The sequence below is a fragment of the Bos indicus x Bos taurus genome, chromosome 3 (genome assembly GCF_003369695.1).
Source record: "Bos indicus x Bos taurus breed Angus x Brahman F1 hybrid chromosome 3, Bos_hybrid_MaternalHap_v2.0, whole genome shotgun sequence".
Lineage (NCBI taxonomy): Eukaryota > Metazoa > Chordata > Mammalia > Artiodactyla > Bovidae > Bos > Bos indicus x Bos taurus.
Window position 1 is genome coordinate 113,563,934 of NC_040078.1, and position 70,579 is coordinate 113,634,512.

The 70,579-nt window shown below is 51.5% G+C and overlaps 1 protein-coding gene across 1 annotated transcript; it reads right to left on the reverse strand.

The window, feature by feature from the left end:
• Positions 1-2,278: 2,278 nt before the first annotated feature.
• MROH2A (maestro heat like repeat family member 2A) lies at positions 2,279-58,370 on the reverse strand. Its single transcript, XM_027537968.1, has 42 exons — positions 58,295-58,370; positions 57,139-57,234; positions 56,731-56,912; positions 52,261-52,392; positions 51,893-52,055; positions 48,790-48,888; positions 48,039-48,190; positions 47,406-47,549; positions 46,029-46,121; positions 44,858-44,936; positions 44,607-44,720; positions 40,096-40,172; positions 38,993-39,112; positions 38,608-38,718; positions 35,824-35,968; positions 34,357-34,397; positions 33,735-33,876; positions 33,246-33,298; positions 32,781-32,888; positions 26,504-26,623; positions 26,220-26,342; positions 24,951-25,103; positions 22,417-22,539; positions 21,135-21,214; positions 19,758-19,866; positions 18,941-19,036; positions 16,480-16,584; positions 15,596-15,719; positions 14,906-15,024; positions 14,036-14,188; positions 13,452-13,606; positions 11,357-11,516; positions 11,092-11,285; positions 10,216-10,353; positions 9,478-9,595; positions 7,653-7,799; positions 7,373-7,558; positions 6,634-6,789; positions 4,295-4,426; positions 3,461-3,563; positions 3,141-3,206; positions 2,279-2,677 (listed from the first exon to the last, which is right to left on the reverse strand). The coding sequence occupies exons 1-42, from the start codon at positions 58,368-58,370 to the stop codon at positions 2,556-2,558; spliced, it is 5,109 nt and encodes a 1,702-aa protein (XP_027393769.1). The 3' UTR covers positions 2,279-2,555.
• Positions 58,371-70,579: the final 12,209 nt, after the last annotated feature.

Genomic DNA, 70,579 nt, shown 5'->3' on the forward strand with positions numbered 1-70,579 from the left:
TTCTCCATAGTGGCTATATCAAGTTGCATTTCTGCTAACAGTGCAGGAGGGTTCCCATTTTTCCACACATTCTCCAGCATTTATTGTTTGTGGATTTTTCTGATGATGGCCATTCTGACCTCAGTGTGGTGACACCTCATTGTAGTTTTGATTTGCATTTCTCTACTAATGAGCGATGTTGATCATCTTTTCACGTGTTTATTAGTCATCAATGGGTCTTCTTTGGAGAAATGTCTGTTCAGGTCCTCTGCCCACTTTTTGATTGAGTTGTTTTCCTGGTTTTGAGCTGAAGGAGCTGCTTGTATGTTTTGGAGATTAATCCTTCGTCAGTTGTTTCGTTTGCTAAATTTTCTCCAATTCTGAAGGTTGTTTTTTCATCTTGTTTATAGTTTCCTTCGTTGTGCAAAAGCTTTTTAGTTTACTTAATGGACAGTAACTTTTAAATAAAATCTTACAAATATTCACAATACAGTGACAAAACCCATGTACCAACATCCTGAGTAAATGGTTGTTAATACGTTGCTGTGTGTAATGGTGTTTTAAGTTGATAAAAGATTAAGTTGCACACCTTTCCTTCCCATCTCCCTACCCAAGGTGATGCTCTCCCTGTATGGATGTTCCCTTTCCACCCGCAGCTTTACACTGCAACATCACCTGAGTGTTTTAGCCAGCTCTGCTGCCATAACAAGACACCAGAGACTGGGTACTTAAACAACAGAACTTTGCTTCTGGAGATGACGGCTGAGATCCAGGAGCCAGCACAGTTGGGCTCTGGGAGGACCCACTTCCTGGCCTGCAGATGGCTTCCTTCTCATGTCACGTGGAGAGAGAAGGAGCTACCTAGTGTCTTTTATAAAGGGCACCAATCTTGTCACAGGGGCCCCACCCTCAGGACCTCATTCAAGCCCAGTCACCTCCCAAACCAGCTTCCTACTGGCTTTTCAAGCATCCTCTTGTGACACTGATTTTTTTAATTTGCTGTATTACTGATTTGGGCATATTCTGTTTGCCAATCTGCTTATATGAACCAACCTAGTTTATATCAATTACAAGTAACTTCTTCCATCTGTGACTTAACTTTACAATATTTTATTGTACAGAAGATAAATTTATTTTTAATTTTTAGGTTTATATGTTGTACTTTCATTTTCATTCAAGAAATTTTCTTCTTTTTTTTTTTTTCATTGCATTGTATGCCATGAGGCTCTTAGTTCCCCAACCAGGGACAGAACCTAAGCTCCCCCCAGTGGACCTGCAGTGGAAGCATGGAATTTTAATCACTGGACCACCAGGGAAGTCCCAGAAGATATATTTTAACTTAGAAAAGTTAATCCTTTATTTTTAATTGATTTTTCTTATTACTTTTAAAGGCTATCCTACCCTACCCTCAGGATCAAAATGACTATATTGTCTTAAATTTTTGCTTTCTGAGTTTAGGTCTATAAACCATCTGGAGATGTTTTGCACAGGCATGAATGGAATTGATCAGAGACCTAACTGCAATCGTACGGCTTCCCCCAGGACCTATAGTGAAGGGCACATTCCTTTCCGGCTGTGTCACTGGGACTTGAGTCTTCCAGCAGCCACCATCTTCATCACTTGGCAGGAAGTAACTTCACTGTCTATTCCATGGGCATGACCAAGAGTGTGAGACCAGTCTGCCCGGAAGCCTCCGATGCAGGTTGGTTTTCTGGACGGCTTTGCAATCCTCCCACCCATGGGCCCAGGGTGGTGACCGCCTTGGGCTGTTACAGGGGGACTGGTTTGGAAATCCCACCCTCATCTGCTCTGGGGACAACCCAAGACTGTCCTGCTGGCAGCATGAGTATAGGAAGAGTTTCCCTGCCCTTCTCCCCCTGCCTGTTTCTTGGACTTGGAGGTAATTCCTCCCTTTGGCCCTTCATGGGTTCTGCTCCAGGCCTCACTGGGTCCCTTCCCATCCTGGCCCAGTGGACCCTGATATGAAAGAGACGAGGGTGGACGGTGTGGTGTCACTTCCTCCCTGAGGCCCCTCTGAGTGACACCCTGTGGACGGGCACCAGCACTGCCCCCACTGGAGGCCGCCCTCCCTCACCCTGGGTGCATCATGGTCGCTGGGAGACGTCTCCTTTCCCTTTAAGAGCGGGGCTCCTGGAAGCAGGGCTGGACAGCAGCAGGGCTCCCCTGGCCACCCCAGCACAGAGCCTGGCAGTGGACACACCATCCATGTGGGAGGAACTGAAATGCAGTGAAGACACAAAGGGGACCCAGATCCTCTGGCCTCACACACACACACACACACACACACACACACTCAGGGGACACAGGAATGAAATCCCCGCTAGGACTGGAATTTCCCTTCACCCCACTGTCTCAGCTCTGGGGTGTCATCTCCTTGCAGTCAGGAATCTGCTCCCCAAATAGCAAGGGAGGTTTATTTCAAGGGGAGGAAAGAAAGGGGCACTGATTATTTAAGTAAAATGCTTTTTCTTACACATGGAATTAACAGTGGTTTGCGGTGCTGTGGTGGGGTTTGCCCCCAGAAGAAAGGCAGGTACGTTTTGCACTTAGACCATCTAGGAGATTCCTTCAGGTGAAGCCCAAAGCCGCTGCTGACTGCAGGTATCCAAGATGTTGAGTGTCTCCAGAGCTGCCCTCCAAACCCCAGGATCTGAGTCCAGCTGTAGCTCCTGGAGCGCTGAGAGTGAGTGTACGAGGAGGGTGGGGACCCTGCAGCCAGGCCCTCGTCCTCTGCCCGCCCTGGGTGGTGCAAGCTGATGAGAGCTGACTGAGGGGCGAGGGGCTCATGGGGGTTTGAACTTCATCCCCACCCAGAGTGTGAATTCGGAAGATGGCAGGTGCAGTCATGTCTCCACTTGCATCTCCCATCCCTGGGGTCTTCCGTCACATCAACAGGGACAGGAAGATGACCCCCAGGCCCCAGCTGCTACAGGGAGCAGGCAGAAAGCACAGGGATCCATTAGAGCTGTCTTCCTAGAAAGCCCCCCGCAGGTTCATCCACCTCTCTGTGCCCTGGCCACCCACGCCTCCCATCCCAAATACAACCAGGGTCAGCTGACTCTCCCCTCAGGCAGTTTCACTAAGCTCCCAAATGAGCAGAGTGGACTCATTTGACTCACACTTGAATCTCCACTACTTACAATTCCGTAATGCTGGAAAATCCAGCTTTTTCAAGTAATGCGCAGACATCTGCTTCATAATGATTCCTAAAATGACAGTCAGAAATGCCCATCATATGAATATTAGGTCAGCAAGAGATTTGGTTTTGCCTGATGAGAGTTTCTGTTAAGGGTTTAGTTCAGGACGTCAAGTTCAGCATTGGGCAGGTATGAAGCGCCAAGGGACACACACGGGGGACTTCTGCCCAAGCATGACTCCCAACACCTGTCCCCACTCCAGACCTAGGTCTGACCAGATGGTCTTCAAGGTCCCTCCTGCATCAGGAGACCTGCCTGCTCACCTGCCAAGTTACATGCAGCAATTCTGATCCGTGACAAGTTGCTTTTAACATACGTCATTGTTTCTAGCAAGAAATTGTAGAGAACGGCAGGCTTTTTCTGAGTCTGCAAAAAACAAGTGACATCCAGTGCCATGGAAGAGGAGGTCCTGCAGACTGGCTGCTCACAGATGCCCATCCATCTGATGCTAGAGGGTCTGACCAGAGAGGGCAAGTGCTCATCTCAAAGTCACACAGCAGAGTAGCAGATGGGCAACCTAAGGACCTTCAGGTTTCTGTTACTCTTCTCTGGCCCAGAGAGATCACACTCGCCCACAGCCTGCACTGTCCGATAGCGTAGCCACTGGCCACACATGGGCCTTGAGCACCTGAAGCGTGGCTTGCTGTTGTTCAGTCGCTCAGTTGTGTCCGACTCTCTGGGACCCCATGGACTGCAGCGCACCAGGCTTCCCTGCCCTTCACTATCTCCCGGAGTTTGCTCAAACTCATGTCCATGGATTTGATGATGCCATCCAACCAACAAGGCTAGTCTGAATTAAGTGTAAAGTGCCTCCTGGATACTGAAGATGTTATCCCAAACAGGTAAACTATTACATTAATAATTGTCTATTGATTCCTGTTGAAATGGCAATGATTTGGAACTACTGGGCTAAATAAAATCTATTATTAAATTTGGTTTCACCTCTTTTCACGTTTTTCAACATAAATCTTAAAGATGGGTGTGTGGTTTGCATTTGCTTTCTGTTGGACAGAGCTGGTCTCAACACTTCATGTCTAGCAGGATCACAGGATGAAGCCCCAAGCCCCTGGGGCTGGCCCCTGCCTCAGCTTCCTCACCAGGACGGAACACAGGGTCATCTGGAAACCGATCATCTCCTTGGGGGCAGCGGCGTCACTGTGGTCCGCAGAGCTCTGCAGGGCCCTCCAGCCCCAGAAGTGCACACACTGAAACATGGTAGCCACGCAGGCCTGGAGGACACAGGACAGGATGGCAGGAGAGGAGGCAGGCGGCCCTGGGGGGCCACACAAGGGGTGGGGCTGGGGGCTGGCACTCCATCAGTAAGCTGGGGGGCAGCCCCCCAAAGGCCTCAGAAAGCCAAAGAAGGGCGGGCTGATGAGCCCCAGGGGGCTGCCTGGGACTCAAACCCTACTGGCCCGTGTGACACCTTGGGCACGTTTACTTAGAAGCCCCATGGGCGCAGGTGCAGCCCCAGTGCCCCCTCAGCCATTGGCCAGCACTGGATGCCCTCAGCAGCCCTGCCGGGACCTACCACCTCCAGGAGCCTGGGGTTTGGGGCCTGGCTGCAACCCCCCCCAGATCCCCTCTCCCCAGATCTCCCTCGCCCCATCCCCTGCAGTAACCAGGCCACTGGTCTCTGGCCTCTGCTGAGGTTGGGCCACAGGAAGGTACTGGAATGGAGGGCAGGGAAGGAGGTTGGGGTATCTGCTCCCCCAGGAGCAGGAGAGGCAACAGCACCCATGGGGGCCCAGGCCGTGCTGGCCTCTCCTCTTTGTGGCTTCTTCATTAAGGCCTCTCATCCCCTTTGGGGGTAGGTGGTCACTTTCTTCCCTGAAGCCCTGCCTCCAGCAGAGTTGCTGTTAAAACCTGAAAGGACTGTGAACTTCTGATAGAGGTAGTGAGGATAATGAAAGTGTTAATTGCTTCAGTCATGTCCAACTCTTTGAGACTCCATGGACTGTAACCCGCCAGGCTCCTCTGTCCATGGAATACTCCAGGCAAGAATTCTAGAGTGGGTAGCCATTCCCTTCTCCAGGGGGTCTTCTCAATCCAGGGATTGAACATGAGTTTCCTGCATTGAAGGCAGGTTCTTTACTGTCTGAGCCATGCGGGAAGCCTTTGACTGTGGATCACAAAAACTGTGGAAAATTCTTAAAGAGATGGGAATACCAGACCACCTTACCTGTTTCCTGAGAAACCTGTATGCAGAGAAGAAGCAACAGAACCAGATAAGGAACTACAGACTGGTTGAAAATTGGGAAAGGAGTGCGTCAAGGCTGTATATTGTCACACTGTTAAATAACTTATATGCAGAGTACATCATGTGGAATTCTGGGATGGATGAATCACAAGCTGGAATCAAGATTGCTAGGAGAAATATCAACAACCTCAGATATGCAGCTGATATCACTCTATTGGCAGAAAGTGAAGAGGAACTAAAGAGCCACTCGATGAGGGTGAAAGAGGAGAGTGAAAAATCTGTCTTAAAACTTAGCATTCAAAAAACTAAGATCATGGCATCTGTTCCCATCACTTCATGGCAGATAGATGGGGGCAAAGTAGAAACAGTGCCCGGTTTTATTTTCTTGAGTTCCAAAATCACTGCAGACAATGACTGCAGCCATGAAATTAAAAGATGCCTACTCCTTGGAAGAAAAGCTATGCCAAACCTAAACAGCATATTAAAAAGCAGAGACAAATCCCTTTGCCAACAAAGGTCTGTATAATCAAACTATGGTTTTTCCAGTCCATTGGGAAAGCTGGACCATAATGAAGGCTGAGTGAAGAATTGATGCTTTCAAAGTGTGGTCCTGGGCAAGATCCTTGAAAGTCCCTTGGACTGCAAAGAGATCAAACCAGTCAATCCTAAAGGAGGAAATCAACCCTGAATATTCATTGGAAAGACTGATGCTGAAGCTGAAGCTCCAATATTTTGGCCATCTGATGTGAAGACTGACTCATTGGAAAAGACTCTGATGCCAGGAAAGACTGAGGACAGGAGAAGGGGGTGAAGAGGATGAGATGGTTGAATGGCAGCATCGACTCAATGGATGTGAGTCTGAGCAAACTCCGGGAGACAGTGAAGGCTAGGGAAGCCTGGTGTGCTGCAGTCCTTGTGGTCACAGGGTGGGACACGACCTAGTGACTGAAAGGCAGAAGAAAGGGTGGCTGGTGAAGGCATCGGAGAAGAAGGAAAGTACGCCATGTTTCCCCTCACAGAGCCGAGACTCCTCAATCAGCCAGTGTGTGGGTTGTCTTGACTGGTCCCTTTCTCAGCCTGGTGGGAGGAACCAGCAGATGGTGGCCTCTGGGGTCCCAGGAAGACTGAGCGAGGTGGGGGACACCCCAGCTAGCCAGGGCGGCAGCCCCGAAGCACGTGTTCCTTGTGGGGACAGCAGGCCCTGGGCATCGCGCACATAGCCGAGGTGTGTCTCACCTGGGCGGCATCGGAGCAGGGGTCCTGGCAATGTAGCATGAGGGGGACCCAGGCTTTCTTCACTTCCTGCTTGAAGAAATGCTTCTTGGAAATCCTGACCACCTGTGCCAGCTTCCCAAAGACGATGAAGGCTTTTAAACGCAGCAGCTCGCTCTCCTGCAGCCAGAACACACAAGCTACTTCTGAAACATGGGAAGCAAGAAGCCCAACAAAACCCCAGCCATTTGCTGTGGACCTTCTTAAACGCCTTGGTGCCTGCAAAGCCTTCTGGATCATTCCATCATGATGGAGTGTCTCCTGCAGGGCTCTGGGGACTGGGCAGTATTCTGGTGTTTGTGACCTTCTCTTGCCTAGATGGGGGCTGTGCTGGATCTGATCGCCTACCAACCCAACCTAGCAGAGTCCCCAGCCCACACATCACAGGTGTCCAAAGAGCATTTGCGGCTGCGATGAATTAAAGTCAGGGGAGAAGGGTCCATGGGCCCTGCTGCTGCTAAGTCACTTCAGTCGTGTCCGACTCTGTGTGATCCCATAGACGGCAGAACAAGATTTTTACTTTTTAACCAGGTCCCGTGATCAGCCAATCGGTACATCAGCACCCAAGTGCGAACTGCAGCCCTTTTCATTCCAGAGCACCTCTCTCCTTTAGGGGGTGAGCAGTGGCCACCTCCTACCGAGCAGCCATTCGTGGGGACCCCCACGAGGGCCAGGGCCAAGCAGGGCGCCAGTGTGCACTCACGTTGTCAAAGAAGGCTCTGCACTGCTCGGAGATGGCGTTGAAGGTGGACCCCAGGTCCCCTTCCCGCAGCTCGACCAAGACCTTGGCCAGGACCTCCAGGCCCTCAGAGGTCACGCTGGTGCTCACGCCTGGCCCCCGAAGGGAACACAGGCACTTCTCCAGTAAGAGCTTCCGGTACTGCCTCACCTGCGGGGCACAGGGCTTTCAGGCCCCGCCTGGCTGCCCAGAACAGGCCGGCATGGGCCCCCCACCCCCAATCCCTGCCTTGGCCCCCGCGGACCTTCCTTGGGGCGCCGAGGGCCATGTTGCCGAGGGCGCGCAGGGAGAGCATCCGCAGGACCTCGTCCTCCTGCTCTGCGCCCTTCTCCAGCATCAGCACCGCCCGCTTCAGCAGCTTCTCCTGGTGCAGAATCGGGTCACTCATAAACTGGAAAGGAGAACTGTTCACAGTCATCCCCGAGAGAGGCTCTCGTTCCTCTGCCTCAAAACGGGACAGGTGATACGACTCGGTGCCCAGAGCGGTGTCCCTGGGAACAGGAGAGGATTCGGAGCTCCACCTCCCAGGACCGGCTATGGGCTCCTCCGCCTCCAGCTGTGGGACCCCGACAAGTCCCTGGACCCCTCGGAACCTCAGCTTCCTCACCTGTAAAAAGGGCAACAGCAGTACCTGCCTCACGGGGTCGCTGTGAGGCTCCGATGCGGACATACGTGGGGAAATTCTAGTTGAGTGTTTTTTGTTTTTTTAATTTTATTTTTAAACTTTACAATATTGTATTAGTTTTGCCAAATATCGAAATGAATCCGCCACAGGTATACCTGTATTCCCCATCCTGAACCCTCCTCCCTCCTCCGTCCCCATACCCTCCATCTGGGTCGTTATCTAAAGGAACACATCCGTTCGTCATCTGTTCCTTCTGTTCACGTGATGGGAGCGGCCATGGTGTGCAAGAGCCATGCCCACTGAGTCAGAGCAGAAATGCACAAAATGCACGGATTCCACTCCCCTGGGCCTCCGAAGGTCAATTCTGGGCTCCTACCCAAAACGCTGGGCCCTCGGGATGATGCGGCGCCCTGTGGCATGCCTGGGTGCACGTGTGTTTTATAACCCTTGGTGGTGGTGGTTTAGTCGCTAAGTCGTATCTGACTCTCACAACCCCATGGAGTGTAGCCCGCCAGGCTCCTCTGTCCATGGGATTCTCCAGGCAAGAATACTGGAGTGGGTTGCCATGCCCTCCTGCAGGGGATCTACCTGACCCAGGGATTGAACCCCGGTCTCCTGCAGTGCAGGTGGATTCTTTACCGACTGAGCTACAAGGGAAGCCCCGTTATAAACCTTAGAAAGTGAAGTCGCTCAGTCATGTCTGACACTTTGCGACCCCATGGACTGTAGCCTACCAGGCTCCTCCATCCATGGGATTTTCCAGGCAAGAATACTGGAGTGGGTTACCATTTCCGTCTCCAGGAGATCTTCCTGACCCAGAAGAAAACTAAGTACCCAGTGGGTGACCCCGGAATGGAAAAGTGATTCTTCAGCCTTCTACAGAGCAAGTCTGCCAGCCCTCCCTTGGGCAATGATTGGTTCCGATGACACTCTGGGTGTCAGACAGCCATCAAGATTTCCCCCCAAAAGTTTTCTGGCCAATTCCCTCAGGACCGCATAAGGAAGGGTGGCTGGGCATCAGTGGCTCTGACCCCCATTTTGGGCCTTCCTGCCTGGCTCAGCCTGGCTCGCCGCTCAGAGCCCTCTGCCTGGCCTTCCCAGGAAAGCCCTCTTCTGGCCCCGTGATGCTGGTGCTCACCACATCACGCAGCCCTTGGTGGCCGTACTACAGGGCACAGGACGGGTCTCAACCCATTTCCCCTCAGTGCTGCCCTGAATCATGTGCTTGATGAATGAATGAATGGAAGAGGGCATGAGGGACGTTTGCCTGTTCCTCCAACCCCAGACTCAGAGCATGCGTGCCTGCCCTGAGATGAGCCCCCAGGACAGCCAGGGGGGTCACCCAGCACCCACCCCACATCCCTGCCCGCCCCCCGCCCAGCCCCCAACATGCCCCACGCCCAGCCCAAGCCCACCGCCTGCCCAGCCCCCTCTGTGGCCTCACTTCCATGCAGACCGCCGTGCTGCTGATGCGGCAACTCAGGGCCTCCGAGGCCATGCCCCTGAGCACCAGCTCCGACAGCCTCTGCCTGTAATAGCCCTGGGGGCTCTGCACGCACAGCCTGCAGGGATGGCACCACCGAAGGGGCTTCTCAGCTCCTGCCTGGCACAGCCGCTCTGCAGCAGGGTGCCCGGGGCGGGGTTCCCAGGTCAGGGGGTCACTGAAGTACAGACCCTCCACCTCCTCTTTATAAAAGGTGAAAGTGCAAGTCGTGTCCGACTCTGCGACCCCATGGACGGTAGCGTGCCCGGCTTCTTTGTCCATGGAATTCCCCAGGCAAGAAGACTGGGGTGGGGAGCCACTCCCTTCTCCAGGGGAATCTTCCCAACCCAGGGATCGAACCCAGGTCTCCTTTTTATAAAAAGGGGACCAGAATGAGGGTCTAGACCCAGGAAGGAACTCTCGGTCCTGCCGTCCTGGCCTGGCTCGGAAGCCCTTTGTGACCCTGGGCACACCCCACCCACCTGGGACCTCGCTTTCTTGCCTTGGAGCAGAAAGGGCTGGAAGAAAATATTTCCTTTGCCCTGGACCCTCCTGCCACTCAGAGTCTGGGATGTGGGTCAACATGGCAATCTGCGCCCACCCCCACCCCCCGACATGCACACCCTGGAGCGAGGCATTTAGCCATCAGGCCCAGACCTTCCAGCCAGACAGTGGAGCCCTGGGGAGCCGGGCACCCACCTGGCCAGCTGGCTGACTCCCTGCAGGAACGTCGAGCTGCTCTCCAGAAGCGTCCACACGCCTTGCTCCTCCAGGGTGCAAAGCAGAGACTCACTGTTGAGTCTCCTGAACAAGAGCTGCATGGATCTGATCGTGACCCTGGAAGAAGGTGGGGCCGCGTGAGGCTGAGGCTGCCCTACTGGGAGCACCTGCCCTGCCTTCAATAAGCTCTTGGGTAAGCTCCGCACCCAGGCCCGTGAAGGGGTGCCCAACACAGGTGGGGAGACTTGCTCAGGACCCAAGAGCAGCCGTGGGAGACGGTGGGTCTGCAAACTCTGAAAACCACAAAGTGCTGGACCCACACAAGGGAGGGTCGTAAGCTGAGCTTCCAGAAATTTCTCCCCCCAACCAGGAAGGGAAAATGAGGACCTCTCAGTGGAGGTGACACTTGTAGTCCAGTGACTTCTTCTTCTTCTTCTTTTTAAGAACATTTATTTATTTGGCTGTACAGGGTCTTACAGTAGAGAATCTGCCTGCAATGTGGGAGACCCAGGTTCAATCCCTGGATCAGGAAGATCTCCTGGAGAAGGGAATGGCTACCCACTTCAGTATTCTTGCCTGGAGAAGCCCATGGACAGAGGTGTCTGGTGGGCTACATTCAGTCCATGGGGTTGCAAAGAGTTGGTCACTACTGAGCAATGAACACTTTCACTTTCACAGGGTCTTAGTTTCAGCACATGGGATCTAGTTCCCTGACCGGGGGTTGAACCTGGGCCCTCTACATTAGGACCTTGGAGTCTTAGCCACTGGACCACCAGGCAAGTCCCCAGTCGAGGGACTGCATCCAGCCCAGGACCACAGCCTCACCACACCACACCTTCCCACCCTCGAGCGCACCTCTGCAGGTTGACCTCCTCAGGCAGAGTCCCCGTGTGGATGAGTCTCCATGTCTTTAGGACGGGCGACACAGCCTCTGGGCCCTGGCTGCTGCCCAGCTGCAGGAGGAGCGTGTAGACAAGGTCCGGGAAGAGATCCAGGAGCCTGTTGTCCCAGTCCATCCTCTCAACGAGCAGGTGGATGGTGCACAGGGTCTGCAGAGAGGAGAGCCGGAGGCGGCAGGGGTCCCACCAAGCCCCCGAGGCGGGCCTTCCCCCTGCCTCACCATCAGAGGGTCCACTGCGGCCAGGCGCCAGATGTCGGCTTTGGAGGCAGCGTTGGCCCTGGGCGTGAACCTCGCCTGCAGCCGGCCCATCAGCGCGTGGAGCATCGTCCGGGCAAAGGGCACGTTCTCAGCCACAGCCAGCCACACCTCTGTCAGGTGGCTAGCCAGAGACAGGGGACAAGGACTGTGGGTTTGGGGTCATGTGCCCTGGCAAATCAAAGCCCCCTGGGGACCCCCGGGCAGCCCCTGGAGTAGGGGCTGGAGCCTGGAGGCGGGGTCTCAGGGAGGTGGGAGAGCCACCAAGGCTGCACAGCCAGAGGCCGAGTCCCGCCCCGCACCTCTGCCCACGGTCCTCCTGGGAAACCACGGCCCTCTCTGTCTCTCTCACGGAAGGTCCAGCTCTGCTGCTAGGGGACCCAGGAATCCCCACCGGGCCGACTGTGTGATGACTTCATGGACACGTCGGGTCATAGCCTCCCAGTGCTTGGTGTATCAGGCCGGCACCAGGCAGCTTGCTGATACCTATCACTTCCTCCTCCCAACACGTCTATGTGGAAGGAGCCTTCATCTCCATTCCACAGAAGAGGAAATTCTGCCCAAGAAGGTCAGGGAAGCTGCCAGACTACAGCTTGGAGCAGCCTTCTTGACCCCAAGTCCAAGCCTGCAGCCCTGCTGAGAAGGGGAGGGACAGTGACTTAACGAGCCTCTGCACACACACAGGTACAGGCACGTGGGGTCTGGTGGGCACTAAAGGGCTAAAGCCATGACTCCAACAGGATCAGCCTGCCTATTCGAATCCACAAAACCAAACACGTAAGTGCAGATAAGTGAGTTTTGTCAAGGATGGGGAAAATGTGGCAGGGGCCCAGTGGCAGGAACTGAATAGAAGGGTGGGCACAGCATGCTCATTAAAATCAACTCAGAAAGAAGCCACAGGAGTGCAAGGAAACCAGGGCGTGGGGACCTCAGCCCTATAACTCAAGAAACAGCTGAATGAGTTTGAAGGTGGCCCTGGGCTCCAGGAAACAATGCAGACTGGCTGACACCTTGATGCGTCTGAGACCCTGAGCCAAAGCCCCAGCTTGGCCAACCCAAGCTCCTGACCACACAAACCAGATGATAACCGGGTTGCTGTTCCAAGCTCCTGAGCTGGAAGCAATTTGTTATGCAGGAATAGCTAACTAATACAGCGAAAGCCAGCCTGCCAGAGGCCCCAGCCCAGCACTGCTCTGAGAGGGGCTAAACCTCGTTAAAGCACGCCACCTGCATGGCACTGCCCTACCTGGACCCAGGGAAGGGCTGCCCTCTGGAGGAGCAGCTCCCTGTGAAGTGGGGCCAGGCCTGCATTTCACATGTCTGACACCTGTGCTCGAAACTCTCCTTTGTCTGCTGCCAGCATCTGCCACATCTCTCTTCACCAAGCCTCAAGGCTGCCCTTTGCTCCTTGGTCTCTGCTGCTTTGGGGACGCCTGCTCTCCTCTTTCTGGGCCTTCCCCAGTATATACCAGTTCGATCCCAGCACACTCACTCGTCAAACTGGTGAGTTCCTACCAGCTGCCTGCGTGATGCCGTGACACAGACAAAGGGGCTGGGCACAGTTCAAGATAACAGGAAGAGGAAGGCTTGCCCTGCTTCCCTGTGAGGCCACCTGAGAGCCTGGGGGTCTGTCATTTCACCCCTCGGGCACCTGGGTCACTTCCCTCTCAGGGCCCCATTTGGAAAGGGGGAAGGGAGCTTCTCCAGAGGCCTGCTCGGGCCCTGGGGACCACGTCCTGTGGTCTGTCCGGCCTGGAGCTCTATACTCTGCAGGGAGGAGAGGGCCATCGAGGGGAGAGCCCAGAGGGGGCGGCCAGGACCTGTGAGATGTGGGCTCCGGACTCCAGCTTGATAGGAGGGAGCTGGAGCTTCAAGGCTCCAGGTCCGAGGTTCTCAGAGGCTGTACCAGCCACAGAGATGCAAGTGGGAGGGTCTGACCACCCCCTTCCCCTGACACAGGTCAGACGAGGCACTGCTCAAGGCCCTGGGCTCCTGGGACATGTCCGTGGTGGCCGTCTGGGGGGCACGGGAGGCAGAGGCCCCGCACCTGGGAACCCACCTCTCCATGGGCAGGGGCTGCCGCAGGAGCGCCGTGAGCACGGTCTCCTGGTGGTAGTGGGCCAGCAGGAGGAGGCCCTCGATCAGGAGACGCCGCACCTCCCGGTGGTCCACCACGGGCAGGTGCGCCAGGATGGCGCCCAGGATCTCGGGCACCTGGGGTGGGGGGCGGGGCATCACCAGGCAGCCCGGCCCTCGGGGGGCTCCTGCCCTCCCCCTGCCGCACACCCCTCCTCCTTCCCAGGTGGACGCTGGGCAGGCTAGTCCACTGGGGGCCAGGCACAGCTCGGCCCTTCCAGAGCATCCTCTGGTCTCTTCGGAGATTTTATCACATTTTAACGTGGGAGGTGCCGCGCTTCAGGAGGGCCAGCCTCAGGCCTCCAGCCCAGCGTCCACTCACTGACCAAGCCTCCTTCAACAGGTTCTTTCCCCTTCCAGAACCCGACTTCCTCCCACTCTTTATAATCACGGACTCGGGGATGGTGAGGAGCCCTTAGCAAGCGAGGCTGGGCCCCTCTGCCTGGCCCTCTAGGCTGGATGCACAGGCAGCCCCAGGCCCCAGCGGGCTGGGCCGCAAGCTGTCACCTTGTCCTCCAGCTCCTTGACCCGCATCTGGAGGAAGGTGCATATCCAGGTGACAGAGGCCTTGTCGTGCTGGAGGTCCATGGCCCCGAAGTTCTCGCAGAGCTTCTGGACCAGCGAGACCACCTCGTCGCAGTTGAACTGCAAGCAGGCCACCTACAGCCAGAGTAGGCTGTTCCTGGGTCCGACTCCAAGCCCAGGGGCTCCCCTGCCTGCCCTGCTCTGCTCAGTGTCCCAGCCCAGCCCAGCCCAACCCCATCCTCCTGCAAACCGTCCTGAGCCTCCTCTCGCCTCCTCGCCCAGCCTCTGGCCCTGTCAATCACGGGCCGGCTTGGAGATCACTCAGTGTAAAAGCCTGGAAGACTCTGGCCAACCCCTCCCTCACCCCATCGCCTGCCACCAACCCTCCGAATCCCGCACAAGGAGCTTCTCCCCAGACCCTCCCAGTCCTGCCTGTACGGCCCTGCAGCCTTCCCTGGGAGTGTCCTCTGGCCCCTGAGGCAGAAGAGGCCTCGCCTCTCTGCAGCCCCGAGGGTTTGGGCGGCCCTGGACACTTGCAGTCACCGGGTGCCGTCAGCCTGCCCATGGGCTGACACCTGTGTGCAGGGCCCCTGTTCAGTTCTTTCCGGGACCCCCGCAGTGTAGCATATGATATGGAAAAGAGAAGACAGCTGGGGTCTGTGACGCACCTACTGTGTGCCAGGCACCACGGTGGGGACTGTACATATCACAGGTCACTTAAATACACATGACTTGAGTCGGACCAAGGTCTGTGGAAGACCCAGGGAAGACCACCAGGAGAAGCCCGGCCCCGCCCCCAGAGATGGCCCAGGCACCCGGAGGCTACTCCCACACAGCCTTCCCGCTCATCACCTTGGAGATTCTGGAGGATATGCTGAAAATCTTCTCCATGTCTGAGCCCTGCAGGTCCTCCTTACATTTCTCAAGCTCCAGCTCTTTGGAGGCGCCCCAGGAGGAGCAGGTCTGGCTTGCTGTTGGGATACAATGTCAGGCACGACGGTCCAGAACCAAGGGCCCACATCGTGGTGGCCCCCTTTCCCGCCCCCGCCCCCAACGCTCCCACCTCCCCGCCCCTTGGGTTGCCTTGGTTCCCTGGGCCTGGACAGCTCTCCAGCATCTACATTCCCACCTCTCTTGCTTGGCCCCAGGAACCATCTCTGTGCACAGCTCAGATGGGCATTCTGCCAGCTGCCGAGCCAGAGGCAACCCACCTTGAAGGTCCCCCAACTGCCTTCCCCTCTGAGCTCGTTTCTGGCCAGTTCTGCCGCATCCTTAGTATCTGTGAGGCAACCCTGTCCAGTGGGGCCCTTCATGTGCCCTCAGCGAGTCATGCTGACACAATGAGCCTCTCCTTCTAGAAGCTTCCATGATCTCTCAGTGAACTCTGCACCCCTGTCCCCGCTGGTCACCCTTGCTTGTCTACAGAGAGACCACAATCCCTGCCGACCCCCAGGACAGCCCCACAGCCAACTCCCTGATATTGGTCCTCCCTCTGGGCCTGGAGAGCCCCAGTCCTGCCCACCCACACCACCCTTCCTGTACCGTGAAGATCCAGCAGGCTGGCCAGGACATCCATGGAGGCCAGGCGGGTTTTTCTGTGCGAGTCGCAGGTGCCTGGTGCAATGAGTCCCACCAGGCCACCAAACTGCCCCAGCTTCAGTGGGATCTGAGGGACGGGAGACCTCAGAGTTCACATCCTCTGTCTGGCCAAGCTCACCTGGTGATGCCCGAGGGCAGTGCAACCAGGGGCCAAAGAGAGTGATCCCTGCTCTGAAAGCACCCCTATTTGGGAAGGGAGAGGATGCTACCATCTGCCTGAGCCCAAGCTTCCATCCCCAGGCCCCCCAGCTTGGGCCCGGGAGGCTGAGCTTCCATCCCCAGGCCCCCCAGCTTGTCGTCCTCCCAAGGCCATCCCTGAAGACCAGACAGTCGAAGAGTAGGAAGATAACAAAGGAAGGAAGAGAGGTCTTGTGGAGCCGTGTCAGAGGCTCTATCACCAAAAAAACCTCATTGCTTTTCTAGATTTTGCGATGTTGATGGTATTTGTTAAGCTTTGTAAAATTTGTCATTTTGTAGGGATTCATTTTCTCATTCTAAGTAAATACTTTGCTAATCAATGTGATATTCATAATCGTGTGCCCCATTCTCTTAAAGAGGGCCCTCACACTGTGTGAACCTCAGGCCCCTCGAAACCCAGATCCACACCACGCCCTGCCAATCCTCTCTCACGACCCCAGAGGCCCAGGGCCAGCTCCCCCTGGGTCACCTTCAACATTCCCCAGTGATGCAGCCTCTTCCCAAGGGTCTCTCCAGGGGCAGAACTGGATTTCAGAGGTGTTTCCTCTCCTGGGATAGAGACTGGCTTTTCCCTGTGGGTGTCAGTGGGGCAGGCTGTGGGGGTGGGGGGGCGGGTCTCTGGGACTCACGCAGACGCCGACGCTTTGGACATAGATTTTCATGAGATGGAGATGGAGGTTCACTGCTTTTTCCCGCTCCCATTCTTTCTCCGACAAGATCCACTTCTCCAGGAGCTATGGGTATAGCCCAGAACACAGAAGGGCCTTCAAAATCCCGAGGCCAGCCTTTCCCGGCCAGCTGCTGCTCTCCTCCTCTCTCCCACTCAGAGCCTGATTTTCAAAGCTCTGGGAGGTTCCCAGGTTCCCCTGCCCCAACACTAGGGAGATGAGGCCACGAGCAAACGGAGAACAAGGCCAACATCCTCAGCAAGCTGGCACTTGGCTGAGGAGTTTGGCTTTGTTGCGAGTGTTGGACTGTAGGGGAAAACGCCACTAGCTCAGTCCATCCTGCACTCCAGCACCTGCGTGCCCCTGCACCTAACAACATGGCTTAGCAAAACAGGGAGCAAAAACTGATAGAACTGAAGGGAGAAGCGGACAAATCCACAGTGACAGAGATTTCCGACCTCCATCTCTGTAACTGATGCAGAGAAGACAAAAGCAGGAAGGATATAGAAAACTTGGACAACACTTCCAACCATACCTGGCTTAAGTGATATTTGGGAACATATCATTCAGTGCAGCAGAACACTTCCCAAGCACACACAGAACGTTCGCCAAGATAGATCATACGTGGGCAACAAATTAAGTCTTGATGGATTTAAAAGGCTTTGAATTGTACAAAGTATGTCCTCAGACTACAGTGGAGTTAAACTAGAATCAAAACCAAAAAGGTCTCTGGAAAACTCTCAAATATTTGGAAATTTCTTGATGACCCATGGGTCAAAGGAGAAGTCAAAAGAGAAATGAAAATGCATCTTGGAACTAAAATTAGAACAGAACATATCGATATTTGTGGGGTATAGCTTCAAAGAACAAAGTCAGTGGACTTATACTATCTGGTCCTGATTTCAAGACTTACTAAAATGTTGACAGGGTTATAATGAAGACAGGATGGCAGTGGTGTAAAGAAGGACAAAAACATCAGTAGAGCAGAACAGGTATGTAGAAATAGACCCACACATATGCGGTCAATTGATTTCTGACAAAGATGCAAAGGTAATTCAGTGGAGAAAAGATAGTCTTTCCATCAAAGGTGCTGAAACAATTGGTTAACCATGTGCAAAAAAATTAAAATAAATTAAACTTTGATCCATATTTGAAAACTGAGCTCAAAATACATCATAGACTTCAATGTAAAGCCTGAAACTGTCAAGTTCTAGAAGAAAATCTAGGAGAAAATCTTTGTGACCTTGGTTAGTAAAGATTTCTTAGTCGTGATGCCAAAAACATGATATATAAAAGAAAAAATAATAAATTAGACTTCATCAAGGTTAGAAATTTTTTCTCTTCAAAAGAATCTGTGAAATTAATGAAAATGCAAGTCACAGACCAGGAGAAAATATTTGCAAATCACATATCTGATAAAGGATTTACTTCTAGAATATATACAACCTCCAAAAAATCAATAATAAGAAAGCAAACAATCCAAGTTTTTAAAAAGCCCTGCTGCTGCTGCTGCTGCTGCTGCTAAGTCGCTTCAGTCATGACCGACTCTGTGAGACCCCACAGACGACAGCCCACCAGGCTCCCCCGTCCCTGGGATTCTCCAGGCAAGAACACTGGAGTGGGTTGCCATTTCCTTCTCCAATGCATAAAAGTGAAACGCGAAAGCGAAGTTGCTTAGTCGTGTCCAACTCTTAGCGACCCCATGGACTGCACTAGCAATACTATATTCAAAAATACCAAGATTATGAAAGACAAAGACTGATAAATTGTTCCAAATTGAAGGAGAGAGACAAGAGAGATAAGACAATTAAATGCAATTCATAATCCAGATTAGATCCTGGTTCTGGGAGGAAATAACTATGAAGGTCATTATTGGGCAATTTGTGAAATATGAATATGGAAAATTGATTGACTACAGCTGGTATCAGTGTTAAATTCCGTGATTTTGAACAGTATATTGTTATATAAGAGAAGATTCTTGTTGTTGATGTATAGAGCTAACTCTCCATGATTCAAAAGGGGTGTGTGTGTGTGTGCGTATGTAATGTAAAGAGGAAAAAAAAAAGGGAAAAAGAACATGTCACAAAATATTAAGAATTGTGTTGTGGATCTGGGTGAAAGGCATGCAGGAGTTCTTTGTACTGTTCTTGCAACTTTTCAGCTTTTAAGAATTTAACTTCAACTTGTAAGAACATTTTGTGATATTGAAATGTCACAAAATATTAAGAATTGTGGATCTGGGTGAAAGGCATACAGGACTTCTTTGTACTGGTCCTTGCAACTTTTCAGCCAGCTTGAAGCTTTGTCTAAAGAAAATTACCAAATCAATTCTTAACGCATGCCTGTTTCCCACTGAGAGTCTGGCCCTCGGACCAGCATTCTGGGCCACCACCGGCTCCTGGCCCTCCTCCAGGCAACTCACATGCACCATCTCCTGAAGCCCCTTGGGGTCTAGGTGTCTCTGCATGAGGCCCTCCATCAGCTGCTCCAGGGCATGCAGGGCGTTCGTATACAGGGTCTGTGGCCAAGAGAAGGGAGAGCTCGGCAGCAGTGGGGGAACAGCCACCTGCCAGGACTCTGGGTGGCCCATGCCAGGATCATATATTGTGAGATGGTCTGATAACTTCCTTTTGACTTCTGCTCAGACTGAGTTCTTTATGCTCCTTATGTGACATATAAGACAACCTCAAGAGGAACCCATTTTGCAAAGCAGGAAACTGGACTCCTAGAGCCCAGCTCTCCTGACCCCTGGCATCCAGGGCCAGGACCTAGAGGCACAGATGACTGTTGGGAAACAGTCATCCAGTCAGGGACTACGTTTCCCAGGATTCCTTGCAGCTAGGTGGAGCCATGTGACCAAGTTCTGGCCAATAAGGAGGGCCAAATGGCTCATAAATCCTCCAGACTCTCTCTGGAGCTGGGTCTGCCCACCTGAGGAGCCATGGGGCCTCTGTCAGTCCACATTCCTGAACAACTGCAGGAAGCAGCCCCCTCTCCACCTCTGCTGCCAACTGGACATCATTTGAGTAAGAAAACAATCATGTTAAAGCATGAAGATTTCAGTGTATATGTTACAGCAGCTAGCATCACCTTACATTACTGACAGAAGCTGTTGTACTTTGCTGCCCCGACCACTCCCAGATGGTCCGGGACGGTGGGCTCCCAGCACTGTTAACTTGGAAGTTAACATCAACTTCCAAGTACTGATCCAGAAAATGAGGTGGCCAGGAGGGACCTACCTTAATGGACTCATTGCTGTCTCCTGGGGGTTGGAGAGAAATTACAGAGTGTATACTAATATCCATCAGCTCACTGCTTTCCTCTGTGGCGTAGAAAGGCTTCAGTTTGCTAGAGAAAGAAGTGATAAGAGGAGTGATCAGTGGGGAACTGAGACCTGCTCTGCCCAGGCTGGGGGGTGGTGGGAGGAGCCATATCACAGAATGAGGAAGGGGCCAGCTTCTCTGTTTGGGGGTTCAGGTGTCTGTCCCCCCACAAGGGCCCTGGCTCCACCCACTGGTGTCCACTGTCTGTCTGTGACTGAAGGGGAGACTCAGGTGTCCACAGCTGCCTCTCCTATCACTGCCTGCTCTGAGTCTCTTTCTCCTGTTCAGAAACATTCCATTGGTCCTCCCTGATCGCATCCGCAGACTTTGCTTCTGGTTGGTCCTGGCCCAGGAGTTTTCAAATGGAATACCTGGACCAGGAGCAGCAGCAGCATCCCCTTGGAGTTTATTAGAAAATGCAAACTCTACGTCTCCACCTCAGAGCTGCTGAATCAAAAACTCTGTAGTGGACTTCCCTGGCAGTCCAGTGGTTAAGGCTTTGCCATACAGTGCCAGAGGTGCAGGTTCGATCCCACATGTCTTGTGGCCACAAAGCCAAAACATAAAACAGAGGCAATACTGTAACAAATTCAATAAAACTTTTTTTAAAATGGTCCACATTTAAAAAAAAATCTTAAAAAAAAAACCAAAAAACTTCTGGATTGGAGGCCATCTGTGTTTTAATAAACCTTTGGTGGTAGTAGCTAGTTGCGTGATGCACGCCAGCTGATTCTCTTTCTGTCCCCTTCATAGGTGGATCTCAAGCCTAGTTGCATACTAGAATCACAGGAGAGCTTTCTAAGGGCCCCAGGGGCCATGCCCAGCTCCAGGGATCCTTATTTAAGTCTTTGGTGGGGCAGGGTATCAGAATTGTTACAAGTTCCTCATTGGCTCTGTTTTGCCTTCAGAAGGGAGAGCCACCTCCTTCTTGAACTTCAAACTCCTGCCTTCCAAAGGGGTCCTGTATTTCACCTTTCTAGGAACCTTCTGCTCCTACCCAAATCCAGTAATTTTGTTTAAAGTGAAAGTGTTCGTATCCAACTCTTTTTGACAACCTGGACTATAGCCCGTCCGTGGAGTTCTGCAAGCAAGAATCTGGAGTGGGTTGCCATTCCCATCTCCAGGGGGTCTTCCTGACCAAGGGATCAACTGATTGCAGGCAGATTCTTTACTGTCCGAGCCATCAGGAAAGCCCCGAAGGAGGTGCAACCTCCCCAGAGGCTCTGAGAGGGGGCCTCAGACCTTGTCTCCAGCCCAGGGTGGCACTTGGGGCCTGGTCAGGGCCCGGCTCACCTCAAGTATGAGAGGGCATCCATGGCCATGGTCCGCACGGGAGAAACCAGGCTGTCAGTCGGTTCTGCTTTGATGATCGCCTGCCGGGATGGCAGGGCAGTGAGCCGCCAGGCCAGCCGGAGTCCCGCGATGGCCAGGGAGGGGCTCGGGCACACAGTGACCACGATGGCAGGGGCATTCCCTGGGTTACAGCCAGGAGGGCCTGACGTTGTGCGATGGGCTCCGATACCGCATGCACTTTCGTTCTTTTCATGATCAGTTGGCCTTTGACGTTTTAGGCGAAGTTGCTCAGTCGTGTCCAACTCTTTGTGATCCAAGGACTATACAGTCCCTGGAATTCTCCAGGCCAGAATACTGGAGTGGGTAGCCTTTCCCTTCATCGGGGGATCTTCCCAACCCAGGGATCGACTCAAGTTTCCTGCTTTGCAGGCAGATTCCTTACCAGCTGAGCTATGAGGGAAGCACAGGGGAAGCAGCAAAATCTCATGGGAGGAGTGGAGCTAAGATGGGCCGGTGCCTCTAGCTCATTTCTGCCAATTACTGTGTGTCCTTGGGCAAATCACTTCCTCAGCCTGGGCCCTTGCTCAGGTGTGACATGAGGACTTGGGGCCTGGTCCACAGGGCTGTGCCAGGCTGGTGTGAAATTACATACGTGTCGCTCTCGACCCTGAGCAGGAGCCTAATGAGTGTCGGATTCTTTCTCAGGGCCTCCTGTTCCATCTGCATCTCCCTTCCCTCCAGGCTGCTGTCAGTGCAGCCAGAGGGTGTCCAGGGGCCAGGGCTTCCATTGCAGGGAGTGGAGAGGTCTGGGGACGAGGGACAGGGGCTGACCCACAGCCTCAGCTGCCCCTGTCACTGCCTCTTGCCTTTGGACAGCTGGTACTTTCTAGACCTTAACAAAGTTCTGGGCAAAAGTAGCTATAAGTCCTGCCTACGGCAGAGCCCGACCTCTTGGTCCTGACTATGGAGAAATGTTGGGTTAGCTAGGGCTGACCCATGGGGCTTGTCTCCCAGCCCTGAACCAGACACCTCAGGGGCATTACCAGGCTTGAGGGCAGGGGTCTTCAGCCCCAGCTTCTAGAATGTTTCCTGGCCATGAAAACCTTTATCAGATATAAGAATGTCACATGCAGAACACCTACAGTCAGGTCAAAGCCAAACTGAGAGAGACAGGCGGTGCCTCGGAGACCCCTGTCACCCCTTGGGCTTCAGATGGCCTCAGGTCAGCAGAGTGAGATCTCCCAAACTGCCCAGGATGGAGGAAGCCCCCCAGATGGCTTACCATGATAATGCCAGTCAGAGTCGCCTTTTGGGCAAATTGGAAGTCTTCCAGGTCTTTGATGTTCTTGATGGCATCCGTGACCTGCACCACGCTCTTCATGAAGGCCAGTTTGAGGCAGATGTCCTGTGACCATGACGAGGGGCAGGGAGGACCTTGTGTGGGTGAGCCCCAAAGACCCCAAGACCAAGCCCCTGCTCCCGGACCCTGGGGCCACATAGAACACCCTCTCCCCTGCTGGGAAAGTATCAGTATCAGGGGCACGCTGAGAGACGGCCACCCCATTCTGCCCTTCAGCAACCTGGCGGGGACATGGGCCAGGCGCTGGACAGGGCACAGCCCCCCAGTGGCCCCCCAGAAGGTGCTGCATCCTAAACCCCTCCATCCTGAGCCTGAGTACAGCAATGCCAGTCAGGGGCACCTTCACTGACCAGAGGATCTGAGCCCTGCGCATCACTGTAGGGGCAGAGCAAGTTATGGAGGTCAAATCAGTTTTGCTTTTAAGGCATGCACAACACATCATGCGAAATGAGATCAGCCAGTCTCAAAAGGACAAGCACTGTGATTTCAGATTATATGAGATGCCTGGAGCGTCACCATCATAGAGACAGGAAGTAGAAGGGTGGATGCCAGGAGCTAGGGGAGGGGGACTGGGGAGTTGATGCTAGTGGGCACAGAGTCTCAATTTAGGAAGATGAAGGTCTGGAGATGAATGATGGTGATGGCTGCTCAACAGTTTGAATGCACTTAATGCCACACTAGTAATGCTCAAAATTCTCCAAGCCAGGCTTCAATAGTACGTGAACCGTGAACTTCGTTCAAGCTGGATTTAGAAAAGGCAGAGGAACCAGAGATCAAATTGCCAACATCCATTTGATCATCTAAAAGCAAGAGAGTTCCAGAAAAACATCTACTTCTGGTTTATTGACTATGCCAAAGCCTTTGACTGTGTGGATCACAACAAACTGTGGAAAATTCTGAAAGAGATGGGAATCCCAGACCACCTGACCTGCCTCTTGAGAAATCTGTATGCAGGTCAGGAAGCAACAGTTAGAAGTGGACATGGAACAACAGACTGGTTCCAAATAGGAAAAGGAGTACATCAAGGCTGTATATTGTCACCCTGTGTATTTAACTTATATGCAGAATACATCATGAGAAACGCTGGGCTGGATGAAGCACAAGCTAGAATCAAGATTGCCAGGAGAAATATCAATAACCTAAGAAAAGCAGATGACACCACCCTCAGCAGAAAGCAAAGAAGAACTAAAGAGCCTCTTGATGAAAGTGAAAGAGGAGAGTGAAAGAGTAGGTTAAAGCTCAACATTCAGAAAACTAAGATCATGGCATCTGGTCTCATCACTTTATGGCAAATAGATAGGGAAACAGTGGAAACAGTGACAGACTTTATTTTGGGGGGGCTTCAAAATCACTGTAGATGGTGACTGCAGCCATGAAATTAAAAGACACTTGTTCCTTGGAAGGAAAGTTATGACCAAACTAGACAGCATATTGAAAAGCAGAGACATTACTTCGCCAACAAAGGTCTGTCTAGTCAAGGCTATGGTTTTTCCAGTAGCCATGAATGGATGTGAGAGTTGAACTGTAAAGAAAGCTGAGTGCCAAAAAATTGATGCTTTTGGAGAAGACTCTTGAGAATCCCTTGGACTTCAAGGAGATCCAATCAGTCCATCTTAAAGGAAATCAGTCCTGAATATTCATTGGGAGGACTGATGCTGAAGCTGAAACTCTAATACTATGGCAACATGAAGTGAAGAACTGACTCATTGGAAAAGACTCTGATGCTGGGAAAGATTGAAGGCAGGAGGAGAAGGGGACGACAGAGGATGAGATGGTTGGATGGCATCACCGACTCAATGGACATGAGTTTGTGTAAACTCCAGAAGTTGGTGATGGACAGGGAGGCCTGGTGTGCTGCGGTCCATGGGGTCGCAAAGAGTCGGACACGACTGAGTAGCTGAACTGAACCAATGAACTGCATGCTTAAAAGTGGTTACAATGACAAATTTCACATCTTGTACTTCACCACAGTTTTCAAAACAGTAATAATAAAGTCATTTCTCCTTTATTCCCTGATTTTCTCCTCCTTGCCTTTCCAAGAAAGCAGCCAGTCCCTTTGCCTCTCTGAAGACAGCCCCTTTCTTGACCCTTATGAAAGGGCTTGGGGTCAGATGTCAGGATAGGGGCAGAGGTGAGAGAAGGCATGTGCGAGGGCTGGGCAAGGGCTTGTCCTATGACTTCAGCAACCCACAATTACCCCTACTCAGTAATGGGGGAAGGGCTGCTCCCCACCGCTGATACCCCACACTCCCCCGGCCCCTGCAGCAGAGAACAGCAGAGATTGGGGCAATGATTTTCCCAAATGCTGAGTGACTGACAGGACTCCAGGACTTGAATCTCCTGGGTGGGGCTGGCAGTGCCCAGATAATGATGCAGGGTGGCTCTCCCCCCGCCCCAGCCTGGAGCTCAAGGAGGGCATCGTCAGGGCAGGCGTGTCGGTGGGATCCCGGGGTTACCTGGCAGCTGCTGGAGTAGTGGTGGATGATCTTGGCGGTGATGGGGTTGTCCACGTGGATGAGAAGCATCTGCGGGTGGCAGTATGAGGCCACGCAGCTGTACATCACCATGAGCGCGCCCTTCACCGTCTCCCGCCTCCAGGGATGGTCCTTCTGTGAGGCCAACGAGAAGGGGAAGAAACCACTGTGGCCATTGGGGAGGGGATCTATTCCTTCAGGTGTCTCCTGGGCACCTGAAGTGCTCAGTCATGTATTCAATCATTGGGCACACCTTTATTGACCTCCTGCTATACGCTATGCCCTGGCTGTAGTGTGGTGAGCAAGTCAGACTTGGCCATGACTGCCCGCCCGGTTGCAGGGGTTTTGTGCAGACACCCCAACCAGAGGCAGCTGTGTGTGCCTTCATGCCTTCACCTACTGAGCACCTGCTCTGGGCCAGGGACTCCTGAGTCACTGATGATTCACTGGGAACAGAGAGCCTCAGACTAGCTCTTCCAGGAGGAGGTGTTGGAGGCCACCCAACCCACCATGGAAGGAGGGGCAGGGGAGCCCACATTCTCCAGGCTTTGAATAGAAATCCAGGTTTCAGGCACCACTTTGTGGAGAAGCTGGGACACTCCCAATTCTCTCTCTCTAAACTAGCAGATCCCCAGGGCAAGGGTCCAAGGTCAAGGCCAAAACTTGAGGCATCAGTGACTCAGCTGGTGGCCCCCTGGGGGCTCAGCCAGCCCGGGGTACTGTGCCCTGCGGATGGAATGGACAGCCTCCAGAGACCAGCTCTTGGCTGCCTTGGTCCAATTCCCCACTCCACTTTGGTGAAGGAGACACAGAGGGGAGTTTCTTACTGAGATCCAGTAAGATGGCAAGGAGAGCCAACCAGTGCACCCTAAAGGAGATCAGTCCTGAATAGTCATTGGAAGGACTGATGTTGAAGCTGAAACTCCAATACTTTGGCCACCTGATGCAAAGAGCTGACTCATCTGAAAAGACCCTGATGCTGGGAAAGATTGAGGGCAGGAGGAGAAGGGGACGACAGAGGATGAGATGGTTGGATGGCATCACTGACTCAATGGACATGAGTTTGAGTAAACTCTGGGAGTTGGTGATGGACAGGGAGACCTGGTGTGCAGTGGTTCATGGGTCGTAAAGAACTGGACATGACTGAGCGACTGAACTAAACTGAACTGAACTGAGGAGCCTTGGTTGGGTGCTGAGAGCACCATTCTAAGAGGCCTCCAGAGAGCTCACAATGGAGCAAGGGTGCCTCACCCGCCAGGCGCCGATCTGCCAGGACTGCTCCGACTCCTGGATCCTCTCTTCAAAGTCATGGAGCACGCCCAGCACCGTCTTCACCTGGCCCCGGGCACACAGGCCAAAGCACAGGATCACGCCCTGCAGGGAGGCCCAGTGGGCAGGCTGAGGGCGGGGGGGCTGGGGAACACCCTGTCCACTGCCCCCCCACACACGGATAAACACACAGGCACGCACACACACACAAGCACGCACACAGCACGTCCTCCCAAGGCCCGGAGGGGAGCACGGGGCACCCTCACCTCCCGGTCGAAGTCGTTGCTGTAGTCTGTCTTGTACAACAGCTCCAGCAGCAGCACCTCCACCTTGTCGGCCTCCAGGCCTGTAGCCAGGGTGAAGCCCAAGGCCCGGTACAGAAAGCCCTGGCGAGGCGGAAGGGACAGAGGGAGCCTCAAGCCTCCAACCCGGCCCTCTGGGGTCACTGCCAAGGGCAGGTCCCTACTTGTTCCTCCAGATTTAAAAATATGCCTTTTGTATATTTTTAAAAACAAGTATCCAGGGAGTTGGTGATGGACAGGGAGGCCTGGCGTGCTGTGATTCATGGGGTCGCAAAGAGTCGGACACGACTGAGAGACTGATCTGATCTGATCCAGGCTAATCTGAGAGGTTAGGCTGTAGCAGGGCAGGCATATTAGCAGGAGTGGGGGCCAAGTTTCTCTCCTATATAAACTGAATCAATCTACACTCCCACCAACAAACCTAGGAGCACTTATCCTCCTGCCTTCTCTCTGCCTTAGGATATCATCCACGAGAGGTGGAATGTTTGCACCTTGGTGAGTCATCTTTGCATCTTCTCATGATCCAACCTTGGAATTCCTGCCTCTATTCTTTCCCCACTGTTGGATTATTTCTCTTATTTTTTGTTTACAAGAATGTTGTGTGTACATTTGGGAAAAAATAACGAGAATGGACATATATTATCTCACTTAATCTGTACAACAACTCTGAAAGGCAAATGCGTATTTTGAGACAAGAAAATTAGCAGGAAGTAGTAGAACCGGGGTTTAAAATCAAGCAGTCAAAAAGCCAAAACATAATACAGAAACAATACCATCACAAATCAAAAAAGACTTCTAAAAAAATGGTCCACATAAAAAAAAAATCTTAAAGGAAAAAATAAAACCAAGCATAGCCTGAGGCTCACTTCTTAAGTGATCACTCTTGTCCATATTTCCCCAGTGTCTCATTTCTCTTTTGATTTGATTCATAGTGATTTCATTTGGTCATGCAGACAATTTTCATTTTCACAGAGTACAGTCTCTTTCTTTTCCTTTGTCTTTCTAAAAGATTCTTTTTATGCATATGAAGGTCTGTTCTATTCCATGTTAAGACTATAAAAATATTCATCAGTATATTCTTCCCGTCACTCCATGGTTGTATTTCATTTCATTCACTTACATCTTTGTTCTGGGAGAATAAATCCTTCTCTAATGAGCTTTTTAAAAAATATGCTCTTAGCTATTATTCTCTTACATTTTTTTCATTAGGGCAAACGTGGAAATAATCTCGTCAAATAAAACTGTCAGATTTCCACAAATTTCCCTTTTGGGAAAATTAGAAGTAAATTGCATTGCAGATTTTTTTTTTTTTTTTTTGGCTGCATCACTTGCTGAGCAGGATCTTAGTTCCCTGACGAGGGATTAAACCCTTCCCCGCTGCAGTGGAAGCACGGAGTCCTAACAGTGGACACCAGGGAAGTCCCTGCATTGCAGATTAACTTGAGAAAAAAGGACACCTGAGCAACACTGAGCCTTCCTATCCAAGAAGAAGAGAGTGTACGTGGTCAGGTTTCTCCCAGCCTCTCTGCCCCTTGTAGTTTGGGGTCCCCACCTTGGTCCCACACGTTTCATGCACTCACTATTTTATTTGCTTACACATTTTACATTGTGCTGCTGCTTTGAATGGGTCTCTCTTCATTATGCCATATTTTTGTTTTGTTTGTTTATAGGAGAGATGATGGTTTTGCCTGTTACTTTTGGGGAAAGAATGACTCTATCTACCGGAATTACAAATCTGGAGGCTTCAGCAGCCTTGCTCCCCGTACCCCCAGAGGATGCCTGTCTGAGTGATGAAGAGTCTGGGAGAGTCCTGATGAAATTCCTTAAGCCACTGTATCTAATCGTGACGTTTTAAGCTACCTGAGCCAATGAAACCCTATTTATTTGTTTACTTTCCTTTAAGCTAGGTGAGTTATTGTAATAAGGTTGAATTATATGCATTGGCTTATTAAATACTATATACAAGTTTCTTTCAAATGGGCATCTGGCCCCGAACTGACATCTGATAAGATCTTGCACCCACAAATCTATACCATTTAGCTACAGAAGATAGACATTGCTGTGTATATTTTACATCTGCTATTATGAAGGGTGCATATTTGAACAAATGAAAACTTTAGTTGACTTCTCTAAAAAGTCTTTTTAAACATCTTTCAGTTCAGTTCAGTTCAGTTCAGTTGCTCATTCGTGTCCGACTCTTTGCGACCCCATGAATCGCAGCACGCCAGGCCTCCCTGTCCATCACCAACTCCCAGAGTTCACTCAGACTCATATCCATCGAGTCGGTGATGCCATCCAGCCATCTCATCCTCTGTCATCCCCTTCTCCTCCTGCCCCCAATCCCTCCCAGCATCAGAGTCTTCCCAATGAATCCACTCTTCGCATGAGGTGGCCAAAGTACTGGAGTTTCAGCTTTAGCATCATTCCTTCCAAAGAAATCCCAGGGCTGATCTCCTTTAGAATGGACTGGTTGGATCTCCTTGCAGTCCAAGGGACTCTGATGACTCTTTTCCAACATCGCAGTTCAAAAGCATCAATTCTTCAGCACTCAGCTTTCTTCACAGTCCAACTCTCAGATCCATACATGACCACTGGAAAAACCATAGCTTGTACACATTGCCAATCACCCCACATTCCCCTCATCCGTGACAACCACCCATCTAATTTTCTGTCTCATTAGATTTGCCTGCTCTGGATATTTCAAATAAGTAGAACCATATCATTCATGGGCCTTTGCATCTGGCTTCTTGCACTTAGTGTAATGCTTTCAAGGATCATCCTTTCTGTAGCAGATGTAAGCACTTCACTCCTTTTCATGGCTGAATAATACTCTGTTGTATGGATGGAGTACATTTTGTTTACTCATCATCGACTGATGAACACTTGAGTTTTTTCCACGTTTTGGCTTTCCAAATGATGTTGCTCTGAATATTAACGTACAAGCTCTTATGTGGACATATGTTTTCATTTCTTCTTGGCATATATAATTAAGAGCATAATTGCCAGGTCATAGGTAGCTCCAGATTTAACATTTCAAGGAAATGCCAAACTGTTTTTCAAAAACACTGTACCATTTTGTATTTATACCAGCAATATATCAGAGTCCCAATTTTTCCATACTCTTGTCAATATTTGTTATTATCTGTGTTTTTGATTACAGCCATCCTTGTGAGTGTGGAGTAAAGTCTTGCGGTTTTGATTTCATTTCCTTAGACATCCTGGAATGTGAAGTCAAGTGGGCCTTAGAAAGCATCACTATGAACATAGCTAGTGGAGGTGATGGAATTCCACATGAGCTATTCCAAATCCTGAAAGATGATGCTGTTAAAGTGCTGGACTCAATATGCCAGCAAATTTGGAAAACTCAGCAGTGGCCACAGGACTGGAAAAGGTCAGTTTTCATTCCAATCCCAAAGAAAGGCAATGCCAAAGAAAGCTCAAGCTACTGCACAATTGCACTTATCTCACATGCTAGTAAAGTGATGCTCAAAATTCTCCAAGCCAGGCTTCAGCAATATGTGAACCGTGAACTTCCTGATGTTCAAGCTGGTTTTAGAAAAGGCAGAGGAACCAGAGATCAAATTGCCAATATCCACTGGATCATGGGAAAAGCAAGAGAGTTCCAGAAAAACATCTATTTCTGCTTTATTGACTACACCAAAGCCTTTGACTGTGTGGATCACAATAAACTGTGGAAAATTCTGAAAGAGATGGGAATCCCAGACCACCTGACCTGCCTCTTGAGAAATCTATGTGCAGGTCAGGAAGCAACAGTTAGAAGTGGACATGGAGCAACAGACTGGTTCCAAATAGGAAAAGGAGTACATCAAGGCTGTATATTGTCACCCTGCTTATTTAACTTCTATGCAGAGTGCATCATGAGAAACGCTGGGCTGGAAGAAGCACAAGCTGGAATCAAGATTGCTGGGAGAAATATCAATAACTTCAGATATGCAGATGATACCACCCTTATGGCAGACAGTGAAGAGGAACTAAAAAGCCTCTTGATGAAAGTGAAAGAGGAGACTGAAAAAGTTGGCTTAAAGCTCAACATTCAGAAAATGAAGATCATGGCATCTGGTCCCATCACTTCATGGGAAATAGATGGGGAAACAGTGGAAACAGTGTCAGACTTCATCTTTTGGGGCTCCAAAATCACTGCAGATGGTGACTGCAGCCATGAAATTAAAAGACACTTACTCCTTGGTAGGAAAGTTATGACCAACCTAGATAGCATATTAAAAAGCAGAGACATTACTTTGCCAACAAAGGTCCATCTTGTCAAGGCTATGGTTTTTCCAGTGGTCATGTATGGATGTGAGAGTTGGACTGTGAAGAAAGCTGAGTGCCGAAGAATTGATGCTGTTGAACTTTGGTGTTGGAGAAGACTCTTGAGAGTCCCTTGGACTGCAAGGAGATCCAACCAGTCCATTGTGAAGGAGGTCAGCCCTGGGTGTTCTTTGGAAGGAATGATGCTAAAGCTGAAACTCCAGTACTTTGGCCACCTCATGCGAAGGTTGAATCATTGGAAAAGACTCTGATGCTGGGAGGGATTGGGGGCAGGAGGAGAAGGGGACGACAGAGGATGAGATGGCTGGATGGCATCACGGACTCGATGGATGTAAGTCTGAGTGAACTCTGGGAGTTGGTGATGGACAGGGAGGCCTGGCGTGCTCGATTCATGGGGTTGAAAAGAGTTGGACACGACTGAGCGACTGAACTGAACTGAACTGAATGGAAATGATCTTGAAAAATTTTTCATGTGATTACTTGCCATTTGTATATCTTTCCTTCACCCATTTTTAAATTGGCTTATTTGTCATTGTATTATTGAGTTATAAGAGTTATTTATGTATTCTAGACACAAGTCCCTTCTCAGGGTCTAGATTTACAAATATTTTCTCTCAATCGGTGGGTTGATTTTTCACTTTCTTGACGGTACCATTTTCAGCACAAAACTTTTTAGCTTTGATGATGTCCAATTTATCTATTTTTTCTTTCATCACTTGTGTTTTTGGGTGTTATTTCTCAGAAGACTTTGCTCAAGCCAAGATCATGAAGATTTATGTTTCATTCTAAGAATTTTATGTTTTACCTTTTATATTTACATATATGGTCCATTTTGAGTTAATTTTTGTGTATGGTATGAGGAAGGGGCCCAACTTCATTCTTTTATGAATGCAGCTTTTCTTTTATGAAGTAGCTATGCAGTCTTCCCAGCATCATTTGTTGCAAGGACTACTCCTTCCCCACTGAATTGTCTTGGCACTCTTGTTGAAAATCAATTGACAGTGAATGTGAAGTCTATTTCCAGACCGTCGAATCGATTCTATCAAACTGTTACCTGTCCTGATGCCAGGATCGCCCTGTCTTGTTTACTGTAATTCTGCAAGAAGTCTTGAAATTGCAAAATCCGAGTCTTCCAACTTTGTTCGTTTTTAAATCATAACGGTGTTGGCTATTCTGTGCCCCTTATATTTCCAGAGGAATTTTAGGATCACCTTGTCAGTCTCTGGGGGTGGGGGCGGGAAGCCAGCTGGGATTATAGTGGGGGTCGTGTTGAATCTATAGATAAATTGGCAAGTGTCACCATCTTAAATATATTGTCCTCCAATCTGTGAACATGAAATGCTTTCGTTGGTGAAGACCTTCTCTGATTGTCAGCAATGTTTATAGTTTTGTAAAGACCCCTTAACAATGAAATACACACACGCGGTGGTCATGAGCCAACAGCTGGATGAGACAGGGAGGAGAAACTGGTGTGTGGGGAGGGGTGGGGGTGGGTGTGCAGCAGGTCTGAGAGAAGGTGTTCTGCTCTTCCCCCCCGTCTGCCAAAGGTGGAGGCCCACCACCAAGCCCCAGCTCTGTTTCCCCCTGCAGGCCTTGTCCTCCCCTTTGGCATCCTGTGGTTCGGCGTCACCTTCATCCTTTACACCATTTACCAAAACACGTTCAGACATCTCATTCCTTGCCATGGACTCTGCAGGGGCGACGCTGCAGGTGCGGGGCGAGGTGAGAGGAATAGGGAAGCGGGTGACTGGAGGGGAAATGCCCCCCAGCTCCAACAAAGCAGGTTCTTGAGGGAAAAACAAGACAGAGCAAAACACTACAGGCCTCGGGCCCAGAGCAGCCAGCCGTCTCCCCTCCCCGGGCGCTGTGGACAGCCGCAGGCGTACTGGTCTCACACGCGCTGTCCCGGAGTCCCCTCCCTGTCTGAACAGCCCTGCCTCTGGGAACCAACCTTCTCCAGGGAGGGGCTGTCGAAGCTCTCGATCTGGTTGTTCAGCTCTTTGCTCAGACGCAGGCTCCAGTTGGAACCCCGAGTCTTCTTGAGGGAGTTTCTCAGAAACTGGGGGTGGGGGAAGAAGGCACAGGTGCGCAGTGCTCCAGAGGGCGCTGTGACCTTGAGCAGTGACTTTCCCTGGCTAGCGCTTCCCTGCTCTCTAGATGGCTTCGCCCTTTCAGCCCCGACCCAGCGCTAGTGCTGTGTGGGCTTGGGGGCTGCCGGGAGGGGGTCCCCTGGGCCGCCTCGGGGCTCTTGGTTTCCAGGGTGGGGTCCCCTGCTGTAGCTGCTTGTGCTCCCCAAGTCTTCTGACAGGAGGGGAACGTGTTCCCTAGGGGCTCCTAAACTCCCCACACGCCAAACCCACCAAGAACTGCCCCCACCGCCCCCCACCCCGGCCTCAGGCGGCGGGATCGCCTCTACCTGAATCAGCTTGTCCTCCCACGTCTTCTGGTTCCATGTAAACTCGGTGTGTTCTGCAGAGAGAAGGCCACCCATGCTCCTCGCTCCCACTGCTCCTTCATGCCGCCTCCTAAATGCAGCAGCTGGGGTCCTCCGTGAACACACAGCACTTCCCTCCCCACCCTCCCAAGGACCTGGAGCCTGGGCGCCTTGGCTCAGGCCACGTGACTTGTACACGGCATGTACACTGCTTGGGGGTGGCTCACACACCCCGCTCCTTTGCTCAGACCAGGTGGTTAGTACATTGCATGTACACTATGGGTGTGTGTGAAGAGATCACATGCGCATCTGAGCTCCTTTGCTCAGGCCACATGACTAGCACCCAGTGGGTACCCTGAAGGCGGGGGAGTGACCCACACAAGCACCGCAGGCTCCTTTGCTCAGGCCACATGACTATACCCAGTATGTACACTTAGCGGGTAGCTTGCACAGGCACCCTGGACATCTCACCTTCCAGGTACTTGACCAGCAGGGGGATCTCCAGCTCCCACATGTCGGCCATGGAGGGGGCGATGCTCTGGCTCAGGGTCTTCAGAAGGTTGAGCATGGCGATCCCACGGCCCTCCCCCTTGTAGGGGGATGACATCAGTACCTGGGGAACACCAAGACTCCAGCGGGGCCTCTCCTGGGCTGGGCAGCCCCAGGCCTCGTGCACCCCAACCTGGGGTCTCGCTGTCAGAGCCCTTAAAGGGAGAGTTGGACAGGATGGGGCCTTTCAAGACGCGAGAACGCGGGCTCCCTCCCCACCCAGGGTTCCATGGACCTCGGAGCAGGGTCAACACAAGGAGGAAGATGCAGGGGTGCAGGGCAGAGCTGACCCCCAGGGAAGGGCAGGCTGCTGACAGTGTCCTGCGGATGCTTGGGGCCATTTAAGGGCCAGCAGAGAAATCTGGGAGCCTGCTGCCCTTGCCGCATCTCCCCAGAGGGACGACGGGAGCCTGGAAAGCTCTGTCCTGCCAAGCATCCAGCTCCAAGCTCCCCCTGGAGGCCCTGGGGATTAGGAGCTCATGGGAGGGGCACCGCAGGACACAGCAGGGGCCAGGCCAGTGCACGGCCCCCGTGAGCCACTCACCAGGAGACGGGCCAGCAGCTTCTGTGGCGCGGGCAGGTCCACTGGGGAGAGAAAGATACAGGATACTGAGGCTGCCCGGCTCCTGTGCCCCGGGGGAGCTTCTCCCTGCACGGTGCTGCCCCAACAGCATCCCAGCGCCCCCCAGAATGCAGGAGGGGTCAAGACAGGGGCTTTTCCACAAAGAACATCATTACAACTGGCCATCCTGGGAAGGAGGAGCCTGGTGTTACAGGCTGGGGCTGAGAAGATGCTCTTTTTTTTTTTTTTTAATATTTATTTTAATTGGAGTCTTTACAATATTGTGGTGGGTTTTGCCATACATTGACATGAATCAGCAATGGGTGGACATGTGTCCCCATCCTGACCCTCCCCATCCCATCCCTCAGGGTCATCCCAATGCACTGGCCCTGAGCACCCTGTCTCATGCATGGAACCTGGACTGGCAATCTGTTTTACGTATGGTAATATACATGTTTCAATGCTATTCTCTCAAATCATTCCACCCTCACCTTCTCCCAGAGTCCAAAAGTCTGTTCTTTACATCTGTGTCTCTTTTGCTGTCTCACATATAGGGTCATCGTTACCATCTTTCTAAATTCCTTATATATGCATTAATATACTGTGCTCTTTTCAGGACGTGCCCGCTTGGGAGTGCACACCAGGCCAGTGTGAGAGTGTTTCTCTCCTACTGTGAGTCTCTGCCTCATTGAGCCAACAGTAACTAGACACCCGTCCACTCCTCTCCCCTCCCTCTGCAGGCTTTGGGAGGCTGTGAGCCCAGGAATAGCAGGAACTCATAGCATTTGGACCAGCAGGCAAAGGAGGGGCAGGCCTGCTGAGAAGCTGCAGGGAGGGGCAGCACCCAGGAGGCAGCCAGCCCCAGACTCAGGGTTGGGGCAGGAGGCAGACCAGGGGGTGGTCTAGCCAGATGCTCAGAGCTGGCTCTGCCCTTCACCATGGCTCGGTCCTGTGAGGCTCCCAGTCACCTCCTGTCACTGGACACATCCATCCTCAAAGCCCCAGGACCATGACAGCAGCCCCCTTGGACGGCAGGGTCCCCCGTAAGTAGGTCGGTGTTGTCCCTTTCTTGAGGGTCTGGTGCTAACAAGTGCGTCATCAGGGGCGAGTGGGAGGGCCTGGTGGGGGTGGTTCCAGAGGACTCGGATGGGATATACAGTCCTTCCAGTGGGCTCCTGGGGGCCAGAGAGCTCACACCTGGGGGAAGCCTGAGCCAGGACCCCTGCCCTGAGGTCTGTGCGAGGGTTGTGGGGAGGTGGGGACGAGAAGAATGGGCTGCCAGAGGAAGAGTGTACGATTTTAACCTCCTCGGATTTCAGCAAGGGTGGCCTCTTTGGGAAGGCCTGGCTCTCTGGGCTCCAGGGTGCTTCCTGGAGAAGGGGGAACAGTCCGAGTCACGAGGCGGCCCACCTGCCCAGTCCCTCCAGCTGGCACAGGGGGGCTGCCCACCGTGCCTGCTCTTGCTTGCGTTGGCCTCCTCGTCCTTGGCGTGCAGCTGGCGTTCGGCCAGGTTGGTGAGGCTGACGCAGATGGGGGTCAAGGCCTCCGTGTAGTCCGTCTCCATGATGTAGCACAGGAGCCTCACCCAAAATTCCTGGGGGCGGGCAGGAAGGGGGTGCTGGGATCAGCCTGCGACACTGTGCCCGCTGGCCTCCTCCACCCCGCATCCAGCATATCCTCTCTGACCAGCCCTCCCTCGAACCCCCGATCCCCTAGAGAGGCACACTGGGCGTACAACCTTGCCGTGCTTGCCAATTGTGATGATCAGTTTCTATGTGTCAACTTGGCGAGTGAACGCACACAGTTATTCAATCAGGCACTAATCTAGGTGTGGCAATGAAGGTATTTTGATGCAATCTGATGAAAGTCCATAATCTATATAGGAGGTTACTCTGGATAATATGAGTGGACTTCATCAAATCAGTTGAGGGTAAAAAACAGGTTTCCCTGAGGAAGAAGAGAGCTTGCCTCAAGGTTGCAGCCTCAGCTACTGCATGAGTCTTCAGCCTGCCGGCCTACCCCCTAAATTTCAGACTTGCCAGCCTTCACAGCTGTACGATATATATGTTGTTGTTCAGTCGCTCAGTCATGTCTGACTCTTTGCGACCCATGGACTGCAGTATGGCAGGCCTCCCTGTCCTTCACCATCTCCTGGAGTTTGCTCAAACTCATGTCCATAGAGTCGGTGATGCCATCCAACCATCTCATCCTCTGTTGTCTCCTTCTCCTCCTGCCTTCAATCTTTCCCAGCACCAGGGTCTTTTCCAATGACTCGGCTCTTCCCATCAGGTGGCCAAAGTACTGGAGCTTCAACTTCACCATCATTCCTTCCAATGAATATTCAGAGTTGATTTCCTTTTGCATTGACTGTTTTGACCTTCTTGCTGTCCAAGGGACTCTCCAGAGTCTTCTCCAACACCACAATTCTAAAGCATCAGTTCTTTGGCACTCCCTCTTTTTTATGGTCCAACTGTCTCATTTGTACATGACTCCTGGAAAAACCATAGCTTTGACTATACAGATCTTTGTCTGCAAAGTAATGTCTCAGCTTTTTAATATGCTGTCTAGGTCTGTCATAGCTTTTCTTCCAAGGAGCAAGAATCTTTTAATTTCATGGCTGCAGTCACCATCTGTAGTGATTTTGGAGCCCAAGAAAATAAAATCTGTCACTGTGTCCATTGTTTCCCCATCTACTTGCTGTGAAGTGATGGGACCGGATGCCATGATCTTCATTTTCTAAATGTTCAGTTTTAAGGCAGCCTTTTCACTTTCTTCTTGCAGCTTCATCAAGAGGCTCTTTAGTTCCTCTTTGCTTTCTGCCATACGGGTGGTGTCATCTGCATATCTGAATTTATTGATATTTTTGAGATACACACACACACACATATCTCCTACTAGTTCTATTTCTCTACAGATTCTTAGAGCCGTGACTCTAGCCTTCCAGCTTCACTCTGCCATCTCCCATCTCACCAGATGATCACTGAACACCCCCAGTGACCCTGATTCCCTTTAGCCCCACTCCCACCCCTAGGAGTTTGGGGTGAGCTCCTGTGCTACTAACAAGTGAAGTTGCTTGATGTGTTCTAGCGATCAGGACTAGAATCCCTGGCTACTGGGCTCCCCCAGGGATGCAGCATAATGAACAGGAAAGAGCATTTTTATCCTGGCTCCACTCTTTACCAGCTTAGACTCCTTGAGCAAATTAATGAGTCCCTCTGAGCCTCAGTTTCCTCATTTATAAAAGCTAGGTAATAATAACAACAGAGCTTACCTTACAGGGTGGTTGGGATAATTAAATAAGACTCTAGATGTTACACATCTAGTACAGTACCTGCCACGTGTGATCAATGAATTGTAACCATTATTATTACTATAACTATTATTTCTGTAATTAAGAGAAGCTGCCACTGGATGGGGAGCATCTGGCCCATGGCCTCAATTAATAGACAATGATTCCCTCCATATGCAGTGATGATAAACTTTTCCTATCTTATTTCTATGTCACATTGTAATGCAATTAAAAATTGACACATATTTTCCCCCTAAAGCCTGTGAACAACTTGGGGGTCATACTGAGCCTTCCTGTGTATGCCCTGATGACTTACACATAGTTGGAACTCATGAATGTTTGTGAAATATAATCCTTAGAATCATTTATTTGCACACTCACACATATACACACTTCCATGCATATGCATTTGCTTCCCAAGTGGCCCTCGTGGTGAAGAATCTGCCTGCCAATGCAGAAGACATAGGTTTGATCTTTGGGTCAGAAAGATCTTCTGGAGTAGGAAATGGCACCCCACTCCAGTATTCTTGCCTGGGAAATTCTATGGGCAGAGGAGCCCGGTGGGCTACAATCCATGGGGCCACAATCAATCAGACATAACTGAGCGACTGAATACACGCACACATGTGCACATACATGCACACGCCTGGAGTGAGGGGCTGGAAGGTGACAGATGCATTTCCAGCAATAAGTCAAGTGACATGTGTTAGGCCTGCTATGTGCCAAGCACTGCCCTGGTGAAGGTAATAAGGGCCCAAGGAACTGAATCTTGAAAAACAAGCTCAGGTAATTGGAAGATCTGGGGCTCCCCATCCTCCCAAGTAGTGGGAATGGGAGAAGCGACAGTGCAGAATTCTGGGCCTGTGCTATCGTCCCCTCACAGCCTAGCACCGCACAGACCTGAGCCATCAGCCCCAGTGTGCCAGCCCAGTGTGCCAACTCACATTGGTCATCCCACTGACAGAAGACGTTATGATCCTCACGGTGTCCATGGTGACCTTGTGGACCATCTTCTCCTCCAGGTCCCTCTGGTAAAAGTTGTCCCTGCGGTTGGTCTGAAAGACAGAACCAAGGAGTGCCTGCTCGTGGGCCAGCAGGGGCTTGCCATGGTCTCAGCTGTGGTTTCCTCTCCCGCAAGAGGCTTGACTCCCAGACACTGAGTCTCCCAGATGCCCAGAGCTGTGCACATGTTTCACTATTTTCTAGACCCCTGGCAGCTTGCTGTGTGTGTCTGTGCGCATGTACATGCATGCAGGTTCCTCAAGCAGTGTTCTTTCCTCAATGCAGTGGAAACCATTTCCAAAGCCCAGCTGCTCCACCGTCACTCACCAGTTTGTAGGTGGACAAGGTCAGCTGCACAGACACGTACTTCAGGCCCCAACCTTTGATCCTGTCCTGGAAGCCGGACAGGGCCAGCTGCCCAATGATACGGAGAATGGCCATCCTCACCTGAGAGGACAGAGCACAGACGTGCTTGGCGCTAGAGGTTCCGCCTCCTGCACCCAACCCCGTGACATGAGACAGCTAGGATCTGAGGGTGCGGTGGTCTGGAAGGGGTTTCCGGGGCTACCTGGCTGCTGCCCATTCTGTCCACCACCTCATCCAGGTGACTCCGCCTGCCTCATCCAGGGGACCCCGCTCAGCAGCAACCCTACCCAGGAGCCTCATCTAAGCCCCTGAGACATGAGCACAGTGCTTTCTCTGTAGAGTTGCTCCATCCTCAGGAAGCCCTAGTGAGAACCACCTGATTCTTCTCCTGGGCTCCCCAGGGCTCATACATGGGGATGACACAGAACAAGCCTATTCCCTCTACTCCTGCCATCCTCTAGGTATTGAAGACGGCTGTGCCTCAGGCTCTAGACCGAGTGCCCCTGTTCCCTCCCTGGTTTGTGCAAACCCTCACTGTCCTGAACTGCACCCCCAGGACATGAGGGGTCAGCCGCAGGGGCCATGTCCAGAAGCCAAGCTATTCTCCAGGGGGCCGAGGCTGCAGTGGCCAAGATGGTGGGGTTTTTTTTTAACCTTTATTTGCAGAATTGCTTTTCTCAAATGTGGTAATGACCTTACAAAACACCTAGCTAGCCAAGCAGCTTGGGCTGACGCTGGGTGTGTTTGGCCTCTCCTCTGCCCAGGGTGGTGTCGGAGCCCCTTTACAGGAAAACTCCAGGTTCTTGATGACAGGGAGGGTCTTGGAGGAAGGGCCACAGCTTCGAGGAGACTTTCTTCTCTAGCTCCACTCAGGACTGGCTGGGAAGGTAGGTTTTCGATCAAAGGGCCTTCCTTGAGAAGGCAGCCCCACTTCCACACACAGAGCTGGAGGGGAGGGGTGGGCAAGCAGGCTGCAGCTGATGAAGAAGGCACCCTGACTTCCCTCCACTTGCCCCGCAGAGGCCCAGCACACACCCCCTTTCTGGGTCTCTCCACCCTGTTACCTTGGACCGGGTGTCGGAGAGTGTGTTCTTGACCACCCGGACGGCCAGGTAGATGGTTCTGATGTTCATTTTGGGCTCTGAAAGAGAGAAACCCAACTGGAGGTCCACTGGCCTCAGGGCTGGGCTCTGAGGAGATACCCAGAAGTGGTGAGGCCTCACCTGCCACCTTCCATGGGAGACAGGGGTCCGGGGACTCATCCATGCCATGCCTCCTGAGAGCCTCTGACCCCCTACAAGCTCAGGGCCGCTACCCTCAGAAGCCACCCGGTGCTCTCAGTGCCCGCCCTGCAGCCCAGGGGCCGTCGTCTTCATGCCTCATTCCCTTGGCCTTTGCATCGCGTGGGTTTCTTTGGAAACTAGTGGACTCTCCTTGAGGGCAGGGTCTCCTCCTAAGAGCTCGGTGGTTCCCTTAGTGGGACACACAGGGCCAGACACACAGCGGACACACGGAGACCATGGCACCCAGCTGTGGAGGCCGGGGCTCTGGGGCCAGGCTGCTACGCTCAGTCTCTGGCCCCACCGCATCCCAGCTGTGTGACCTCGGGGACTTACTCAGCCCCTCTGAGCCTCAGCTTCCTTCCCTGTAAAAGGTAGACCCTGAGAGCATGTCCCTCACCAAATCTCTGTGAGCAGTGACACAAGTTAAAACACACAGGGCCTGGTGTGCAAGAGTGCTCTGTGTGTGCTGGAGGGAAGGCTGATGGGGAAGATCAGGGAGGTGAGAAAGAGCCTGGAGAAGGCTCTTGAGAGGTTGGCCTGGACAGAACCACAGTCAGGCACTCAGGGTGTTGTTACACTCAAGTCTAGGTGTTACTAGACATCACTGCAGGAGGAGGAATAAGAGGAAAGGAGGTCGGGGTGGAAGATGGCGGGAATTCAGGCACCAAGGGACGATGTTACACTTAAGAGTTTTTCATCTCTAAAATGGAAACCTTTTTTTCTGATGATAAAAAAAGTCTGTGTTCACTGAGAAATTAAAATAAAAGACAACCAGTCTTCACAGTTTAGGTGTATCCTTCTAAACTCATTTATGTGTAAATGAGCACCTAGATTTCTTTCACATGACCGAGGTCATGGAGGTGGAGGTGATGGAATTCCAGTTGAGCTATTTCAAATCCTGGAAGATGATGCCTTGAAAGTGCTGCACTCAATATGCCAGCAAATTTGGAAAACTCAGCAGTGGCCACAGGACTGGAAAAAGTCAGTTTTCATTCCAATCCCAAAGAAAAGCAATGCCAAAGAATGCTCAAACTACCACACAATTGCACTCATCTCACACGCTAGTAAAGTAGTGCTCAAAATTCTCCAAGCCAGGCTTCAGCAATACGTGAACAGTGAACTTTCAGATATTTAAGCTGGTTTTAGAAAAGGCAGAGGAACCAGAGATCAAATTGCCAACATCCACTGGATCGTGGAAAAAGCAAGAGAGTTCCAGAAAAATATCTATTTCTGCTTTATTGACTATGCCAAAGCCTTTGACTGTGTGGATCACAATAAACTGTGGAAAATTCTTCAAGAGATGGGAATACCAGACCATCTGACCTGCCTCTTGAGAAACCTGTATGCAGGTCAGGAAGCAATATTTATAATTTGACATGGAACAACAGACTGGTTCCAAATAGGAAAAGGAGTAAGTTAATGCTATATATTGTCACCCTGCTTATTTAACTTATATGCAGAGTACATCATGAGAAACACTGGGCTGGAAGAAGCACAAGCTGGAATCAAGATTGTTGGGAGAAATATCAATAACCTCAGATATGCAGATGACACCACCCTTATGGCAGAAAGTGAAGAAGAACTGAAGAGCCTCTTGATGAAAGTGAAAGAGGATAGTGAAAAAGTTGGCTTAAAGCTCAACATTCAGAAAACAAGATCATGGCATCCGGTCCCAACACTTTATGGGAAATAGATGGGGAAACACTGGAAACAGTGGTTGACTTTATTTTGGGGGGCTCCAAAATCACTGCAGATGGTGATTGCAGCCATGAAATTAAAAGATGCTTACTCCTTGGAAGGAAAGTTATGACCAACCTAGACAGCATATTCAAAAGCAGAGACATTACTTTGTCAACAAAGGTCCGTCTAGTCAAGGCTACGGTTTTTCCAGTGGTCATGTATGGATGTGAGAGTTGGACTGTGAAGAAAGCTGAGCGCCAAAGAATTGATGCTTTTGAACTGTGGTGATGGAGAAGACTCTCGAGAGTCCCTTGGACTTCAAGGAGATCCAACCAGTCCATTCTAAAGGAGATCAGTCCTGGGTGTTCATTGGAAGGACTGATGTTGAAGCTGAAACTCCAATACTTTGGCCACCTGATTCGAAGAGCAGACTCACCTGAAAAGACTCTGATGCTGGGAGGGATTGGGGGCAGAAGAAGGGGATGACAGAGGATGAGATGGTTGGATGGCATCACCGACTCAACGGACATGAGTTTGGGTAACTTCCAGGAGTTGGTAATGGACAGGGAGGCCTGGCATGCTGCAGTTCATGGGGTCACAAAGAGTTGGACATGACTGAGCGACTGAATGGAACTGAACTGAACCAAGGTCATGCTATATATAACTGTCCCACACTGTACTGCTATACTTAATATACAAAGAGCGGCTTTTCCATGAAAAAGATGGTATAATATTCCATATGTGGCTATGCATGCCTGTATGTGAAGTTGCATCAGTCATTTCCAACTCTCTGCGACCCAGTGGACTGTAGCCCTCGAGGCTTATCTGTCCATGGGGATTCTCCAGGCAAGAATAGTGGAGTGGGTTGCCACGCCCTCCTCCAGGAACCTTCCCAGCCCAGGGACTGAACTTGCATCTCTTCCGTCTCCTGCATTGGCAGGCAGGTTCTTTACCACTAGTGCCACCTGGGAAGCCCATATAAGGCTATACTATCGCTAAGTCCACAAATTTCTTGTAGAAAAACATGTAGATTGTTTTTAATGTTTTGCTTCTATGCACAATGTTATAAGGAACATCTTTATCCAATTGCCTTTGGGCAATTAATTTCTTCAGGCAGCTGATAAAATGTTAGATTTTGAGCCCGTGTTTTGGGCCCTATCCAAGTGAGCATCCAGAATCGTTTATCAGTTTACACCCCTGACAAGGAAGTATCGGTGGCTTGTTTCTTGTATTCTAGACCAGGGACTAGCAAAGTCTAGCCCTAAGTTTAATTCCAGCCCAAAGTCTGTGTTTGTAGACACAGCTTTATTGGAACACAGCCAGGCTCTGAAGTTATAACTGCTTCTGCTCTACTATGGCCAATTTGCATAATTGTCACAGACTGTGTGGTCTGCAAAGCTGAAAATATTTTTGCTATCTGCCCTTCTGCACAAAAATGGGTAGGCCAACTCTAGTCATTATCATCTCTGCCCATCAGACAGGTAAAAAGGAGTCTCACTATGGCACACCAGTATTGGGGCCTGGAGAATTCCAAGGACTGTACAGTTCATGGGGTCACAAAGACTCAGACACGACTGAGCAAGTTTCACTTTCACTGTTGCTTAAATTTTCATTTCTGTAAGAGATGGGTTTACTGTCAGGAGAAGGTCTTTCACATACAGTTGCTCAGTTTGTGTACTGCACAAGGATATGCAGCTGAAAGGCTGAACTGAAGCCAACCATGCATTTCTCAGGGCTTTCAAGGTGGTGCTAGTGGAAAAAAACTCGCCTGCCAATGCAGGAGACATTAGAGATGTGGATTTGATCCCTGGGTCCGGAAGATTCCTTGGAGGAGGAAATGGCAACCCACTCCAGTATTCTTGCCTGGAGTATCCCATGGACAGAGGAGCCTGGCGGGCTACAGTCCGGAGCCTGGCAAACAATGGGACAGGACTGAAGCAACTGAGCACAGCACGTGTGGTTCTCAAATCATGCAAAAACAAATGCTGCCAGCAGAGGGCACCTTATTCAAATTCAAGCGGATGCTCTGAGCCGGTGCTCTTGGGAACCGTGATTCCCTGTGGATAGCAAGGCCAGGTTTAGGGTTTGGGCTTAGGGATTCGGAAGCAGGGTTTCAGACTAAGTTTTGACTCTGGGTCAATGGGGCTTTAGGGCTACATCTATACTGTGTATCTAGGCTTTATCTGCAGCCTTTCATTTAGCTTTGGGAGTTATGCTAGGATTTGGGCAAACAGTTTGAAATTCAGGCTCAGGTAGAAGCTGGGGTTCAGGGTTGAAGGAGAGGGGCGAGGGTGTGGAGGGTGTGACACAGGCCGGTGTAGGTTCAAGGATAGCAAACATGAAGCTACGGAGAGCCCTGACTCCTTGGCCCACCCAGCAGGGTCTGTAAGAGAGGAAATGATCCAGGGACTTCCCTGGAAGTCCAGTGCTTAAGACTCTGTGCTTCCAACGCAGGGGGTAAGGGTTCGATCCCCGGGCAGGGCACTAAGATCCTACATGCCGCCGCAAGGTGCGGCCAAAAGTTTAAGAAAAAAAAAAAAAAAAAAGGCCAGATATGAGTGACACCTGCCACCCTAGCTCCTGCCCGGTCTTCCTGCGGCGTGAGTGCTCACCATCTGCGCTCACCACTGCCCTGATCAGGGCCAGGGTCCCCACGCGGACGGCCTCTTTGCTCATCTCCATCTGGCTGAGGAAGAACTTCATCAGCTCCTTGGGGTAGGAGCGGGCTGCAGGGGGTTGGGGGGAAGGACGTCTTTAGTCGTGCCCCGAGTCAAGAGCAGCAGCGCTACAAGGCAGCCCCGGGACCCGGCGCTCAGAGGGGCCGGCACTCCCGAGGGCTCCCGGGGGCCCGGGGACGCCTCACCAAGGGCTATGAAGCAGTGCACGATCTCCGTCAGGTTCTGGCTGCTGTACTGCTGCTGGGCGGGGGCCCTGGAGCACACCTAGGGCGGGGCGGGCAGGGGATGGAGAGGTAAGCCCCGCAGAGGGGCACACGAGCAGGAGCCCCACCTGTGCCTCGCCCCCGGCAGGAGGCAGGAGGGCTTTGGCATCGGGACGTGGGCCCCACCGCCACCCTGCCACCCGGAGCCCTGGTCGGCACACCACCCGCCTCCAGCCCGCCTCCCCTGACGCGCCCCCAGCCCGCCTCCCCTGACCCGCCTCGAGTCCGCCTCCCCTGACCCGCCCCAGCGCACCTCCCCTGACCCGCCCCCAGCCCGCCTCCCCTGACCCGCCCCCAGCGCGCCTCCCCTGACCCGCCCCCAGCCCGCCTCTCCTGACCCGCCCCAGCGCACCTCCCCTGACCCGCCCCCAGCCCGCCTCCCCTGACCCGCCTCGAGTCCGCCTCCCCTGACCCGCCCCAGCGCACCTCCCCTGACCCGCCCCCAGCCCGCCTCCCCTGACCCGCCCCCAGCGCGCCTCCCCTGACCCGCCCCCAGCCCGCCTCTCCTGACCCGCCCCAGCGCACCTCCCCTGACCCGCCCCCAGCCCGCCTCCCCTGACCCGCCTCGAGTCCGCCTCCCCTGACCCGCCCCAGCGCACCTCCCCTGACCCGCCCCCAGCCCGCCTCCCCTGACCCGCCCCCAGCGCGCCTCCCCCTGACCGCCCCCAGCGCGCCTCCCCTGACCCGCCCCAGCGCACCTCCCCTGACCCGCCCCCAGCCCGCCTCCCCTGACCGCCCCCAGCCCGCCTCCCCTGACCCGCCCCCAGCGCGCCTCCCCCTGACCGCCCCCAGCGCACCTCCCCTAACCCGCCCCAGCGCGCCTCCCCTGACCCGCCCCCAGCCCGCCTCCCCTGACCCGCCCCGAGTTCGCCTCCCCTGACCCGCCCCCAGCCCGCCTCCCCTGACCCGCCCCCAGCCCGCCTCCCCTGACCGCCCCCAGCGCACCTCCCCTGACCCGCCCCCAGCCCGCCTCGCCTGACCCGCCCCGAGTTCGCCTCCCCTGACCCGCCCCCAGCCCGCCTCCCCTGACCGTCCCCAGCCTCCTCTGACCCGCCCCGGAGAAGGCCCCGCCCCGCGCGGCCCTGGGGCTCACCTGGACGTGGAGCTCCGTGAAGATGGTGTGGAGCTGCATCTGCGGGACGGGGCTGTTGGTGATGACGGACATCTCCAGGATCTGCCTCAAGACCTGTCGCGGGCGGGAAACGGTGGCAGGTGACCTTCTACCGACTCAGGTCACTCGCCAGACCTTTGCTCCTTGACTTTCTCCCTCCTCTGAAGGTATCAGTATCCCCTGGGAGTTGGGCAGAGAGGCCACTTCTCAAGCTCCGCCCAGACCCCTGAGTCCGACTCTGTTTCCAGCCGCCTCTGAGGATTGCGGTGGACACTTCAGCTCGGCAGGGCTGCTCTAGGCCACTGAGCGTGGGCGTTCAAGGCCTTCTTTCCCTCTCTTTTCTAGTCACCGGGAGGTGCATTCCAACTTTTAGACAGAAGATCTGCTGGTGGCTCCCCAAATCTGGCACGTTCATTTCTGTTCCCAGCTTTCACGAGGCGAACGGTCTCGCCTCATCTGTGAATGAGTGACCCCCTTCACAATATACACCAGCCCAGGTCACAACTCAGCTCAGAATCTTGCAAAAACTCCATCTCGCACACGTTCAAGGCTGGTAAGAGGTTGAATGGTGTTCCCCCCGAGAATCCATGTCCACCCAGAACCTCAGAATGTGAGGTCACTTGGAAATAGGGTCTTTGCAGACATAATTAGTTAGGGCTTTCAAGATGAGATCACCCTGACAACCCCTTAGGTCCAAGCACCGCTGTCCTTATGAGAAGAGAAGACACACAGAGAGAGACACAGAGATGGCCATGTGACGACGGAGGACACTGGAGTGATGCAGTGCGTGGGCCACCAGAAGCTGGAAGGGCAAGATTCTCCCCTAGAGCCTGCAGGAGTACAGACTGCCAACACCTTGATTTCAGAGTGCCGGCCTCCAGGACCATGACAGAACACATTTCTGTTGTTTTAAGCCACCTGCCTCCTGGTTCTTTGTTACAACAGCCTTAGGAAACCGATATGAAAGTTGTGACCTCACTGTGGGTCCCAGAACCCTTTGAGGTATCATCCTTTCTGCCTGGCTTCCCTGGTGGCTCAGAGAGTAAAGAATCTGCCTGCAACATGAAAGACCTGGCTTCGATTTCTGGTCCGGGAAGATCCCCTTGAGAAGGAACAGGCAACCCACTCCAGTATTCTTGTCTGGGAAGTCCCATGGACAGAGAATCCTGGTGGGATACAGTCCACAGGGTTGCAAAGAGTCAGACGTGACTGAGTGACTAACATACGTGGAACAGCAGCATCTGTTTCTCGGAAATCGGACAAGTGCCAGGTCCCGTGGCTCCGTCTCCCACCCGGACGACACCCCATGGGACACTCAGGAGCCCTAAATACCCCGAGCCCCCAGCCCAGGCCCCTCACCTGCGTGATGAAGAGCGCCTCCAGGCTGCCCTGGTACTCCGCCAGCAGCAGGGGGATGTAGTCGTACACCTGCTCCCGCAGGTCATCATTGGGCAGGAGGAGGCTCAGCATGGGCTTCAGGGACTTGATGACCCCCAGCTTCACCTAGCACAGGAGCCGGGTCTCTAGACCCCTCAGCCAGGACCCCCTGTGACATCAGCCCCAGCCTCAAATCAAGGACAAGTGACAGAGGGGACCTTGGAGTAGAGTCCAGGCCTCCCCCAGGCCCCGCAAGTGCGAAGCCTGTCCCCCAGGTCCTAATCTGTCACTCAGGTAGCCTTGGACAGGTATTCAACCTCTCTGTGTCTGCGTTTCCTCATTTGTAAAACAGTCCTGTGGCCCAGAGTTGGTGTGGAAGTGGCTCCTACAAGTGAACCGCTTGGAGAGGGCCCGGCACACGTGTAACAGGGACCCTGGTCCAGCAACTCCAGAGACCTTTATCAAGACACCTCCAGGGCCCCCATCACTCTGCCATTAATCAGGTCTCCACCTCCTTGGACCCCATGGTGTCTCAACTCCGCCAGCTGCACAGGCTGGAGAGCAATGACCCGAGGACCACGGGCTCCCACCCCCACCCAGCAGGGCCTGTCTCACCTCCGGGTTGTTGTTCCGCAGCCACACCGTCACGAAGTAGCGATACATGGGGAACAGCTTTACCGCAAACTGGTCCTCAGTCATCACGGGGTACACGCTGTCCTCCAGGTGCCTCAGGTAAAACTGCACCGTCTCGCAGAAGGTCTCCATGGCTGCCGGGGGACGTGCAGTGAGCCCCAGGGGGCAGGACGCAGAACAAAGCCTTCCAGGGCTGCCCCCTCAGGAGGAGCCCTCACACTTCCATAACCAGCAGGTTACTGAGACGGTCAAAGATGCTGCTTGAAAAATCTCCTGCGTCCCTGTCTGTCTGCCTTTCCAACCCCCCTCCCAGCTCCCTGTTTTGTCCTGCATGAAGCCCCTCCTTGACTGAGGGTGAAAGACTCCCCTGAGGGGTGGAGCACACAGGTGTGACTGGGCCCCCAGCCCTGAGGTTCATGTGGCAAGGTCAAGGGTGAGACCTGGAAGAAGACTTTTCACTCAGATCCTGGGGACTCCAAAGCAAAGAGTGGCAAACGCATTTTGTCCTACTTTTCTCAGGTACTGGGGATTGGGGCTCACAAAACCATGACATAATTAAAACCTGGGGCAAGGTGATCAGATATACATGGCCCAGGTCAAGCCCAAGCTGGGACCATTTCCCTGGTCTCCCTCTCCTGCGATTCCCACTGCCCTTTCGTCTCTACCTGTCTACCACTGCCTTCCTTCCACACCCTGATCGGGGCAGACCTGCAGGCCCAGGTGGGACACTTACCACCACAGATCACCTGGCGCATCTTGGCTTCATTGGCGAGCCTCAGCATGGTGAACATGGTGGCCAGGGTGATGCCCATGTATGGCATGAACTCAAACACTGCAAGGTGTGGGCAGAGGTCTCAGGGAGTTGGAGGAGAAGGGTCAGCAGAAAGGACACCACCACCACCCACACTTCCAGTGAGTGCCCAGAACAAGGCCAGGGAGCCCCTTTGCATGGGCTGGGCCACAGGAGATGGCAGGAGTCAGGCGAGGTAAGAAGTGTGAGCTGGGAGCAGGTGAAGGGGAGGGGAGATGGGGGGAGGAGAGAAGGAGGGAAGAGGAAAATGGGGAGGAAAAGGGAGGTGAGGGAGGGGAGATGGGGGAGGGGTGGGGATAGGTGATGGGGGAAGGGGAGGGGCGGAGGAAAAGAAGGAAGAGCCCTGCTCTTCCTGGGGCCCCAGGGAACAGAGAGGAGGCAGGTCGTGGGCCTCCCAAGCCGCCACTCCTTTGTTGTCTCCTAAACATATCAATAATCTCAGATATGCTGATGACACCACCCTTATGGCAGAGAGTGAAGAGGAACTAAAAAGCCTCTTGATGAAAGTGAAAGAGGAGAGTGAAAAAGTTGGCTTAAAGCTCAACATTCAGAAAACTAAGATCATGGCATCTGGTCCCATCACTTCATGGGAAATAGATGGGGAAACACTGGACACAGTGTCAGACTATTTTTGGGGGCTCCAAAATCACTGCAGATGGTGATTGCAGCCATGAAATTAAAAGACGCTTACTCCTTTGAAGGAAAGTTATGACCAACCCAGATAGCATATTGAAAAGCAGAGTCATTACTTTGCCAACAAAGGTCCGTCTAGTTAAGGCTATGGTTTTTCCTGTGGTCATGTATGGATGTGAGAGTTGGACTCTGAAGAAAGCTGAGTGCCTAAGAATTGATGCTTTTGAAGTGTGGTGTTGGAGAAGACTCTTGAGAGTCCCTTGGACTGCAAGGAGACCCAACCAGTCCATTGTGAAGGAGATCAGCCCTGGGATTTCTTTGGAAGGAATGATGCTAAAGCTGAAACTCCAGTACTTTGGCCACCTCATGCGAAGCATTGACTCATTGGAAAAGACTCTGATGCTGGGAGGGATTGGAGGCAGGAGGAGAAGGGGATGACAGAGGATGAGATGGCTGGATGGCATCACTGACTCGATGGACGTGAGTCTGAGTGAACGCCGGGAGTTGGTGATGGACAGGGAGGCCTGGCGTGCTGCGATTCATGGGGTCGCAAAGAGTCAGACACGACTGAGCGACTGAACTGAACTGAACTGAAACAGTTTTCATTTCAATCCCAAAGAAAGGCAATGCCAAAGAATGCTCAAACTACCACCAATTGCATTCATCTCACACACTAGTAAAGTAGTGCTCAAAATTCTCCAAGCCAGGCTTCAGCAATACGTGAACTGGGAACTTCCAGATGTTCAAGCTGGTTTTAGAAAAGGCAGAGGAACCAGAGATCAAATTGCCAACATCTGCTGGATCATCAAAAAAGCTAGATAGTTCCAGAAAAACATCTATTTCTGCTGTATTGACTATGCCAAAGCCTTTGACTGTGTGGATCACAATAAACTGTGGAAAATTCTGAAAGAAATGGGAATACCAGACCACCTGACCTGCCTCTTGAGAAACCTATATGCAAGTCAGGAAACAACAGTTAGAACTGGACATGGAATGACAGATTGGTTCCAAATAGGAAAAGGAGTATGTCAAGGCTGTATATTGTCACCCTGCTTATTTAATTTATATGCAGAGTATATCATGAGAAACTCTGGCCTGGAAGAAGCACAAGCTGGAATCAAGATTGCTGGGAGAAATATCAATAACCTCAGATATGCAGATGACACCACCCTTATGGCAGAAAGTGAAGGGGAACTAAAAAGCCTCTTGATGAAAGTGAAAGAGGAGAGTGAAAAAGTTGGCTTAAAGCTCAACATTCAGAAAATGGAGATCATGGCATCCCGTCCCATTACTTCATAGGAAACAGATGGGGAAACAGTGGGAACAGTGTCAGACTTTATTTTTTGGGGCTCCAAAATCACTGCAGATGGTGATTGCAGCCATGAAATTAAAAGATGCTTACTCCTTGGAAGGAAAGTTATGACCAACCTAGACAGCATATTCAAAAGCAGAGACATTACTTTGCCAACAAAGCTCCGTCTAGTCAAGGCTATGGTTTTTCCAGTGGTCATGTATGGATCTGAGAGTTGGACTGTGAAGAAAGCTGAGCACCGAAGAATCAATGTTTTTGAATTGTGGTGTTGGAGAAGACTCTTGAGAGTCCCTTGGACTGCAAGGAGATCCAACCAGTCCATTCTGAAGGAGATCAGCCCTGGGATTTCTTTGGAAGGAATGATGCTAAAGCTGAAACTGCAGTACTTTGGCCACCTCATGCGAAGAGTTGACTCATTGGAAAAGACTGATGCTGGGAGGGATTGGGGGCAGGAGGAGAAGGGGATGACAGAGGATGAGATGGCTGGATGGCATCACTGACTCGATGGACATGAGTTTGGGTGAACTCTGGGACAGGGAGGCTTGGCGTGCTGCGATTCATGGGGTCGAAAAGAGTTGGACACGACTGAGTGACTGAACTGAACTGAAACATTCTAGAATGATGACCCAGACACTGAGTGAGATGGCGGTTAGGAGGAGGACAGCCGCGTGCCCTCTCCCATTGTGACACTCCGTTTTCTCGTGTACTGGTTCCCAGTGCCTCACTCATCCACGGGCCACTGCCCCACAAGGCCTGTGTGGAGCGGATGCTCAGTACGTGTGCACAGACTGAAAAGGGAAAAAGGGAGGGAGCGAGGGAGAGAACGGGGCCAGAGGTGGGGGGCGAGGAAAGAGAGGTGTGCAAGAGAAGGGCCGGCAGGAGAAAAGACACAGGATGGGAGGCACAGGGAGGGGATCTCAGCAGCTGAGAGGGAGGGAGAGACACCAGAAGTGAAACAGAGGAACGCCAGAGGAAGGCAAGAAGAGGGAGAAATGGGAGGGGTTGGGGGCAGGGACCAGGGCAGAGGCACAGGGGTGGCCAGACGGGCAGACGCCGGGGCCCAGTCCCCACGAGCCCTACCATTGCCGTTGGCCAGCTTGGCCAGGGTGATGATGACAAATTCTTCCGTGAGGTTGAGGGGTTTGAGATGGTGCTGCAGCTCGTACATGACCAAGCTGAAGTGGTTTCGGGACAGGGCCACCAGGGTGTCGCTGGCCACCTCTGCCCTCATGTAGCCCTCCATCTGCAGGGCACGGGAGAACACGTGGCTTCACCAGCATTCCTGCCCCTCACCTACTCCAGCCCTGCTGGGGTCCCATGGGCCCCCTCAGCCTACTGTTGTTCCCGTGAGATAACCGGACAAGGGCCTCGGGCCTCCCATGCCTCACCCACCAGAGCCCAGCCCCCTGGGGTGGCGGCCAGGTGGGCGGGGGCAGGACATCCACTACCTCCAACATGTCCCTCATCTCCTTGGAGGCGATGGTGACCAGCCTCTGGACGCAGCGCTCCTCCAGCTCTCCCTCCTGCTGGATGATCTCCTGGAGGATGTTGTAGATGTTGACTTTGCGCTGAGTGGAAATCTGGGGAACAAGTGTGGCAGGTGGGGAGGTCCAGGACCAGGCAGTGGGGCCTGGGAGCCCACAGATCCACTGCGGTCTCCCTCCTGCTGGCCCTCCCCCTAATACCTAGGAGACTGTGATTTATAATAAGACGTGTGTTTGGTCTTCACCCAAGCACAGAAGCCTGAAATCCTTGGAATTTCCTAGCAATGAGAGTGACAAAGATGTCTTTTTTTGTTGTATTATTGAGATGATTTTTGGTCCACACCTAAGGATGGGGAGGGTTTCCCTGGTGGCTCAACTGGTAAAGAATCCTCCTGCCATGTGGGAGACCTGGGCTCGATCCCTGGGCTGGCTGGGAGGATCCCCTGGAGAAGTGAATGGCTACCCACTTCGGTATTCTGGCCAGGAGAATTCCGTGGACTGTAGTCCACGGGGTTGCAAAGAGGCGGACAAGACTGAGCGACTTTCCCTTTCACTTGAAGGCTGGGGAATGGTTGGCAGGAGAACCCATCATCTGACTAGAGCACTAGCACTTTCAGTCCCAACCACTCGGACCCCCCAGGAGGAGAGTGGGGCTGGAAGTTGAATCAATTGCCAATGGCTAGTGATTTGATCAACCATGCCTAGATAGTGAAGTCTCCATAAAAATCCAAAAGGACAGGGTTCAGAGAGCTTTAGACTGGTGAACACACGGAGATTTAGAGGGGATGGGAGGCCCAGAGAGGACATGGAAACTTCACGCCCTTTCCCATACCCTTACCCTATGCATCTCTTCCATCTATCTGGTCCTGAGTTATAAGAAACTGGTAAGTAAAAGATTTCTCTGGATTTTGTGAGCCCCTCTGGAAAATTCATTAAACTCGAGGAGGGGGTCATGGGAACCTCCAGTCTATAGCCAATTGGCCAAACTTACCACTGGTATCTGAAGCACGGGCCAGGCTGGGGTGGTCTTATGGGTGCATGCGTGCATGCTGAGTCACTTCAGTTGTGTCCAACTTTTTGTGACCCTATGGACTATATATAGCCCACCAGGCTCCTCTGTCCATGGGATTCTCCAGGCAAGAATACTGGAGTGGGTTGCCATGCCCTCCTCCAGGGGATCTTCCCAACCCAGGGATTGAACCTATGTCTCTTATGTCTCCTGCATTGATGGGCAGGTTCTTTACCACTAATGCTACCTTAATGGGACTGAGCCCTTAACCCATGGAATCTGACACTATCTCCAGGCAGACATTGTCAGAATTGAGTAAAACTGTAGGACCCCCATCCCCAGTTGGTGTCAGCAGATTGGCTTGAGGCGGGGAATCCATACATTGAAATTGGATGCTGTATGATTAACACTCCAGCTGGTCGATGAACCCATGATCCTCAAACCGCCCCAGCTCTGCCCCCACCTCCAGCCTGTCTCACACCCCTCTCCCCTCCCCCATCAGACTCATCCAACTGGCCCTGCCCCCATGGCCTGCATCTGTCCTCGCTACTCAGCAAGACAGGGGTCAAACGGTCAGCATACAGGGTCCTCCACAGACTTGGCACTGACCCTCTTGCAAAGTTCAAGACAACATGCTCTATTTTGCTTCCTACATAGCTCTGGTCACCATTTTAAGTGACCTGAATGAGGATGGGATTTGACAAATAGGTTTTGCAACCTGATCACTCCTGGAGAGTCAGATTTGACAATGACTCTCATTCAACCAGGGATGGTACACCACCAAGAAAGAAAGGTGGATGCTTCTCTCTATGGAGCCTCATTTGGGAAGCACTGGACCACTATCAGTTCAGTTGCTCAGTCGTGTCCGACTCTTTGCGACCCCATGAATCGCAGCATGCCAGGCCTCCCTGTCCATCACCAACTCCTGGAGTTCACTCAGACTCACGTCCATTGAGTCAGTGATGCCATCCAGCCATCTCATCCTCTGTCGTCCCCTTCTCCTCCTGCTCCCAATCCCTCCCAGCATCAGAGTCTTTTCCAATGAGTCAACTCTTCGCATGAGGTGGCCAAAGTACTGCAGTTTCAGCTTTAGCATCATTCCTTCCAAAGAAATCCCAGGGCTGATCTCTTTCAGAATGGACTGGTTGGATCTCCTTGCAGTCCAAGGGACTCTCAAGAGTCTTCTCCAACACCACAGTTCAAAAGCATCAATTCTTTGGCGCTCAGCCTTCTTCACAGTCCAACTCTCACATCCATACATGATCACTGGAAAAACCATAGCCTTGACTAGATGGACCTTTGTTGACAAAGTAATGTCTCTGCTTTTTAATATGCTGTCTAGGTTAGTCATAACTTTTCTTCCAAGGAGTAAGTGTCTTTTAATTTCATGGCTGCAGTCACTATCTGCAGATTTTGGAGCCCAGAAAAATAAAGTCTGACACTGTTTCCACTGTTTCCCCATCTATTTCCCATGAAGTGATGGGACCAGATGCCATGATCTTCATTTTCTGAATGTTGAGCTTTAAGCCAACTTTTTCACTCTCCTCTTTCACTTTCATCAAGAGGCTTTTAGTTCCTCTTCACTTTCTGCCATAAGGGTGGTGTCATCTGCATATCTGAGGTTATTGATATTTCTCCCAGCAATCTTGATTCCAGCTTGTGTTTCATCCAGTCCAGCGTTTCTCATGATGTACTCTGCATATAAATTAAATAAGCAGGGTGACAATATACAGCCTTGATGTACTCCTTTTCCTATTTAGAACCAGTCTGTTGTTCCATGTCCAGTTCTAACTGTTGCTTCCTGATCTGCATACAGGTTTCTCAAGAGGCAAGGCAGGTGGTCTGGTATTCCCATCTTTTTCAGAATTTCTCACAGTTTATTGTGATCCACACAGTCAAAGGCTTTGGCATAGTCAATAAAGCAACACCTGCTCTAATCACCCTGGGGCCAGGGACCAGACCACTCAGGGAGTCCCAACACCCCGGAGCTGACTAGCTAATCTAGGGCTTCACCCCTAGAGAAGCCACACCTGCACACATTTCCCCCATGGTCCCTCTGCCTCCTGCCCAAGCTGGTGCTTTCCTGTGGGACTGCATGGCATGGCACACCCCTGTCTCTGGGGATCTGTGCGTAACAGACTAGTTTTTCAAGATGATCCTCTCCTGAGCTGTTGGGCTCACTATGAAAGTGAAAGTTGCTAAGTCCTGTCTGACTCTTCGTGACCCTGTGGACTCTAGCCTGCCAGCCTCCTCTGTCCATGGAATTCTCCAGGCCAGGATACTGGAGTTGGTAGCCGTTCCCTTTTCCAGGGGATCTTTGATCCAGGAATTGAACCGGGGTCTCCTATGCCTGAGTAATAATAAAACCTAGATTTTAAAATCTGTTTTGCAAATCTCTTTCCTATGCTCCTGGACCCTGGCATGCCTTCCTCACGGCTGCCACGTGTCTTTCTGTAAAATAAGCTTGCTATGGAGAATTCCTAGGGACTTCCCTGGCTGTCCAGTGATTAAGACTCCGAGCTTCTGATGGAAGGATCCAGGTTCAAAACTTGGATGGGGAACTAAGCTCCCACGTGCTGCTCAGAGTGGCAAAAAAAAAAAAACAAAAAACCAAAAAACCAGGAGGAGGAGGAAGGAACTCCTAAAAGGAATGCCCTGGTGGCCTAGTGGTTAGGACTTAGCACTTTCACTACACAGGCCCAGGTTCAGTCCCCGGTCAGGGAAACTTCCTGCATGACAGTGACGTGATGGGGCTGAAATACACACACACACACACACACACACACACACACACACACACACACGAACTCCTATAAGGAACAACTCCTTTGCTACCCACCCTCAAAAGCTCAAGGATAGTCTAAAATCCAGCAACTCTCTAAGTGTGCTCTGCAGACCAGTAGACACATCACTTGGGAACTTGCTAAAAATGCTAAGTCTTGGGTTCCACTCCATACATCCACTGAATCAGAAGCTCTCACGATGGGCCCCAGAAATCTGAGTTGTACCAAGCAGTCAGAGGATGCTGATGCTCTGGTCCTGTTGTACAAGCCCCAGTGTGATCTTGGGCACATTCCCCATTACTCCTATCAACACCCTCTGCCCCACGAAACAACCTCCCACTGGCAAGCACCCTGCTGCCCTGCGTCTGCTGTGTCTCTGCTCCCCAACACCTACCTGCTTCACTGCTACTCAATATCTTTGTCACTTGGCTCACCTGCTCTAAGATGACGACTCCCAAACCCACCGAATCAGAATACAGAGGAGCTTTGAAAAATTGTGAGCACCCCAGGGCCCAGTTGGTCCTCAGGGGCCCCAGCACCTAGCCCTGCCTTGACAACAGTCAGTAAATGTGTGCTGAGCAGTGGATGGATGTGCAAGCAGGTGGCCAAGCTCAGAGAAGCGCCTGGGGGAGGAGGCCCTACCTCTGGCACCTGCAGGCAGCGGATAAGAGCATTCATCACCACGGAAGGCTCGGTGGTGGCCTTCTCCGTGATAATCACCGAGGCCAGCCTCTTCCTCATGTCAAAACCTGCCCCTTTGGTGTCCGTTTTGGTCGACTCGCTCTCCATGATGTTGAGGAGGTTTGTGACTTGCTGGAAGGTACCTGAGACAAAGGTGGTCGACGTGATGGCAAGATGACTGTTACAGGGGTGTCCCTGGTGTCCCAGTCTCACTGACACCAGCCCAGCCCTAGCTCCACCTGGGGCATGGGTGGGACCTTCCTGCCCACTGTATAGATGGGGACAACTGAGACCTTGGTTGGGGCTTACCCTCAAGGAGTTAGTAGAGAACATGAGGCAGAAGTGCAGGGAGAGGGTCGGTTTTCTTACCGCTGTCATCTGGTTCCAGAGGCCCCAGGTCCTCTGTTTCGTCTGATGGGTCCTCATGTGACTCTGTTGCTGCTTCTGCCATCTCTTCTTCAAGGTCTTTGGAAGTAAGATTGATAAAACACTTGGCATGTCACCCATTCTAGGACGACCCCCAGTGAGTCCCACCCTGCATAACCCCTTCCCTAGAGTGTGGGAGGAACCTGTAACTTGGTTGGACCCATATTCTAGTGATGGCTCAGTGGGTAAAGAATCTGCCGGCAAGGCAAGAGATGCAGGAGACTCGTGTTCGAGCCCTGGTTCAGGAAGATCCCCTGGAGGGGGAAATGGCAACCACTCCAGTGTTCTTGCCTGAAAAATCCTATTGACAAGGGAGCCTAGTGGGCTACAGTTCAAAGGGTTGCAAAGAGTCGGACATGACTGAACATACACGCGTGCGTGTGCACACACGCGCACACACACACACACACACACTATCCAATAGTATATGGCAAAGGTGAGGGGAACCTCCCGTGATGGTCTCACTCCCATGATTACATTATGTCTCACACAACTCCATCTTAGCAGACTGGAAATTCTCATGCTGTCTTTGAAAAGCAAACAGCAGTGATGTAAACTGCCTGCGTCACAGGGAGCCAAGGGCCTCAGTCCTACAACCAAAAGGAACTGGATTCTGGCAACAACCACATGGAAGATGACTGGGCTTCAGAAAGGTTGTAGCCCAGGTGACATCCTGAGTGCAGCCTGTGAGACCCCAGGCGAATGACCCCGCTGAACCATGGACTCCTGACTAGAGAAACTGTGAGATAATAAACAGTGTCATTTTAAGCCATTACATTTAGGTGATTTGCCACGCAGTGACAGATCACCACCCCTGCTGAGGAAGGGCCTTTGCTCCCTCTCTTCTGGACACAGAAAACTAATGACTAGTGAGGAATCCCCCTGAGCTGCGCCCATTGCACCTCTCAAGGGGCTCCCTCCACACCGGCAGCTTCTGACAAACCCCAACACAGATGTTAACACAGAGGATTAAAACCTCCCCGATCCTTTTTCCTCCCATCCCAAGTTTCTCAAACTCCATCTCAGCATCTTTCACTATCCTGTGCTCCCTTCCTCTTGGGAGTCCTGTAAGGAGTAAGCCTGGGACCTATATACTGACCTTTCCTCCAACTTCTCTCCTGGACAGAACAAAAATACACCACAAGAAAAGGCTCTGTTCTCTGCCCGATACACATCAACGGTAATGTGGATTCGGCAGGATGGGTTGACAAAGGAGGAGCCCTTTGGGGTCCTCAGTCATGACTCAGTGGGGAGCAGCTCCCCTGGCAGGGTGGGGGGTGGGTTTCACTGGAACCATCACCGTTGGGTCCCAGAGCCTTGGAACTCTCAGATCCAACTGCCTCCCTGAGCTCTGTGAACCCACTCTTGGAGGAGTGCACAGGTCCCGGTGATTAAACACTCACATTACTTTGTTACTCAATATTTCTGTCACCCACATGTGTAGTGAGGTATGGTGGCCTTTTGGGGGAAAGGAAAATTGGTGGGGTGGGTATTCACAGCCAAAACCCCTGAGGATATAGGCATAGGAGCCCAGGGTGGGGAGGTGTGGTCTGGGCAGTTGGAGGAGATGGGTGGACAAGAGGGGTCCTGAGAAGAAGAGTCCTCTTCTCCAAGGACTGGACAGCTTGCAGGATGGGACAGGGTGGTCCCACTGACAGAATAAGTAGAATATAAAGAATTTCAAAGACAAGTGAAAGGACCCTGAATCAAAAGTCAAGCTTGAAGAATGTCCTTGTCATTTTTAGCTGAGAGAGAGCCCTGATCAGCAGTTTGAGCAATAAAATGATGAAGTTCTATCCATTACAGATCAAACCAGTCAATCCTAAAGGAAATCAACCGTGAATCTTCATTGGAAGGACTGATGCTGAAGCTGAAGCTCCAATACTTTGGCCACCTAATGTAAAGAGCTGACTCATTAGAAAAGACCCTGATGCTGGGAATGACTGAAGGCAAAAGGAGAAGGGGACAACAGAGGATGAGATGGTTGGATGGCATCACCGATTCAATGGACATGAGGTTGGGTAAACTCCAGGAGTTGGTCATGGACAGGGAGGCCTGGCGTGCTGCGGTTCATGGGGCCACAAAGAGTCGGACACGACTGAGCGATTGAACTGAACTGTTGTTGCTGAAAATACCCTTCTATCCACGTGCATCTTTTTCTCCACTTGTTCTTTAATTTTGTCCACACCTTTGTTGGCTTGTTTTCTTCTTTGTGTTACACATAGACGTTTCAAATATGTGGGTTTCTAATTGGAGCTGGGGTCATACTAGCTAGGATTTCTCCTGACCCCAGCCCTCTTTAATCCTTCCCTAGGTGGCTTTGGGCACACAAGCTGTTCACACCAGTTTTGTTCCCAAAATCTTGGCTCCTGGTCCACAGATGCCAAATAGAAATACGGAAACAGAGTTTGGAAGAAATAGAAAAGAGTAAATTATTTTTTCCAGGCAAAAGGAAAACAGCAGGCTAGCACCTTGAGAGCTGTGCCCCTCTCTTGGGAATAGAAAGACGTTTTATATCTTCTAGAAGGTCATGCTTTTTTTTTCTTCCTCAGAGTTTCAGAATGGCCACAGCTGGTATCAGGCAACTCAGCCACTGGGTCTGGTGTCCCTAAAGTTATTGACCTGTGACCTTTCTGAAATACAGAATGCTACAACAGAGTGTGGGCTTCCAAGATGGAGCAAGTGGTAAAGAACCTGCCTGCTAATGCAGGAGACATAAGAGATGCAGCTTTGATCCCTGGGTTGGGAAGATCCCCTGGAGAAGAAAATGGTAACCCACACCAGTATTCTTGCCTGGGGAATCCCATGGACAGAGGAGCCTGGCGGGCTACCGTTGGGTCACAAAGAGTCAGACCCGACTGAGCAACAACCACCAGTCTCTGTATCCACCACATGGAGAGCCATAGTTGCACCCAGCAGGCACACAGTCAGGGTCTTTGGGATCAGATTGCAATCATGTCACTTGAATAATCTTTGAAAGAAAAAGACAGAGGAGAGTGGAAGGTAGAGCAAATGTGGGCTGTGAAAGAAGGGGCATGTGATAAGTGCCTTCTGGGATCTGCTCCGTACCGGTTAGCAGGTCCACAGAAGGCACTGGGGAGTGATGAGAGAATTTTGTGGGGGTGAGTGTGGGGCACTACGTGAGGATCCTTGTTTTCTGACCACCTGGATTCAGTGAAGGAGAAACGGACTGCTGAGGGTCATGGGCTTGCTGGTGCGCAAGGCAGAGGCTGGGGCAGTGTGGGCAGACACTGAGTGGGAATTTTAATTAAAAGCCTTAGGCCTTGCTTTGTTGACCTGTAATGCATTTGTTATTGTTTCAGTAGCTAAGTCGTGTCCAGATCTTTGAGACTCCATGGACTGCAGCCTGCCAGGCTCCTCTGTCCATGGGATTCTTCAAGCAAGAATACTGGAGTGGGTTGCCATTCGAGGGAGGGCTGGTCAAAGAGGATGTGCTGGATTCAGGGTTGGAGTGAGGCCAGTGGGCACAGCGGTCAAGGGCCCAGGACTAGCTGACCCCCTCGGCCATGTCAGGTGGGTGCGGCTTAGATGGCATTGGCAGAGATCCAGGCTGGGCAGTGGAGCTGGGCAGGGCTGAGGCAGTCAGTCAGCAGGTCGGAGTGTGGTTCTGGAGTAGCGAGGCTGAGACAACGCTGTTGTGGCAGTGGCGGGGGTGGGGGGGCTGACCATCTCATCATAAGGCTGTGCAATGCCCAGGATGGCTGATCCCAGCTCCCCCTTACTGCCCGCCCCAGGAATTTTGGGTGAGGCTCCCGTGCTACATCATGGACACGGACTACACGGAGGCCTTGACCCCCATCTGCGTCAGCCTCACCAACCTGGCCGAATGCCAGCTGCACGCCAAGGAAGAGGAGGCCAACGCAAGCAAGAGCAGGCTTCCCTCTCCAGGAAGCAGCCCGGAGCTCGGAGAGCCAGGCCTTGCCAAAGAGGCTGCTCTTGCCGAAATCTGAGGAGGTTAAAATCATACATTCTTCCTCTGGCAGCCCACTCCTCTCGTCCCCACCTCCCCACAACCCTGGCCCAGACCTCAGAGCAAGGGTCCTGGCCCAGGCTTCCCCTAGCTGTGAGCTCTCTGGCCCCCAAGAGCCCGTTGGAAGGACTGTATATCCCATCCAAGTCCTCTGGAACCACCCCCACCAGGCCCTCCCACTCGCCCCTGATGATGCACTTGTTAGCACCAGACCCTCAAGAAAGGGACGAGACCGACCTACTTACGGGGGACCCTGCCGTCCAAGGGGGCTGCTGTCATGGTCCTGGGGCTTTGAGGATGGATGTGGCTGGTGACAGGAGGTGACTGCGAGGCCTCACAGGACCGAGCCATGGTGAAGGGCAGAGCCAGCTCTGAGCATCTGGCTAGACCATCCCCTGGTCTGCCTCCTGCCCCAACCCTGAGTCTGGGGCTGGCTCCCTCCTGGGTGCTGCCCCTCCCTGCAGCTTCTTAGAAGGCCTGCCCCTCCCTTGCCTGCTGGTCCAAATGCTGAGTTCCTGCTATTCCTGGGCTCACAGCCTCCCAAAGCCTGCAGAGGGAGGGGAGGGGAGTGGACGGGTGTCTAGTTACTGTTTGCTCAACAAGGCAGAGACTCACAGTAGGAGAGAAACAGTCTCACAGTGGCCTGGTGTGCACTCCCAAGCAGGCACGACCTGAAAAGAGTACAGTATATTAACGCATATATAAGGAATTTAGAAAGATGGTAATGATGACCCTATATGTGAGACAGCAAAAGAGATGCAGATGTAGGAACAGACTTTTGGACTCGGTGGGAGAAAGTGAGGGTGGGATGATTTGAGAGAATAGCATTGAAACATGTGTATTACCATATGTGAAATAGATTGCCAGTCCAGGTTCCATGCATGAGACAGGGTGCTCAGGGCCAGTGCATTGGGATGACCCCAAGGGATGGGATGGGGAGGGAGGTGGGAGGGAGGGTCAGGATGGGGAACACACACATACCCATGGCTGATTCATGTCAATGTATGGAAAAAACCATCACAATATTGTAAAGACTCCAATTAAAATAAATATTAAAAAAAAAAAAAAAAAGAGCATCTTCTCAGCCCCAGCCTGTAGCACCAGGCTCCTCCTTCCCAGGATGGCCAGTTGTAATGATGTTCTTTGTGGAAAAGCCCCTGTCTTGACCCCTCCTGCATTCTGGGGGGCTCTGGGATGCTGTTGGGGCAGCACCGTGCAGGGAGAAGCTCCCCCGGGGCACAGGAGCCGGGCAGCCTCAGTATCCTGTATCTTTCTCTCCCCAGTGGACCTGCCCGCGCCACAGAAGCTGCTGGCCCGTCTCCTGGTGAGTGGCTCACGGGGGCCGTGCACTGGCCTGGCCCCTGCTGTGTCCTGCGGTGCCCCTCCCATGAGCTCCTAATCCCCAGGGCCTCCAGGGGGAGCTTGGAGCTGGATGCTTGGCAGGACAGAGCTTTCCAGTCTCCCGTCGTCCCTCTGGGGAGATGCAGCAAGGGCAGCAGGCTCCCAGATTTCTCTGCTGGCCCTTAAATGGCCCCAAGCATCCGCAGGACACTGTCAGCAGCCTGCCCTTCCCTGGGGGTCAGCTCTGCCCTGCACCCCTGCATCTTCCTCCTTGTGTTGACCCTGCTCCGAGGTCCATGGAACCCTGGGTGGGGAGGGAGCCCGCGTTCTCGCATCTCCTTTCCTCCCTTCAGCATCCTCTGCAGAGATACTCTGATCCTGGGAATCCTTGGAGCTGTGCTTGAAAGGCCCCATCCTGTCCAACTCTCCCTTTAAGGGCTCTGACAGCGAGACCCCAGGTTGAGGTGCACGAGGCCTGGGGCTGCCCAGCCCAGGAGAGGCCCCACTGGAGTCTCGGTGTTCCCCAGGTACTGATGTCATCCCCCTACAAGGGGGAGGGCCGTGGGATCGCCATGCTCAACCTTCTGAAGACCCTGAGCCAGAGCATCGCCCCCTCCATGGCCGACATGTGGGAGCTGGAGATCCCACTGCTGGTCAAGTACCTGGAAGGTGAGATGTCCCGGGTGCGTGTGCAAGCTACCTGCTAAGTGTACATACCAGGTATAGTCATGTGGACTGAGCAAAGGAGCCTGCGGTGCTTGTGTGGGTCACTCCCCCACCTTCAGGGTACCCACTGGGTGCTAGTCCTGTGGCCTGAGCAAAGGAGCTCAGATGCGCATGTGATCTCTTCACACACACCCATAGTGTACATGCAATGTACTAACCACCTGGTCTGAGCAAAGGAGCGGGGTGTGTGAGCCACCCCCAAGCAGTGTACATGCCGTGTACAAGTCACGTGGCCTGAGCCAAGGCGCCCAGGCTCCAGGTCCTTGGGAGGGTGGGGAGGGAAGTGCTGTGTGTTCACGGAGGACCCCAGCTGCTGCATTTAGGAGGCGGCATGAAGGAGCAGCGGGAGCGAGGAGCATGGGTGGCCTTCTCTCTGCAGAACACACCGAGTTCACGTGGAACCAGAAGACGTGGGAGGACAAGCTGATTCAGGTAGAGGCGATCCTGCCGCCTGAGGCCGGGGTGGGGGGCGGTGGGGGCAGCTCTCGGTGGGTTTGGCGTGTGGGGAGTTTAGGAGCCCCTAGGCAACACGTTCCCCTCCTGCCAGAAGACTTGGGGAGCACAAGCAGCTACAGCAGAGGACCCCACCCTGGAAACCAAGAGCCCCGAGGCGGCCCAGGGGACCCCCTCCCGGCAGCCCCCAAGCCCACACAGCACTAGCGCTGGGTCGGGGCTGAAAGGGCGAAGCCATCTAGAGAGCAGGGAAGGCGCTAGCCAGGGAAAGTCACTGCTCAAGGTCACAGCGCCCTCTGGAGCACTGCGCACCTGTGCCTTCTCCCCCCACCCCCAGTTTCTGAGGAACTCGCTCAAGAAGACTCGGGGTTCCAACTGGAGCCTGCGTCTGAGCAAGGAGCTGAACAACCAGATCGAGAGCTTCGACAGCCCCTCCCTGGAGAAGGTTGGTTCCCAGAGGCAGGGCTGTTCAGACAGGGAGGGGACTCCGGGACAGCGCGTGAGACCAGTACGCCTGCGGCTGTCCACAGCACCCGGGGAGGGGAGACGGCTGGCTGCTCCGGGACCGAGGCCTGTAGTGTTTTGCTCTGTCCTGTTTTTCCCTCAAGAACCTGCTTTGTTGGAGCTGGGGGGCATTTCCCCTCCAGTCACCCGCTTCCCTATTCCTCTCACCTCGCCCCGCACCTGCAGCGTCGCCCCTGCAGAGTCCATGGCAAGGAATGAGATGTCTGAACGTGTTTTGGTAAATAGTGCAAAGTGTGAAGGCGATGCCGAACCACAGATGCCAAGGGGAGGACAAGGCTGCAGGGGAACAGAGCTGGGGCCTGGTGGTGGGCCTCCACCTTTGGCAGACGGGGGCGGGGAAGAGCAGAACACCTTCTCTCAGACCTGCTGCACACCCACCCCACCCCTCCCCACACACCAGTTTCTCCTCCCTGTCTCATCCAGCTGTTGGCTCATGACCACCGCATGTGTGTATTTCATTGTTAAGGGGTCTTTACAAAACGATAAACATTGCTGACAATCAGAGAAGGTCTTCACCAGTGGAAAGCATTTCATGTTCACAGATTGGAGGACAATATATTTAAGATGGTGACACTTGCCAATTTATCTATAGATTCAACACAACCCCCACTATAATCCCAGCTGGCTTCCCGCCCCCACCCCCAGAGACTGACAAGGTGATCCTAAAATTCCTCTGGAAATATAAGGGGCATAGAATAGCCAACACCGTTATGATTTAAAAACGAACAAAGTTGGAAGACTCGGATTTTGCAATTTCAAGACTTCTTGCAGAATTACAGTAAACAAGACAGGGCGATCCTGGCATCAGGACAGGTAACAGGTTGATGGAATCGAATCGAGGGTCTGGAAACAGACCTCACATTCACTGTCAATTGATTTTCAACAAGAGTGCCAAGACAATTCAGTGGGGAAGGAGTAGTCCTTGCAACAAATGATGCTGGGAAGACTGCATAGCCACTTACAAAAGAATGAAGTTGGGCCCCTTCCTCATACCATACACAAAAATTAACTCAAAATGGACCATATATGTAAATATAAAAGGTAAAACTATACAAATTTTAGAGTGAAACATAAATATAAATCTTCATGATCTTGGCTTGAGCAAAGTCTTCTGAGAAATAACACCCAAAAGCAAAAGTGATGAAAGAAAAAATAGATAAACTGGACATTATCAAAGCTAAAAAGTTTTGTGCTGAAAATAGTACCATCAAGAAAGTGAAAAGACAACCCAATGAATGAGAGAAAATATTTGCAAATCTAGTCCTTGAGAAGGGACTTGTGTCTAGAATATATAAAGAACTCTTAGAACTCATTAATACAATGACAAATAAGCCAATTTAAAAATGGGTGAAGGAAAGATATACAAATGGAAAGTAATCACATGAAAACATATTCAAGATCATTACCATTAGGGAAATGCAAATCAAAACCGCAAGACATTACTCCACACTCACAAGGATGGCTGAAATCAAAAACACAGATAATAACAAATATTGACAAGAGTATGGAAAAATTGGAACTCCGATATATTGCTGGTATAAATACAAAATGGTACAGTGTTTTTGAAAAAGAGATTGCCATTTCCTTGAAATGTTAAATCTGGAGCTACCTATGACCTGGCAATTATGCTCTTAATTATATATGCCAAGAAGAAATGAAAACATATGTCCACACAAAAGCTTGTATGTAAATATTCAGAGAAACATCATTCAGATAGCCAAAAAGTGGAAAAAACTCAAGTGTTCATCAGTCGATGATGAGTAAACAAAATGTGCTCTATCCATACAACAGAGTATTATTCAGCCATGAAAAGGAGTGAAGTGCTTACATCTGCTACAGAAAGGATGATCCTTGAAAGCATTACACTAAGTGCAAGAAGCCAGATGCAAAGGCCCATGAATGATATGGTTCTACTTATTTGAAATATCCAGAGCAGGCAAATCTAATGAGACAGAAAATTAGATGGGTGGTTGTCACGGATGAGGGGAATGTGGGGTGATTGCCAGTGTGTACAGGATTTCTTTTTGGGGGGTGATGAAAATGTCCTAACCTTGGCTGTGATGGCCATCGCACAACTTGGTGAATGTGTGAGCTTAAAATTTGTAAAACTTAAATGGGCTCATTTAGCGGTATGTGATTTATACCTCAATAAAGATGTTTAAAGAAAGCTGAGCGCCGAAGAATTGATGCTTTTGAACTGTGGTGTTGGAGAAGACTCTTGAGAGTCCCTTGGACTGCAAGGAGATCCAACCAGTCCATTGTGAAGGAGATCAGCCCTGGGTGTTCTTTGGAGGGAATGATGCTAAAGCTGAAACTCCAGTACTTTGGCCACCTTTCGTGAAGAGTTGACTCATTGGAAAAGACTGTGATGCTGGGAGGGATTGGAGGCAGGAGGAGAAGGGGACGACAGAGGATGAGATTGCTGGATGGCATTACCAACTCGATGGACGTGAGTCTGAGTGAACTCTGGGAGTTGGTGATGGACAGGGAGGCCTGGCGTGCTGCGATTCATGGGGTCACAAAGAGTCGGACACGACTGAGTGAACTGAACTGAAAGATGTTTAAAAAAGATTTTTAAAAGTATCAACTTAAGTTTTCATTTGTTCAAATATGCACCCTTCATAATACCATATGTAAAATATACACAGCAATGTCTATCTTCTGTAGTTAAATGCTATAGATTTATGGGTACAAGACTTTATCAGATGTCAGTTAACTTGTATGTAGTATTTAGTAAGCCAATGCATATAATTCAACCTTATTACAATAACTCACCTAGCTTAAGGAAAGTAAACAAGTAAATACGGTTTCAGTGGCTCAGATAGCTTAAAAAGTCACGACTGGATACAGTGCCTTAAGGAATTTCCTCAGGACTCTCCCAGACTCTTCATCACTCAGACAGGCATCCTCTGGGGGTACGGGGAGCAAGGCTGCTGAAGCCTCCAGATTTGTAATTCCGGTAGATAGAGTCATTCTTTCCCCAAAAGTAACAGGCAAAACCATCATCTCTCCTATAAACAAACAAAACAAAAATATGGCATAATGAAGAGAGACCCATTCAAAGCAGCAGCACAATGTAAAATGTGTAAGCAAATAAAATAGTGAGTGCATGAAACGTGTGGGACCAAGGTGGGGACCCCAAACTACAGAAGGGGCAGAGAGGCTGGGAGAAACCTGACCAAACGTACACTCTCTGCTTCTTGGATAGGAAGGCTCAGTGTTGCTCAGGTGTCCTTTTTTCTCAAGTTAATCTGCAATGCAGGGACTTCCCTGGTGTCCACTGTAAGGACTCCGTGCTTCCACTGCAGCGGGGAAGGGTTTGATCCCTTGTCAGGGAACTAAGATCCTGCACAGCAAGTGATGCAGCCAAAAAAAAAAAATCTGCAATGCAATTTACTTCTAATTTTCCCAAAAGGGAAATTTGTGGAAATCTGACAGTTTTATTTGGCGAGATTATTTCCACGTTTGCCCTAATGAAAAAAATGTAAGAGAATAATAGCTAAGAGCATATTTTTTAAAAAGCTCATTAGAGAAGGATTTATTCTCCCAGAACAAAGATGTAAGTGAATGAAATGAAATACAACCATGGAGTGACGGGAAGAATATACTGATGAATATTTTTATAGACTTACCATGGAATAGAACAGACCTTCACATGCATAAAAAGAATCTTTTAGAAAGACAAAGGAAAAGAAAGAGACTGTACTCTGTGAAAATGAAAATTGTCTGCATGACCAAATGAAATCACTACGAATAAAATCAAAAGAGAAATGAGACACTGGGGAAATGGACCACAGGAGTGATCCATGCTATGCTTGGAGTGAACCAAGCACAGCCTCAGGCTATGCTTGGTTTTATTCTTTTTTAAGATTCTTTTTTAATGTGGACCACTTTTTAGAAGTCTTTTTTGATTTGTGATGGTATTGTTTCTGTATTATGTTTTGGCCTTTTGACTGCTTGATTTTAAGCCCCGGTTCTACTAATTCCTGCTAGTTTGCTTGTCTCAAAATACCTATTTGCATTTAAAGTTGATGTGCAGATGAAATGAGATAATATTGAAGAACTAAAGAGCCTATTGATGAAAGTGAAAGAGGAAAGTGAAAAAGTTGGCTTAAAGCTCAACATTCAGAAAACTAAGATCATGGCCTCCTCCCATCACTTTATGGCAAATAGATGGGGAAACAGTAGCTGACTTTATTTTTCTGGGCTCCCATATCACTGCAGATGGTGATTGCAGTCATGAAAGTAAAAGATGCTTACTCCTTGGAAGGAAAGTTATGACCAACCTAGACAGCATATTAAAAAGCAGAGACAGTCCTGCTTTTTAGATGGACAAAGGTCTGTCTAGTCAAGGCTATGGTTTTTCCAGTAGTCATGTATGGATGTGAGAGTTGGACTCTAAAGAAAGCTGAGCGCCGAAGGATTGATGCTTTTGAACTGTGGTGCTGGAGAAGACTCTTGAGCGTCCCTTGGACTGCAAGGAGATCCAACCAGTCCATCCTAAAGGAGATCAGTCTTGAATATTCATGGGAAGGACCGATGTTGAAGCTGAAACTCCAATACTTTTGTCACCTGATACAAAAAGCTGACTCATTTGAAAAGACCCTGATGCTGGGAAAGATTGAGGGCAGAAGAAGAAGGGGATGATGGAGGATGAGATGGTTGGATGGCATCACTGACTCAATGGATATGGGTTTGGGTGGACTCTGGGAGTTGGTGATGGACAGGGAGGCCTGGCGTGCTGCTGTTCATGGGGTTGCAGAGTCGGACACGACTGAGTGACTGAACTGAACTGAACTGATGTCTGTTCTTGCTATTTTTTCCCAAATGTACACACAATGTCCTTTTAAACAAAAAATAAGAGAAGTAATCCAACAATGGGGAAAGAATAGAGGCAGAAGTACCAAAATTGGACCATGAGAAGATGCAAAGATGACTCACCAAGATGCAAACATTCCACCTCTCAGTTTATATAGGAGAGAAACTTGGCCCCCACTCTTGGTAACATGCCTGCCCTGCTACAGCCTAACCTCTCAGACTAACCTGGATACTTGTTTTTGAAAATATACAAACGTATTTTTTAAAAATCTGGAGGGACGAGTAGAGACCTCCCCTTGGCAGTGACCCCAGAGGGCCGGGTTGGCGGCTTGAAGCTCCCTCTGTCCCTTCTGCCTCACCAGGGCTTTCTGTACCGGGCCTTGAGCTTCACCCTGGCCACAGGCCTGGAGGCCGACAAGGTGGAGGTGCTGCTGCTGGAGCTGCTGTACAAGACGGACTACAGCAACGACTTCGACCGGGAGGTGAGGGTGCCCCGGGGTCCCCTCCGGGCCTTGGGAGTGAAAGGTTGTTGTTGAATCACGCGAATACACCGGGATTCTTGGCCCCCGGAGGAGAAGAATTCAATCCGGGGCCAGAGACGAGGCTTGATCGCTCAGAGCTTTTGTGTAATAAAGTTTTATTAAAGTATAAAGGAGATAGAAAAAGCTTCTGACATAGGCATCAGAAGGGGGCAGAAAGAGTACCTGCTTGCTAGTGTTAACAATGAAGTTATATAATCCAAAGAATATCTGGAGGTTGTAAAGACCTCATCAGACCTACTCCCATAATTTACATTTTAAGATAACACTGTCCTCAGGCAAGATACATCCTTGTGAAGACCAGGTCTACTCCCATGATTAACATTTTAAGATAACAGAAGGTTGAATCCAAAGACTGTCCTTAGGCAGGATACATTATTGTTATATAATCCTAAGGAATGTGGAGAAAGAAAAAAAGTTTGTCCTTTCTTCTTCCTTGAGAATTCCAGACCCCTCTCTCCTTGGGGACCCCTAGACTCCCTATCAACCTGCCTAGGAAATGACTCTCATTTCCCCCTTTTCTTTTAGGAGAATTATGTTGCCTAGGGAAAAGGGGCATCGTTCTCGTTCCATAACTACTTCCGAGCTGACAAGGGGCGTTTTCCCTAAATTGGTGAGGCAACATATTCTCCTAATCCTCATATTGAGGATATCTGGGGGAAGCTACAGCAGTAGCAGGAGTTTGAGCAACCATTTGTAACTTAAAAGCTTTCATGCGGCTAGAAACAAATCCAGTTATACAGTTACAGATGCAGGAAACATAGTCATTAAAACAAGTTAAAATCGAAATTAAAAGTCACATTATGTCCATAGTTAAAGTGCAACGTGTTACACCAGTCCATTTTAGGGTTGGTAGATGTCATCAGATGAAGAAGAGGCATCGCATGTGATTGTTGTCGAAGATATTCATAGACTTGGATAAAGTCTTTTCCTTGAAGTGGAGATGTCTACCTCTGGAAGCCTTCCACTGATGAAGAGGGGAGTGCGCCAC

Coding starts and splice junctions, on each gene's coding strand:
- MROH2A (XM_027537968.1), bottom strand. CDS start 58,370: ATGTGTATCGGGCAGAGAACAGAGCCTTTTCTTGTGGTGTATTTTTGT. Junction 39,113..40,095: donor TCTCCGACACCCGGTCCAAG/GTAACAGGGTGG, acceptor CTGTCCTCTCAG/GTGAGGATGGCCATTCTCCG. Junction 22,540..24,950: donor ACTACTCCAGCAGCTGCCAG/GTAACCCCGGGA, acceptor TCATGGTCACAG/GACATCTGCCTCAAACTGGC.